This window comes from Delphinus delphis, chromosome 12, assembly GCF_949987515.2.
Source record: "Delphinus delphis chromosome 12, mDelDel1.2, whole genome shotgun sequence".
NCBI classification, from domain to species: domain Eukaryota; kingdom Metazoa; phylum Chordata; class Mammalia; order Artiodactyla; family Delphinidae; genus Delphinus; species Delphinus delphis.
In genome coordinates this window covers 69,003,968-69,068,320 of record NC_082694.2, presented here as the reverse complement: position 1 = coordinate 69,068,320, position 64,353 = coordinate 69,003,968, and the positions used below count along the sequence as shown (strand labels likewise).

The following is a 64,353-nucleotide window of genomic DNA, read 5'->3' as shown; positions in this document are numbered from 1 at the left end:
CTTCATTTGTTTACCTTCTTTCAGGGATCACTATCCTGTGCTGCCTGTTGTCCAATGTCTGAAAGTTGTTGCTTCATATATTTTGTCCAGTTTTCTAGATGATTAAGGCAGGAGGGTAAACGTGGTCCCTGTTATACCGTCATGGCCAGAAATGGAAGTTTTCCTAAGCAGTTTTATAAATTGTTATTTATAACTATGTTTTTCAGTGAGATTGTATGGGTGGTTTAAAAAAAATTCCTTAATTGTTTCTGGTATATCAAAATGTACTTTGCCCTCACTAATGATATTTTGGATGGGGATAAAATTCTATGTTTATAGGGAAGTCTTTTTTTTTTTTCCTTTTTTTAAGAAGATGCCGGGCACAGGAGTTTACCAATCAATCCATTTATTTTTGCTGTGTTTGGGTCTTCGTTTCTGTGCGAGGGCTTTCTCTGGTTGTGGCGAGCGGGGGCCGCTCTTCATCGCGGTGCACGGGCCTCTCACTATCACGGCCTCTCCTGTTGCAGAGCACAGGCTCCAGACGCGCAGGCTCAGCAGTTGTGGCTCACGGGCCTAGTTGCTCCAGGGCTCGAACCCGTGTCCCCTGCATTAGCAGGCAGATTCTCAACCACTGCGCCACCAGGGAAGCCCCCTATAGAGAAGTCTTTTATCAGTCTTCACTGTTGTTTCATAGGTAATCTGTTTTTTCTCTCTCATCTCTGGTAGCTTTTTACAATTTTCTCTTTATCCTTAATGTTGTGTAAATATTCCTATAACGTGCCTCAGCATGTGTTTATTTTATTAGTACTAAAGGCTTATTTTTAAAGTTTGATGTCTAATGTCTTTCATCAATATTTTAAAATTTTATCTCTTGCATTTTCAAACACTGTTTCACCATCATTCTGTTTATTTTCTTCTAGAACTCTCATTATACATGTTGGAGCTCTCCATCTATCCTCCCTCTCTCTTAACTATATATATCCTTGTGTTTCTGTGCTGCATTCTGAGTAATTTATTCTCTCTTCAGTTATACCCAGTTTAGAGCTCTTACTAACGTCTTATTTTCACTGTCCTGTTTCTCTTAGTCCCAAACAAAACAGGCAAGGAGTTCCTTTGCTTGTTTTTGGAGAGTGTTTTGTTACTTTCTTTCCAAGCTTTCTCCAGTAATAAACAAGTGTCCTTATCAGACTCTCTAGTTTTTTTCACTTGCTCTCTTAAGAATGTTTTTCCTAGAGAGTCTCTTCTCTCCCAGATGTAAAACACTTTGTAAAAACAAAGATTTCAATTCAGGGAGTTCCCTGCTGGTCCAGTGGTTAAGAATCTGCCATCGAGTGTAGGGGGCGCAGGTTCGATCCCTGGTTGGAGAACTAAGATCCCACATGCCATGGGGCAACTAAGCCCGCGCTCCACAGCTACAGAGCCCACTCGCCGCAACAAAGATCCCATGTGCCAACTAAGAACTGATGCAGCCAAGTAAATAAATAAATAAACAAGCAAATAAATTTTTTAAAATAAAATAAATTCAAACTGAAAAGCCAGAGGTGAAGTGAAGGGAAGAAAAATAACACCTATGTTGGAAATCTTCGACTCTTACTGCTAAAAAATGAGGCATATGTCACAAAACTTGGGGTACAAAATCATGTTTTAGGTCCAACTTCCTATCTTCTGAGACTGGAGAGTCAGAGAAAAGGAAGGTTCAGTCTTCTCTGGATTGTTCCTGCTTCCCTTAACATTCCTATTCATCCTTTATTTACTTATTTATTTTTATAGATTTATTTATTTATTTATTTTGGCTGCATTGGGTCTTCATTGCTGCGCGCAGGCTTTCTCTGGTTGCAGCGAGCGGGGGTTACTCTTTATTGAGGTGTGTGGGCTTCTCATTGCAGTGGCTTCTCTTGCTGCGAAGCACGGGCTCTAGGCTCACTGGCTTCAGTAGTTGCAGGACATGGGCTCATAGTTGTGTCTCGCAGGCTCAGTAGTTGTGGCACACGGGCTTAGTTGCTCTGCAGCATGTGGGATCTTCCCGGACCAGGGCTTGAACCCATGTCCTCTGCATTGGCAGGCGGATTCTTAACCACTGTGCCACCAGGGAAGCCCCCTATTCATCCTTTAAAACCCAGGTCAGGCAGACATCACTCTTGTTCTCTGAGAAACTTTATGTATTAGTTTCCTATGGCTGCTGTAACAAGTTACCACAAACTTGGTGGATTAAAACCCCACAACTGTTTATTTTCTTACGGTTCTGGAGGCCAGATGTCTGAAACTGGTTTCACTGGTTTAAAGTTAAGGTGTCAGCAGTCCTGGTCCCTTCTAGGGGCTCTAGGGAAGAATCCATTTCCTTTCCTTTTCTAGCTACTGGAGGCTGCTTGCATTCCTGGGCATAAGGACAATCTCTTGCTTCAGTGGTTACATTTCTTTCTCTTCTGTAGTCAAATTTCCCTCTGCCTCCCTCTTTTATGTGCACTTGTGATTACATTTAGGGCCTATCCTAATAATCCAGGATAACATCTCCATCTCAAAATGTTTAATTTAATCGCATCTGTAAAATACCTTTTGCCATATGAGGTGATATTCACAAATTCCAGGGATTAGGACATGGGTCTCTTTGGGACCATTATTCAGCCTATGACAGCTTCCCCTGTATCTTTCTTCTGTGAAGTCAATCAGGTCCTTCTCTATTCAGCCTATGGAACTTTATACATACTTCTGTTGTACTTGTTAAGTATTGGCACTGTTTTGTTTACACAGATATCTTCCTAAATAAATATGAGCTCTTTAAGGACAGGAACTTTGTCTTATTGATTTGTCTGCCTAGCATGGCACCTAGCATGTACTCTTACTAGCCAATAAATATTTGTTTAGTTAAATTGAATTTTGTTCTCTGATTCCAGCCTGGCTGTGAGCTGTGAAATAATGAAATCTTAGACTACTAATGCTACAAGGGATCTCCAAAGGCCTTTCCTTAAAGTCTGAATCTATGTTTTTTCAGGAAATAATTTTAGATTTAGGAAATTTCTATTACTACAACAAAGGTAAATTCAGTAAATGAAGAGAAACAAAAGGGGTTTTAGCCCAGAAAAAGCTGTGAATGACCTGATAATTATTTTAAACTCACAACATCCCTGTGAAATAAAATAGGTATTAACTCTATGCCAGTAAAACACAGAGCAAAATAAATAATAAATAAATTCGATTTGAACATAATTGAATACAGTTGTGGAAATCTAATAATCTAAAAATTAATAAATCTAATTCTTAATTTAGATGAGCTGCTTTTTTTCTTAATTTCCCAGTGCCCCTATTTATCTATCATGTTTATTTTAGAAGTTGACTCAATTTCTTATGACATGACGTAGAGGTGTAGGGCAAATCATGTTCCCATTTCATAACTTAAACAATGAAGCTCAGAGGCCTAAGTTATGAGGCAATGTCTGGACAGGAATAAGCATGAGCTATGATGATGGTTACCACCCTTCAGCCTAATGATGAGCCAGGCTACCTGCATCAACATCACCTGGGCAGAATTTTAGGCATACAGATAATCAAGTCCTCCCCGGCTCCCAGATTCAGATTCAGTTGATTCAGGTAGGGTCCTGGGAAGGTGTATGTTTTAAAGCACCTCTCAGATGATTCACAATTATCACGAAATCTAGGTTTCTTTTAGTTTGAGGTCCTATAGAAATGTAAGTGTGAAGCTTGAGGCAAAGGAACATTTTTGTTCCTTTGATTATGTCTTCATTCGGAAAAGAGGCTCTTTTGGAAGAAAGAATCCACATCACATTCCTAGAAGAATGATCAGTTTGGAGGTGTGACTAGTGAGTCGCACACTGAGGAAGAAAAGCTTTGAGCAAAAACCCAGTTGATTTTCTAATTGCCCTGATTTATGGAAACCAAGATCTGAAAGATTTTGGACAGTTTTATTGAGGTATGATTTTCACATCATAAGATTCACTCACTGTTAATTCAATGATTTTTAGTAAATGTATAGAGTTGTACAACCAGCATGTCACAATCCAAGCTACAGTCCACTTGGGAGATGAGGTCAGCAGGTCACTTGGGAAGCTTAGAAATTAGTCATATATATATGGGTATTCTAAAAGCATTGCCTTTCTTTATTCTACAATTATTTAATAAATTGTTTCTTTGTTAAATATTGTTTCTTTTTGGAATAAAATGTATGTACATGTGGCACAAGTACAAAAGGCATAAATGGGCATACAAATAGTTTCCCTCCCACTCTGTCACCCAGCCACCTGGCTTCTGTTCCCAATAAATTAGTTCTCGAGGTAGATTACTAACCTGAAATGAAAATCTTTAGGCAAATTAGGTTTGAAGTGAGAGTGGAGCATCCAATATTATCTTGGAGCTTGGGCAAGAAGTGCTAGAGATAAATATAACTGTCATCCTGGTGATGTATTGGAAGCTCATCAATGGACATATTTTCTAAAGGATGGTGTAGAGAGAACAAAGAATATAACTTTGGACACATTGACAGGCACATTAATAGTTAGGAGGGGGAAATTTCCTGGCCGTCCAGTGGTTAGGACTTGGCACTCTCACTGCTGGGGCCTCGCTTGGGTTTGATTACTGGAAAGGAAATAAATTTGTATTATGAAAAGTAACAGAGGAGTTTTAAGAACGTGCTGTTCAGTGGTCCCAAATGCTAAAGAGGTCATGGAGAATGGGAAATGAGAAAGGGTTTTTGAAATAAAGGTTTATAATAAACTGAGTGTAAAGTTTCAATAGAGATAGAGATAGGATGGGATTCACAGTGTAGGCGATTGGGAAGACAATGGGATTTTCCTAATATACAAAGAGCTCTTACAAGCCAATAAGAAAAAGATGATCAACCTAGTTAAAAATATGCAAAGAACATGTACAGGCAAGAAACTGACGAGGAAATGCAATTGGGCAGTAAACATATGAAAACAATGGTATTGGAGCAACTGGACATCCACATACAAAAAAAAAAAAAGAATCTAGACACAGGCTGTATACACTTCACAAAAATTAACTCACAGTGGATCATAGACCTAAATATGAAATGCAGAACTATAAAACTAGAAGATAACATAGGAGAAAATCTAGAAGACCTTGGGTATGGTGATGCCTTTTTAGATGAAACACCAAAGACATGATCCATAAAAGAAATAATTGATAGCTGAACTTCAGTAAAATTAAAAACTTCTGCTCTGTGAAAGACAATGTCAAGAGAATAAGAAGACTGCACAAACTGGGAGAAAATACTTGGTAAACAGACATATGATAAAGGACTGTTACCCAAAGTACATTAAAAAACCCTTGAAACTCAACAATAAGAAAACAACCCAACTAAAAAATGGGCCAAAGACCTTAACAGACACCTTAGCAAAGAAGATATACAGATGACAAATAAGCATATGAAAAGATACTCCACATTATATGTCCCAGGGTAATGAAAATTAAAACAATGGGATACCACTATACACCTAGTAGAATGGCCATAAACAGGAAAAAAGACAAATGCTGGTGAGAATGTGGAGCAATAGGAACACTCATTCATTGCTGGCGGAAGTGCAAAATGGTACAACCACTTTGGAAGACTGTTCGGTGGTTTCTTATAAAACTAAACATACTCATAATGTATGATCCAGAAATTGCACTCTTTAGTATTTACCCAAGGTAGATGAAAACTTATGTCCACATGAAAACCTGCACATGGATGTATATAGGAGCTTTATTCATAATTGCCAGAACTTGGAAGCAACCAAGATGTCTTTCAATAGGTAAATGGATAAACTGTGGTACATCCAATGGAATATTATTCAGCACTAGAAAGAAATGCTCCATCAAGCCATAAAAAGACATGGAGGAAACTTAAAGGCATATTACTAAGTGAAAGAAGCAAATCTGAAAAGGCTACGTACTGTATGATTCTGACATTCTGGAAAAGGCAAAACTATGGAGACAATAACAAGATTAGTGGTTGCCAGGGATGGGTAGGCAGAGCACAGAGGAGTTTTAGGGCAGTAAAAACACTCTGTATGATATTATAATGATGGATATATGCCATTATGCATTTGTCTAAACCCATAGAATGTACAACACAAAGAACCTTAAGGTAAACTATGGACTTGTGTGATTATGATGGGTCAATGTAAGTTCATCCTTGGTAAAACCTATACCATTCCGGTGATTTGGTAATGGGGGAGGCTGTGCAAATGTGGGGGCAGGGGTATGTGGGAAATCTCTGTACTTTCCTCTCAATTTTGTTGTAAATGTAAAACTGTTCTAAAAAAGTCTTTTAAAAAAAGGATGTTTAACTTCCCTACTAATTAAATATATGTAAATTAAAACAGTAGGATATCTTTTTTTTTCCTTAATATATCACCAAAAGTGAAAAGATTGGTAATATTCAATGTTGGTAAGGATGTTGGGAAGCAGGAACCCTAACATACTCATGGTGATATGGTTATTTGATATCTTTTTGAAGAGAGACTTGGCAATATCTACTCAAAATGTCCTTAGTCTTTGACTTAGCAATTCCACTTTTAAGAACGAGTAAAATCATTTTCACAAGTAGGCAAAGGTGTATGTAGCAGAATATTCATTACAGCTTTATCTATATTAAATAATGTTGGAAATAACCTCAAAGTTCCCTGGTAGTTATTAAACATTGGCACATTTGGATAATGGAATACTCTACAGTAGTTAAAAAATTATAGTGCTGTATGTGCTGCTGTGGAAAAAAGTGAAAAGAGTAAATTGAAAAAGATTATGTGGTATACACTTGCCTTTATTTTAAATTATATATACATATATTAATATATACATAGAAAAAATAAATATGGAGAAATATATATCAAAGTCTTAATTATTCTGGTGAACTAAGGTAAGAGATTTTCACTTTCTACAGCAATTGTTAATTCACAATATTCATAGGATTGTTGTGAGGATTAAGTGAATTAATATGTCATAAGGCAATTAAAACAGTGGAATATAGCACATACAAGCTACTATATAAAGTTACATTATACTATGTTATTTTTGAAATAGTTTGATTTGTTACAATAAGTATGATTTTTAAAGCAGAAAAAAAATGATGTGGTGAAGATGTAGGCAGTATTTGAGCATTTTATTTTTTGGCTGCACCGCTGCAGCATGTGGGATCTTATTTCCCCCACCAGGATTCGAATACACGCCCCCTGCATTGGAAGGGCAGAGTCTTAACCACTAGACTGCCGGGGAAGCCCCCTTGAACATTTTCAACATGAATGAAAAGGGACTTCCCTGGAGATCCAGTGGTTAAGACTCCATGCTTCCAGGGCAAGGGCACGGGTTGGGGGGGCGGGGGGGAACGCGGTGCAGCCAAAAGAACAAACAAAAAACATACAAAAAAACCTCAACCAACCAACCAACCCCCCCCAAAAAAAAACATGAATGAAAGGTTAAAAACAAAACGAGAACTTGAAGATGCTAATGGGTCCTCTGTGCAGATTTGAAAGGAGCTAGTTGAAAGGTAAAGGTTGATAATACTAAGAACCAGACAGAAGAGAATGGGAAACTGTAATAGTAGTATCAACGGATACTTAATGAATGTTCACCATGCGCCAGGTGTTCAGTTGCTTTGGAGTCTACCTGGTGAGATTAATCTGGACAGGAGGAGCATCCTTTCCTTGAGATTAGAACAAAGATTCTTTTTTTTTTTTTTAGAACAAAGATTCTTAACCTCAACTCCCTGAAACTGTATGCTACATTTGGTGGGCAAATGCCTTTTAAAAATATCCAAAACAAGGTCCAGATTTCTAAAAGAGTGTTTGAGCACTCTCTTTCAAAGGTGAAAGAATCAAGGAACGATAAAAGTTTGATTTAAATTTTAAGGTGTAGAGATGGAAAATGAGGGAATTTTTGCCAGATAGCCTTCTATCAGTTAAATAGGATTAGAGATTCCCTTTATGGACAGATTTGGTGATTATGACATTTCCAAGTACTGATGATTGATTCATCCTCCTCCCTCCACAATACATGTCTAGGAGTAGAGTTAACTTCTTTTGGGCTCCTGGTTTGGTTTTCGAAGATCAATCTATCATTTTTTCTTTTCACCTCCTCGCAGTCAACCTAAGTTCTTTCCAAACATCTTTTCAAGGAAGTCTTTTTTGATAAATCTTAACTGTTTCGGATTCTAGATATAGTTCTTACCAACTTTCGGTGAATAGCTTAATGCCTCTGATTCAGTATTTTTCCATTTGGCAACTATTACTGAATGAAAACTTCAATTTATTACGAGGATCAAAAGATATCTGTGAAAACCTCTTGCAAAGTTTCGGCTAACATCAGTACTATCCAATTACGAAGCGTTAACTATTCATTTTCAGTGTTAATGTGTTCAGTAATTTTTTAAAAGTTTTCTGAAGAGTTGGTGTTCTGCGCAGTCTCACCCCCAAATACTGAAAGTGGGTGGGCGCTCCTCTCAGATTGAGGCTACGTCTTTCGCTCCTTTTGTCTTTGAGTCGGACTAGAACTGTCATGGCGCCTTCAAGAAGAGGGGGAAGGCCTTCCCTTCGCCCAGCAGAATCATCGGGGGCACCAGGACCGGACAGAGGGGTGGACAGAGAGACAGGCCCCAGTTGAGACCGAAAACACCGAACCCTCCAAGAGGTCTCAGCCGGACAGGCTCTAGGGGAGGAAACCGGGTTGAAGACTACCCCTGCGAGCGACCGTCTGCCCGGGGCACCGCCCACCCTGGCCGCCCTGTCCAATGGAAACCCAACGGCACTGCGGCACCGCCCATCTGTTGGTCCGGACGCCGCGAAGGCGGGGCCCGCAGTTCGGTTGCGCCGCGGAGCGCAGCTGTGAGCGAGTCTTTCTGATCCGGGGCCCCGGAACCCGAGCTGGAGCTGAAGCGCAGGCTGCGGGGAGCGGAGTCGGGAGGTGAGCGCTGAGGGGACTGAGAGGGAGGGAAGGTTTCGGCTAAAGGACGAGAGGGTCGGCCTCCGCGGCCAGGACGGTGGGACCCCGGCAGGCGGGTGTCTGGAGGTGGCCCTGCTCACTCGACAGCCAAGGCCCGGCCCGCCGGAGCCGAGAGTATACCTCGGCCCCACAGTCCCTGCTCGGCCCTCCCCGACCGTCCCCGAGCGGCGGCGGCAGCGCCCGGAATTCTGCGGGCGCGGGGCGAGAGGCCCCGGCGTTCATGTCGAACTCGGGCTGACGAGAGGCGGGGCCGGCGGCGGGGGCGGGGGCGGGGGCGGCGGTCGCGGGCCCGGCGGCCTGCGGAAGCGCAGCGTCGGGGCCGCGCCTGCTCGCGGGGTCGGCGCGCCGACTGCGCGGGGGCGTGGCCTGCGCCCCTGACTGCGCCGCGGGGCTGGCCTTTGGTGAGGTGGCTGCGGCTCGCTGCAGGGCCGGCCCCGGGGCCCGACGGTCCCTCGCTGACAGCGGGCTAGGCGACCTGTTGGAGTGTGAAATTCCTCCCCGAGCTTGCTTGTTCTGCAGGTCTCAGGCCTTCTTTGGTCCGCTGAAGGTGAGGGCGGGCGAGAGGCCTGTGAGCTGTTGCTGAGGAGTTGAAATGCTGAGAAGCTGCAGCCCCCAAAATGAAAAACTTTGCAGGAGAAAACTTTGCAACGATTTACCTACACTGCACGGAAGTGAACACTAGGCATCTCGGGGTGGCGAGGAGATTCCCTTGAGGGGCGTCAATGGCCTTTTCCATATGTGATCTCATTTAAACCTCTGAACGACCGACCCCGAGACAAAAACTCCAGTGTTGCCATCAGCAGGGGGAGTGCTGGGGGATCTTGGGCATTGCCTTCATTTTGCCTACGGTGGGGGGGGGAGAGATTGGGGAGGGAGAAGACAAGCACATTCGAAGAGCGTCTATGACTGGTGAAGGTTTGCCCTCTCTTGCGGTGCCCTGCTGTGGATTAATTGTGCCCTGGGTCCAGAAATTTCTTTAGAGCCCATTGGCTACAGGCTTCCTGTATTAGAATTCCACTGGTATTTCTTATAATGTAGCTGGAAACTTTACTTAGCTGTTCAGATTAAGGATGCATTCTATAAATAAAGTAACCCATATGAACTTTCTTACCATTTTTTTTAAGCTACTTTTCAGGTAGATTACTAAGACTGGTTGATTGAAATCTATGCTAGGCAAGGACCGAGAAAAAAACATAGGCGAAATGACATCTTGCCAGATTTTCTCTGTAGTGCTTTGTTTGCCCTCTGATAGTTACTGGAATGTCATCTAATAAAATCTCCTGGCTTGGGTTAAACACAGTGTAGGTTGGGGGCAGAGATGGGCAGAAGGGGGCATCTGAGAGTTCTAAAAAGAAATGAGGGCTTTTCAGAAGGTTGGCGTTGATCAGAAGCCTGTGTATTTTGAACTGACTTACTGGAGCAAATGTACTTTACAGGGTATCATTTTCATCCTGGCGAGCACTCCCTTGAGCCCAGCACACATCAGATTCCAACTCCTTCACGGCCTTCGTTCTTAGAGATATGGGATAACATTCAGGGATTGTCCTGTGATTCTTAAGTTAGTGACATTTAGCTTTTGAGGATTCTTTTTCTTTAAGTAGCTATGTCAATGTATAATACTATACACTAGTTAGTATAAAATGTTATACTGTATAGTGCATTTTCCTATAATGGCTGTGTCTTGAGTTATTTGTACTTGAAAGGAATACCTATGTCAGAGGATGGAGGCTTTGAGCCATGTGAATGAAATGAAAACTGGAAGCTTAAAGTCTTAGCTCTGCCTTAAATTTGCGGCTTTATGAGTGTGGGCATCTTATTTATTTTGTTCACTATTGTATCTCAAGCACCTAGCTCAGTGCTTGGCCCGCAGTAAGTGCTTAATAAACATTTGTTGAATGAGTGGATGAAAAAAAAAGTGTTGCTAATACCCACCCATTTGCCACACTCACATCACAGGGAGGGTGAGGTCATCAGGGATGAAGTCACTAGCCACTGCCAGTCACCTGGCCCAAGGGTAGCCTCATCATGGACTGGCAGGCTCGTTCTGTGCATAGGAGAGATGGACAGTGAATGCCAAGATGAGTTCAAGTAGAATAAATCAGCTGATTGTTTCAGCTGAATAAATCGGTTGAGAGTGCTACAGCTCTAGATCTAGAGCTGGTTCAGTGGAACATTTGGGGGTCTGGAGTCATCTGTTCCGAATAGTGCCCATGTACCTTGGTTCTTGAGCACAGTGCAAGAGGTAGGTGAGGATTCACAGAGAAGGCTATCGGGTAAGTGTTTGCTGAGAAGGAATGAGGCCCCTGATTTTGCTGTTCATTTGGACCTTACTAAACACGGGTTGTACTACCGTAAATCTTGTGCTTGCCACTCCTGGGTGAGTCATTTTTTTTTAAGTGATAAAATATGTTTATTAACATAATTAAGCATAGCAGCATATTCTTTAAGCTTAAAATATACTTCAGTTGCTCACTGACCTGGGTGAGTCATCTTCAACCAAGATAGCTCCCCTTCTCTAGACTAGGAGAGTAGTTAATGTTTAGGATTCATACAGGACTAATTCTGATTTTGGATTTAAAGGAAACAAGGGAGGTATATGTTTTGTTTTCTTTTTAACCCCAGATTAGGTTATTAGGATGGAATCTTTATAGACTCTATCCTAACCCTCTCTGCCTTCTCCCATCACCCTTGCTCCAACCAATGCAGGCCTGAGTGTTTGTTCCAGCATGTCGGAGGGGGAGTCCCAGACAGTACTCAGCAGTGGCTCAGACCCAAAGGTAGAATCCTCATCCTCAGCTCCTGGCCTGACGTCAGTGTCACCTCCTGTGACCTCCACAACCTCAGCAGCTTCCCCAGAGGAAGAAGAGGAAAGTGAAGATGAGTCTGAGATCTTGGAAGAGTCACCCTGTGGGCGCTGGCAGAAGAGGCGAGAAGAGGTGAGGTAGTAGTAGTGTTACTCTAGAGAGTGAAACTAAGAGGTAAAAAGTGGAGGGGCAGAGTCTCAGCGGGGCAGACCAAACTTTAACAGGTCAGAGCTTGGGAGAAGATGATCGTACGGAGTATTAAAATAGAGACTTTGTGTGGTAACTTTAATTCCCTTTCATTTGAATTTCTTCTCAGGTGAATCAGCGGAATGTACCGGGTATTGACAGTGCATACCTGGCCATGGATACAGAGGAGGGTGTAGAGGTTGTGTGGAATGAGGTACAGTTCTCTGAGCGAAAGAACTACAAGCTGCAGGAGGTAAGTAATGGTGAAAGAATGCAGCCTGTGGGATGTTAGAATGCTGGTGTAAAGAGGAATTGGGGTTGGGAAGCTACTATGAGAAGAGTACATTGGGGTTAGATCATTTCTAGGGGGGATAGGGAATGGCTTTTTAGGATGATAATGCTTTCTGAACCCTGTTATCCCAATGTCTCCCCTGCTTCCAGGAAAAGGTCCGTGCTGTGTTTGATAATCTGATTCAGTTGGAACATCTCAACATTGTCAAGTTTCACAAGTATTGGGCTGACATTAAAGAGAACAAGGCCAGGGTAAGAACTTTTTCCTGAGCTTACTGCAAAGAGACTAGCTACACTTACTGTTCATTCTATATTCAGAAAAAGATAGTTTTGAAACAGAGCTGGAATCAGCTGCTGTTGAGATGAGAGTAGGGCTATGACCACCACCTGTGCCTTTTGTCTGGTTATAGTCGGGACAGAAATCAGTGAATTTTTGTTTCTTCCTTCCCGTAGCTCATATTGCTCAGTAGTTTTCATTGCCCTATTAAATCTAAGGAAGTGATGCTAAGAACGAAAGAGAGATACTTTATTAAGAAAAACACCAGGCTTCCAAATTTTATGTATATGTTGTATATGTGTTACCTAGATAAGGAATCATTTCTACTATAAGGCTTTATTTGTGTGCTTTGCCTCTCCAGGTCATTTTTATCACAGAATACATGTCATCTGGGAGTCTTAAGCAATTTCTGAAGAAGACCAAAAAGAACCACAAGACTATGAATGAAAAGGTATGGAGGGAGAGCAGAAAAAGCTTTAGGCTGGTTTGGAGGTTTAAAAAAGATTATGTTAATTATGAAGCTGATCAGGATGGGATGGAGGGAACTGGTTGGAGGGTTAAGAGAGGGGATTACTGCTGACCCTTGGATCAAACTCTGTTCCAGGCTTGGAAGCGTTGGTGCACACAAATCCTCTCTGCCCTAAGGTAAGTAGGATCTGGTTAGTGTCTTTCCCATATTTATTCCTGATTTAGTTCCTCCAAACAGATTTCAGGGCACTACTCTGCTGTTCTTTTCTGCCTCTCCCCACTTTCTTTGAGTCATATACTTCAAGATTAGGCCCCTATCGGTCTTTTAAAGGGTTCATCCTAATGCGTTGACCACGATGCTGTCTCCCACTTCTTTCTCCTAGCGCTTATCCAGCTATTTAACTCATCAGGCATAATGGAGATTCAGAGTGTGGGTATTATCTTTGTGGTGACCAGCAGGAGAGCAGGCCCTTGCTCCTCTTAGCCCTTGGGATCCCCCTGCCCTAATTTCCCAGTGGCCCCTCTAACAGCCCAGTGCCCCCACAGCTACCTGCACTCCTGTGACCCCCCCATCATCCATGGGAACCTGACCTGTGACACCATCTTCATCCAGCACAACGGACTCATCAAGATTGGCTCTGGTGAGGGGAGGGAGAGGTTCTGGGCAGGGGAGCCTCGGGAATTTGGGAACCATGGGGGTAAGATGAAAGGAATGGGGGAAGACAGAGCAAAGTTCTGAGGTGTGGGCTGCTGATAAGAGAAAGGACCTTACTAGGGGTAATTTATAGAGAGAGGCCAGTCAATTAGTGGAGAAGGTGTAGGGTCTAATCTTGTACCTTTTTGGAGGGAAACTGGGGTTAATACAGAGATCTTGACAGGAGGTTGGGAAAGGGCAAGGGTTGGGTGTAAGGTATGATTTGAGCCCCTGGGGCCAGACCCTACCAAAGGAGGTTCCAGGCTGTGCCTGCTGTGAGTGCTTTCATTTGCTGTGTATACGTGTGCAGTGTTTAACATTTCTGTGTGCCGTGTCTGTGTGTTGTTTGTGTGTCCATTTGTCTGGGGCTTGGCTGCTCCATCGCTCACAACTTTTCTCTGTTTTCCTCCCTCCCGCTTACGGGCTGCTCTGTTCCCAACAGTCTTTCATAGGATTTTTGCTAATGGTGAGAGCTCCCTCTGCCCTACTTGGGGCGCTGTTTGTGCTTCCTCTGCTCCCCTTTGCGGCTGCCCAGTGCATGCAGTCGTGGGAGCAAACACCGTTCCCCTGCCTAATTATGCCTGCTTGGCTTCTGTGCTACCAGCCCTCCCCATGCTTGCTTTTCCATAACCTGCTTGTTTCCTGTGGATTCTGCCTGGCTGAATCCACGTCCAGGATTCTTAATCGCCCTCATCATCAGGCTGGTTCCCTAAGTCATACTGTGCTCCCAGACTCTCTGTGACTTGTAGTCATTGTTTATGATCCGAGTGAGTCCAAATTGGGCCTGGCCCTGGTTCCTCGTTCAGCTCTGTGGCAGGCAATGTTGAGGAATAAGAGAGTAGAGCAAGGGTCTAAAGATTTTTGTGGATTACAAGTGAAACTGATTTAAGGGTATTGGTTCAGTTTTGAGCTGTTTTTGAGTTTCAGTCAGTAAAGGTGGGTAAGAAGGAGGCTGTCTACTTGGTTGTATGTTAATCCTTCTTATCCATCTTCATCCAAGTTTCTGAGGTCTCTTAATTGCTACAGATTAGGAAGGGCTGCCTGTGTTTTTACATTGTTTGCAGGGTGGATGAAAGAACTAGACCAAACGTTTTCATGTGATCTGGGGTTAGGTGTACCTGGGCTTTGGGGAAGGTAAGCAGGTCACAAGTGGGTTTTTCCTTAGACTGTGTTTTTCCTTGCCAGCCCAAAGCCCCTGTGTACCTGTTAGTTTAGTGTGGAGCCTTTGCTGCTACTGAGTTAGGGACCTTAGATGAGAAGCAGTAGACCTGAGAAAGGGGAGATAGGTGGTGTTCATGTTTAGTCTGGAGTTCATGATGGGAAAGGGATAGGTTTGCGCCTGTTGAGGGTTAGAGACTTCAGGAGAGAATTTGTCTTTTGGGGGCCTCTCTCTGGAGTTAGGCTGTGCTTTGTTGATGGTGGTCAGATTGTGGGTATCTCCCCTACTCCCAGTGGCTCCTGACACTATCAACAATCATGTGAAGACTTGTCGGGAAGAACAGAAGAATCTCCACTTCTTTGCACCAGAATATGGAGGTGAGGCATCCCAGTTTCTCTGCCCTGTGCCCATACCCCAGGTTTTCCACTTTACAACCTGAGGGTCGGAGGTAACATAACTGAAACTTTCGTCCTTCTCTACTGGCATGCAAAAAGTTAAGACACCTCTGCCATGCCCTGCCCGGATCCTCTGATTCACCAAAGCTTCTCTGTTTTCCCTAGAAGTCACTAATGTGACAACGGCAGTAGACATCTACTCCTTTGGCATGTGTGCACTGGAGGTGAGGAGACCAGAAGGGTGGGTAGTGGAAAGGAGTCAAATTAGAAGATAGAAGGGAAATGGAGGGTTGACAAGTAAGGTACTGGTCTTGAGGGAGTGATTGTGGGAGCACTGAGGTTCTTAGGTCTCTATTTTTCCTTTTTATTACTCTTCACCGCAGATGGCAGTGCTAGAGATTCAGGGCAATGGAGAGTCCTCATATGTGCCACAGGAAGCCATCAGCAGTGCCATTCAGCTTCTAGAAGACCCATTACAGAGGGTAAGAATCTTCAGGATCACTCCTCCTTAACAGACTTTGAAATGTCTTCAGATTTTTCTTCCTTTTACCTACTGGGAATATGCTCTCTTCTAAGAGTAAGAAAACATAAAGCAGAAAGGGCACTCAAAGTAGTGAACATTTCCCTAGGTGTTTTTGGTATACACATACACACACACACACACATTCTCTCTCTCACAGGTTAGGGGTTTAAGATGGGTAATATTGGGGGGCTTCCCTGGTGGCGCAGTGGTTGGGAGTCCGCCTGCCAATGCAGGGGATGCGGGTTCGTGCCCCGGTCTGGGAGGATCCCACATGCCGCGGAGCGGCTGGGCCCGTGAGCCATGGCCGCTGAGCCTGCGTGTCCGGAGCCTGTGCTCCGCAACAGGAGAGGCCACAACAGTGAGAGGCCTGCGTACCGCAAAAAAAAAAAAAAAAAAAAGAAGATGGGTAATATTGGGACTAAAGTTTGTGTGTTAACTTAGGTTTGTCTATGTGGAGGCAAACTACTTTGATGGTTACCTCAGGTAATTGGTATACACTCTCAGACAACCATCTTGGTATGTATTTTTCTTTCATACAGGCATGACCATTATTGGCACACACCCTTTTGTTTATTTATTTATTTATTATTTATTTATTTGGCTGTGCCGGGTCTTAGTTTCGGCACGTGGGAATCTTCATTGCTGCTTGCAGGATCTTCGTTGCGTCATGCGGGATCTTTAGTTGCGGCACGCGAACTCTTAGTTGTGGCCTGTGGGATCTAGTTCCCTGACCAGCGATTAAACCCGGGCTCCCTGCATTGGGAGCGCGGAGCCTTAGCCACTGGACCACCAGGGAAATCCCAACCATCTTGATATTTTTGAACACATCAATCAGTTTGAATTACTCAAACCAGTTATTTGGGGTTTTATATTTATATAGTTTTAGTTAGGGAAAGTGCCCTGAAATAAATGAGCTAAGATTTAAAGGATATAGGGCAGGACTTCCCTGGTGGCACAGTGGTTAAGATTCTGTGCTCCCAATGCAGGGGGCCCAGGTTCGATCCCTGGTCAGGGAACTAGATCCCACATGCATGCCGCAACTAGGAGTTCACATGCTGCAACTAAGACCTGGCACAACCAAATAAAGCACAAAACAAAAAATGGAAAAATTAAAAAAAAAAAAGGATATAGGGGTTATGAATCAGGAAGTAGACTATAGTAAGTAGGGTCTGGACAGGAAGGTCCAAACAAGGTTAGTTTGTAACTCATTAGATGCTTATAAAAGGGAGGAGGATAATATGTATAAAATGGATAACTAATAAGAACCTGCTGTATAAAAAAAATAAAATAAAATTCAAAAATTCAATAAAAAGGGTGGGGGAAGAGAGAAGAGAAGGAAGATTAGTGGGAAGTCTTGAGGCTAGTGTGGAATAAGTTTCTGGTTCAGTGTCAGGGTGGGCTGTTCAAGTAAGAGATTAGGTATATGGCCTTGTTGGCCTTCCAGATTGAAAGGAGGAGAGCAGGTTAACTGTCATGGGACCTGTGGGGTTAGAGGGAGCATGGGGAAATCCAGTGAATTTAATAAATGATGTAGTGGACAAAGGAAATTGTGGTGGTAGGCTTGGGAAATAAAAAGATGGTAACTATTATTGACCACAGTGGGTGAGTTTGGTAAGAGAGAGGTAAATTTGGTGAGGGTTGGAGAAGGTAGGCAGTGAGTGGGCTAATAAAGCAGAGAGATAGAAAATAAGAAAAAAGAAATCATAAGTTTGAACAGTAAAGAAAAAAAGCTTGCGATTGGGGAGCAGAAAAATAATGAAAACCAGAAAGACAGTGAATGATACCTTTCATATAATACCTTACAGTTTTCGAAGTCCTTTCATAAACATTAGCAATTTGTTCCCTCAGCCAGTGCTGAGCACCTAGTATGCACACAGCCTTGTACTAGATACAATGTGAGAGAGAGAGACGAACACAGTGGAGTGCTTGCCAGATGCCTGCTCCACTCCCTTGTTCCCCTTTCTAGGAGTTCATTCAAAAGTGCCTGCAGTCTGAACCCGCTCGCAGACCAACAGCCAGAGAACTTCTGTTCCACCCAGCACTGTTTGAAGTGCCCTCGCTCAAACTCCTTGCTGCCCACTGCATTGTGGGACACCAGCGTGAGTCCTCTTGACCCTCCTAGGAATTTGTTTTTCCATTCTGGAGCCTTGTAACTCTCACTGGCATGTTTCCTTTCCTCTTCTACTTACAAAGGGATTCTTTCCGTTCCTCCCCCACCCTCCCCCAGGACCCCTTGTGCCTTCTGTGATATTAATCTGAACTATCCTTCCATAACTTCCCATTCCATCATGCCCTCCAGACATGATCCCAGAGAATGCTCTGGAGGAGATCACCAAAAACATGGATACCAGTGCTGTACTGGCTGAAATCCCTGCAGGACCAGGAAGAGAACCAGTTCAGACGTTGTGAGTAACTAACTGAGAGGTTCTGAAAGGGACAGATTGGTCATTCCCACCCTGAGGTTTCTGTCAACTGTCCATTCTCTGGGAGTGGTCGAATCTGCTGTTTTTGCCCGTTTCCTTCCTTCCATCTTCCTTCTCTTTTCTTCTCCAGGTACTCTCAGTCACCAGCTCTGGAACTGGATAAATTCCTTGAAGATGTCAGGTGAGAGAAGAATGAGAAAAAAAGCTTCCTTGAGGAGGCAGGGGTGGGTGTCCTAAGACATCCACGGAGCCCGTGCGACCTGTCTGATCTCCACTTAGGAACGGGATCTACCCCCTGACGGCCTTTGGGCTGCCTCGGCCCCAGCAGCCACAGCAGGAGGAGGTGACATCACCTGTGGTGCCGCCTTCTGTCAAGACTCCAACACCTGAACCCGCTGAGGTGGAGACCCGCAAGGTGGGGCTGTGTGGGTGTGGCTGTGTCTGTGGTCGTGGTGGAAGGGAGAGAGGACATCTCAGATAAGGCTTTGTCCTTTAGAGAGAAGAATGTGTTTCTGCTCCCTGGCGTTCATGTTCCGCGGGCTGGAAAGGCTTCCAGCTCTTGGGGGTTTTTTGCTCACTGGTCCCTACTCTAGTGACCCTCTCTGTCCCCTCTCCCTAGGTGGTGCTGATGCAGTGCAACATCGAGTCGGTGGAGGAGGGCGTCAAACACCATGTAAGGCTCAGGGCCAGGGCTGCATAGGGCTGGGTGGCCAGAGGGTGGGGAAGGGGAGCCTCATTTTCTGACTGTCCTACTCTCCAGCTGACGCTTCTGCTGAAGCTGGAGGACAAACTGAACCGGCACCTGAGCTGTGACCTGATGCCAAGTGAGTCTCTCCTTTCCCTCAGAGGATGGAGAGTCTATGAGCCTTATCTGTGAGGGACATATTCAGGGGTGGGTAAGGTGACAGGGCAGTAACACATTGACTCACATAGAATGAATATCGTCGCCCCTAAAATTGGAGGGTGGATCTGACAGTTTTGCTTGTGTCATTCTTTCCCAGCCAGGGTCACCTGACTGGGGCTGTTCCAAGGGCCCTGTGCCCCTCGCTGCTGTACTGTACTCACCCTCTCCTGTTTCTCTGTCAGATGAGAACATCCCCGAGTTGGCGGCGGAGCTGGTGCAGCTGGGCTTCATTAGCGAGGTGAGGTTTCTGCCTCCTGCCGCCCCCGCTGCCCCGGCTGCCCCCGCTCTCCTCCGCCTGGTCTCACTGAGCTCCTCCCCTTTAGGCGGACCAGACGCGACTGACTTCTCTGCTGGAGGAGACCCTGAGCAAGTTCAATTTTGCCAGGAACAGCACCCTCAACTCAGCCGCTGTCACCGTCTCCTCTTAGAGCTCACTCGGGCCCAGCCCCTAATCTGAGCTGTGGCTGTGCTACGACATGTGCTACAGCCTTCCTGCCCCTTCCCCCCAGACAGTATTACCCTGTGAAGCCCCTCTCTCCTTTATTATTCAGGAGGGCTTTGGGGCTCCCCGGTTCTGAGCATCACCCTACCCACCCCTCCCCTTCTCTTCCATCCCTCTGCACTTTGTTTACTTGTTTTGCACAGACGTGGGCCTGGGCCTTCTCAGCAGCCGCCTTCTAGTCGGGGGCTAGTAGCTGATCTGCTGGCTCCCGCCCAGCCTGTGTGGAAAGGAAGCCCACGGGCGCTGGGAGCTGAATTCTACAATCCCGCTGGGGCGGACGGGGCGGGAGAGAAGGGTGGTGCTGCAGGGGTGGCCCCGGGGGGCCATTCGATTCGCCTCAGTTGCTGCTGTAATAAAAGTCTACTTTTTGCTACGCGCGTCGTGTGGGTGTGTGGGTGTGGGTGGGTGTCTGTGTGTGTGTGTGTGTGTGAATGGGTGTGGGTGTGTGTGGGCGCGCGCGCCTGCCTCTCCCGCCAGGCGGCGCGGAGGTTGGGCTGCAGGTGCTCAGGGAGAGCGGAACTGGCCGGGGAGCGAGGGCGGGGCCAGGGCAGGTAGAGCTGCCCCGCGGCCGGCCAGCGCTGAGGAACCGATGAAGTGCCGCTGCCGCCTCTGCGTTTTCGGTAATTTCTGGCCCCTCTGGTCGCGTTCTCCCCTGAGCGCCCACCCTGGACCCGCCCTACGCCCCGTGGCCTACTGGGGGCGGCAGCGAGGGGCCTCCGCCGACTCGGCCGTCTCCTCTCCCGCTCAGGCCCGCCCCTCCCCCCGTGCTTTGCAGACGCGGCCAGGGGGCCCCGGCGGCTCATGCACGTGGGCCTGGCGCTGTTGCTGGTGGGCCACGTGAACCTGCTGCTGGGGGCCGTGCTGCATGGCACCGTCCTGCGGCACGTGGCCAATCCCCGCGGCGCCGTCACCTCGGAGTACACCACCGCCAATGTCATCTCCGTGGGCTCCGGGCTGCTGGTGAGCGGGGCCGGGCCGTGGGGCGGGCGGTTGGCGCTGGAGAGCGGCGCGGGCCTCAGGTTTTGTTTCTTCCAGAGCGTTTCCGTGGGACTTGTGGCCCTTTTGGCATCCAGGAACCTTCTTCGCCCACGACTGGTGAGGGGATTTCTGGAGCTTTAATGAGGAGGCCAGGAGTCAGGGAAATGGGGGCTGGCTCAGCTTCATCTCTGGTGGGAAGAGGAGCCCCAGATGGAGTAACCTAGGTGTCAGTGGGAGAGGCAGCCACCCCCAGGCTGCTCACCTTGACCTTCTGCCCCTGCCAGCACTGGGCCCTGCTGGCACTAGCTCTGGTGAACCTTCTCTTGTCTGCTGCCTGCTCCCTGGGCCTCCTCCTTGCTGTGTCATTCACTGTGGCCAACGGCGGCCGCCGTCTTATTGCTGACTGCCATCCAGGACTGCTGGATCCTTTGTTACCACTGGACCAGGGGTCTGGACACAATGACTGCCCCTTTGACCCCACAAGAATCTATGTGAGTCCATTCTCTTCCCAGCCTTTTCGCGGTCCACAAAGCCTTGGTCCTGCCCTTTAATCGCCCCTACTTGCCACTCCTGCCCTGCTTCCTCTAGCCTCCCCCCTCTTCCTTCACCTTTTAGGATACAGCCTTGGCTCTCTGGATCCCTTCTTTGCTCATGTCTGTAGCTGAGGCTGCTCTATCTGGTTACTGCTGTGTGGCTGCGCTCACCCTACGTGGGGTTGGGCCCTGTAGGAAGGAAGGGCTACAGGAGCAGGTAAGGAAGATGCACAGGAAGGGTTCATTCAACACAGAATGTGTTGTAAAGATGCTGAATTATATACAGGGCTGGAGTACTAACCCCACCCTCTTCTGTAGCTGGAGGAACTGACAGAGCTTGAACTTCCTAAATGTAAGAGGCAGGAAAATGAGCACCTACTGGATCAAACTTGAGAAATCCGGATATCACAGAAAAGTTGGGTTTAGGGACAGGTAATGGGCCAGGAGGATTGTGGCCTGGGAAAGGGTGGTGGCAGGGACCACTCTTAGAACTGGGTTGGGTCCTTTGCTATGCTGCTTGCCCTCTGACGCAGGCTCTTCCTTCTGTCAAGCAGGTGCTGATCCGGAGGCTCAGTCCACAAGGATCTTCCACTGACCCTTAGGATATGTTTATATAATAACAGTTGTAATAAAAGAACTTCTACTTGATTATGATTCCTTTTGGGGGAAAGGGGCGCTGGGCTAGTGTTGGGCGTGAACTTGATCAAAGAATACAGTGGTCTCAGTTACTTACAAGACTTTAATGAGGGATGGAACCTACTACCTCTACCAGTTACTGAAAGGAGAAGCTGGTGCTGGGCAGTCCCCCGCACCACTGACTGATGAACTTCAGTACGTCTTGGCACACAGGGCTGTGGGAGGTCTGTGAGGAAACAGAGAGCATGAGGGGAACTCAGCAGCGCTGGGAAAAACATTCCTGATACAAAGAAAACTTGTTCCATCTCAGTGTGGGGAGCAGGGTTCAGGCCTGCACCTGCCCTCTTGACACCACCTCCCCTACCCTGCACGGCTGCTGGTGGGTTCTTCAGCGCTGTTCTCCCTACCCCCATCTCTCAAGCCTTCCTCTCTAACCTTGATGGCCATAAGGAACTTATTCCAGTTGTCCTTGTTAGCTGCCTTCCCTGGCCGCTTAAATTCAATTTTGTTCCTCAGAATGGGGTATCCTGGAGGGGTGGGGGGAGAAAAAAAGATGAACTGGAGTTTGCGATGGATTGAGGGGGAAGAATGAAGAGCAATTTAGGGGTAGAAAGTAGGATGTTCTTGTCTTCTGCATCCTTTACTGAATCACAGTAAAACAGTTTCTTGATCCTGCTGTTTTTCCCTCCTTTCCACCCACCACAGAATATGGGGTGCTGTAGGGTTCTGTACCTGTAATGAGGCAGGGCAGTGCCCGAACTCCAGTGCTGGCCGCCACCAGGGAAGCCTCATAGACACCGCGCTCATCCCGAGGTAGAACCTGCTCCAACCGCTGGTCCATTGAGATTGTGAGCACCCAGTCTCGAACCTCTTCTCTCTGAGCCTCCTGGGAAGGACAGAGCAGCTTCACGCAGGGCAGGGCAGGGCAAGTGGAAGGTGGTGGGTAGAGGGTTTGCTGAGCCGTCATCCTGTGTGCCACCTTTCACCCACAAACGATCCTCCTTGGATTGGCGGTCACAGTCACAGCCTTAGCTTTTTCCTCTGCTTCTACTTTCACTGAACGAACAGTGAGGGCTGAGGCCCTTCCAGAGACTTTGCTGACTGATGTCATTACAAAGTGTTGGGAGGACCATCCTAAAGTGGCCTCCCTTTCTAGTGCACTCACACTCCTGAGGCCTCCTGTTCTCCAATCCTGTGCCCTTACCGGGATGTGCTGCTTGGCTGGGAGTGGCACCTCAAAGGGAATGTCTGTATCCTGAAAGTCAGAGTGGTCAAGGGCATCCAGAGTCCCTTCTTCAATTGCCTGCGGCAGAGTGGGCAGCCATGAGATAGGCACAGGGAAAACCTCCCAACCTCTGGGCACAACTGCCCTACTCACATCGGTCAGATCCAAAAAGCGGTTGAGGAAGATGAAGGCCATGTTCTCCCAGCCAACTGCCTGCACCAGAGAAAAGGTGCAAGTGGGAGTGAGCAGATGGGCGTGGCTGTTTCTCCAGGATGCAGGGGGAGAACCCAGGAAGATACAGGAAAATGACCTCCTCCATAACGTCAGCCCCACGCTCAGCTCTGCTCTACCTGAGCAGCTGGGATTTCCTACTTTGCAACTTTTGATTTCCTTCTCTCCTGGGCCCCGCCCTTGCTTGGCCCCATTGCTCACCTTGGCAGCAATGCCTGCTTCATAGAAGGCCTTGTCTGCAGGTAGTAGCTGGGTGTGACGTAAGAGTGAAACAGAAAGCCTGGCAGCCACAGTTTCCTATGGATTAAAGTCAAAGCACTATGATCCTGGCACCATGTGACTGAGCTGCCAGACCAATGATCTTATAACTAAGGCAGCCATAGAACCAGAAGACCAACAGTCAATATCAAATTGCTCTGGGTCATGCAGTTCTGGGTCTTAGTTTTTGGTTTTTTCTTTTTTGCGGTACGCGGGCCTCTCACTGTTGTGGCCTCTCCCGTTGCGGAGCACAGGCTCCGGACGCACAGGCTCAGCGGCCATGGTTCACGGGCCTAGCCGCTCCGCGGCATGTGGGATCTTCCTGGACCAGGGCACGAACCCGTGTCCCCTGCAGCGGCAAGCGGACTCTCAACCGCTGCGCCACCAGGGAAGCCCCTGGGTCTTAGTTGTTTTTTCATCTGCGCAAGAGAACTGGACCTAGGTTATTTCTAAATTTCCTCCCACCTCTAGAATTCTATTGTCCAACTCCAGGAAATAAATATACAATATACTATCATGGATAAGCCAAAGGTATGTATATATTATAAGAGGTCAATGCAGAAATCATGGAATTTGAATGTTTGAGCGTAATGAGGCTGGAGCTGTGTGGGCACAGAGCCCTAAGAAGGTCAGAGGAATACAAAGAAAACCATCTCAGCAAGGGTAAAGAGAAACTAGGAGAGCAGTGGGCCAAGCTTGAGACCGTCCAGAACTTGAATTCATTCAACTTCATACATTTGAAGATGTGTCTGTAAGACTGAGAGCTCCTCCCCACTCTGTCTCACCAGCTGTTTGATGCTCTGGGCCGCAGAGCGAGTGGCATAGTAATGAGCGATCAGCAGCATGGTCTCGAACTCCTCATGGGCTGGAGAGTTTGCCTCACTGGACTTCACCAAGTTTTCACACTAGAGCAGGGAGAGTGCACAACCTGGGTCAGGGGTCAGAGGAGTGCCAGGGCCAGAGTGGTCAACTGATGGCCACCTGGACAGAGGAAGGTAGAGTCTGAGGGTGAAGGTTTATGTGCGTGAAAGAAAAGACGAGGACAGGGACAGGCGGAGTAGCCTGTCTGAGCTGTCCACCCGACTTCCTCACCAGGTTGAAGAGGACGTCCCGAAGGTCAGCCCAGTTGTGATAGGCCTCGGCACTGTTGGTCCCAGGGGAGCTCACCATGTCAGTGAAGATCCTTCTGTAGATGTTGAAGTTCTGGAGGTGGAGGGGGAAGGAGAGCTGAGTGAGAAGAGCACAACTAGAAGAGAAAGTCAGGGGAAGTGGGGCCAAAGAGGAAAACCAGCTGTAAACGTGCGCGCATGCGGAGGAGCTATGGGACGCTGCTGGAGAAAGTGTTATTTTAAGAGAAGAGGAAGAAGAAGGGCAAGAAAAAGCGATTTCTTCCTATCTGGCGCTCTGTGGGTGTGGGCAAATGTGGGACTGTGAATGTGCAGTCACATTGTTAACGGGGTGACAGTGTCCGGAGAGCTGTGATGCTCAGATAGGAGAGCGGTGCTCGCTCTGGAGGAAGTTAGGAAGGCCCTAGAGGTGTGTGCGGGTCATCTCTGAAAGACTGTTCCCTGCGTGTTAGCTAAGAGCACGGGGAGGTTGTTGGGTGTTCCTTCCAAGGGTAAATCCTCTAGAGAGGCTGTACATTCCTGAAGAGGCTGGGTGGAGTCTCTGGGGACGATGATCTCTAATGAAAGAATCCTTTGAGAAGACAGATCCTGAGGGCGTGAGTGGTTCTTGAGGAGAAGGTAAGAATTTCCTTGAGGAAACGTTCACCCCAAGGAGCTGGCTGATACCTGTGGGTTAGCAGGGGCTCCGTGTTGCACATACAGGGCCAGTGCCTGGGCACAGCCGCCCTCTCGGATCAGGTGAGTCGCATACAAAGCCACGTACTTGTGCAGAATCTTGTAGTTCTGTTCCAGGGGTGCAGGAAAAGCAAGGGGAGGTTGGGGTCAGTAAGACCAAGCAGTGAGGGTGGGGTGGTGACTTGAGGCCATGGATTTGTTTAGGCGGCCAAGGGCATATGCAAGCCAGGCCCAGCTAGGCCTCTGACCCCACTGTCAGAGTGTGAAGACTGAGCTCTCTGACGCTGATTAGGGATCTCTGGGGTTTGGGCTTTGGAGGAAGTAAGAGAGACAGCTCTGGGACAGGTGGGAAGTCAGAAAAATACACAGAAGAGCTGGGAGTGGGATGAAGAGAGGAGTACCTGCTTCGTAGCTGTTTCAATGCACTTGTCCCACTGGCCCTGCTCCACATATAGGTCCAAAGCAGCCACCACATCCACACCCACCAGCTACGGATCAGTTGAAAAGACAGAGTTACACGAGGAGAAGGAGAGAGAATCTCTTGAGCTTGCCTCCTGCTGACTCTGCCAATCTCACCGAGTCCACTTTGCCCTGGTTCTTGAGGAACTCTTTATAATGCTGGTCCACATAGTCTTCATACCTGTGAAGAATGTGCAGAGATCTTGCACTTCATGTTCCTGGGATGCACACCCTTCCCATGAGAACTTTCTCCCAATCTTTACAAAAGGAAGTAAAAGAGAATTTCTAGTGAGAAGGGGTCATGAACTTACCGGGGATCTAACTCCTTAGCCACACGCTTGGCCTTGTTCCATTCCTCACCCTCAATGAAAGCATCGATCGCTTCCTTGACTAGGTCCAGGTTCAGATAGAGCTCTGCAGCCTGCACAGTGGAAAGTCAGAGACGAGATCATCTTTCCCCTCCCTCCCCAGTCTCCCCTCTGGGAACTCTCTGGGAACTCTGGGGAAACGGAAATGCATGCCATACCTGCCAGGAGACCCACTTCATACAGCTTTCTGAGTGCAGGTGTCACCCTTCCACCCATCCCTGTGCAATCTATTTCTATTCAGTCCCAGCACGCTACTTACTGCACTGTGCTTTCCAATTCCAATCAGCTGGGGTCCCACAGCCCGAACTACTTCCAGACTGCGTTGGGGAGGTAGAAACTTGATGGAGAGTTCAGCTGCCTGAGTGGTTGAACAGAAGATAGAAATGGGTAGGAGAGACAAATATTGCTGGGGGGTCCTCGACCTGCTCTGTTTTATTCCCTCCAGTTGCCAACTTTCTTGCACTCTCCCTCACTTTCCGCCCTCTTGGGCAAATCCTGCCTCATGGTCCATCAGAGCCTTTAAATAGAGGACCTATCTCTTCCTCTCAACTCATCCTCTTTCAGACACTCATCGCTGTCTGAGATCACTGCATTTGGTCCTGTCACCTTTGACAAACTGGTTTCTCAAGTTCTTTGTCCCAAACAGAATCTTGGTAGCATGGTACAGAGAAAGAACCCCTAAAATCGGAGCCCAGGGCATTCTGCAACTATTTGTTTTAAGCTTTTCTGAGCTTCAGTTTCTTCACCCATAAGAGTGATGGTCAGGGCTTCCCTGGTAGCACAGTGGTTAAGAATCCGCCTGCCGGGGCTTCCCTGGTGGCGCAGTGGTTGGGAGTCCGCCTGCCGATGCAGGGGACACGGGTTCGTGCCCCTGTCCGGGAAGATCCCACATGCCGTGGAGCGGACGGGCCCGTGAGCCATGGCCGCTGGGCCTTCGCCTCTGGAGCCTGTGCTCCACAGCGGGAGGGGCCGCATCAGTGAGAGGCCCGCGTACCGCAAAAAAAAAAAAAAAAAAAAAGAATCCACCTGCCAATGCAGGGGACATGGGTTCGAGCCCTGGTCCGGGAAGATCCCACATGCTGCGAAGCAACTAAGCCTGTGCGCCACAACTACTGAGCCTGCGAGCCACAACTACTGAGCCCGTGAGCCACAACTACTTAAGCCTGCGTGCCTAGAGCCCACGCTCCGCAACAAGAGAAGCCACTGCAGTGAGAAGCCCACACACCACAACAAAGAGTAGCCCCCGCTCGCCGCAACTAGAGAAAGCTCGCGTGCAGCAATGAAGACTCAATGCAGCCAAAAATAAATTAAAAAAAAATAAAGTATAGAATCTTTAAAAAAAAAAAAAGAGCGACAGTCAGTCTAGGTTTGTACTGTCCAGAACAGCAGCCACTAGTCACATGTGGCCAGTCCCAACTGCGATGTGCTGTAACCTTAAATGTTCAAAGACTTTAGTATGAAAAAAAGAATGTAGAATACCTTGATAAATTTTTATATTGATTGCATGTTGAAATAATAGTTTCGATATATTGGGTTAAACAGAATATAATTATTTTCACCTGTTTCTTTATACTTATTTGAATGTGGGGCTACTAGAAATTTTAAAATTACATGTATAACTTAAACCTTTGTGACCTGCATTATATTTCTACTGGACAGTGTTGGTCTAGATGACCTTGGAGACCTCTTCTAACCCTAAAACTCAGTAATTCTAAAAACCCAAGTGTTCCATGAGTTCACTCTGTTTGCACTGTGATGCTGACATCCTCACCAGATTTTAATTTCCACATGGTCCAGTTTAGCTATAGTCTATGCTAATCCTCCTGGTCTTCCCCCACCTATTCTTGCCTTTCTTTCTTTCTTTTTTTTTTTTTTTAAGGTTTTGGCCACACCCCATGGCATGTGGGATCTTAGTTCCCCGACCAGGGATCGAACCCACACCTACTGCACTGGAAGGCAGAGTCTTAACCATTGGGCCGCCGGGGAAGCCCCTTGCCTCTCTTTCTTTACCTGCCAAACCCTTCAAGGCTTAAAGTGCTCCCATCCAGGAAGCCACCCTCTGACTAATCTGAAGAAGGTATAGTCATGAACAGACCCGAGTAAACAATGCCCCAGAGTAAGATACAGAAGATGCTTAATACTTGATTAAAACCTGTTAAACTCTCTTAAATAGTCCTCAGTCCTTTCTACTTCCTTCCCCTCCAACTTCTAGGGGCTATTCAATTACAAGGCCTCACAAACCTAAGGGAAATTCTGCAGGGGCATCAGCACACCAACATTGTATTCAGGGGCTGATCCATCTCACCCCTTCATAACTCCTAATACCATATTTCCCTGCATCTAAGGCACATCATTAAAATGTACATGTATCCCTATCTCAAAGACACCAAGAATCTATCGTAGAATTGATGAAACATATTAGCTTGGCTTAATCTCCTAGAGGCTTCTTTTCAGGAGCTGCTGGGTAGACGAGGGGCCTCTGCTTTTTTCATGGCCTCCATCTGGCCCAGCTCCAGGGTCTGGATTTGCCCTTCCAGCTTTGATCCCAGGCCTACCTCCTCCCTCACAAGGGCTCCCCTACCCCAGCCCACAGAGATCTCACCCTTCTCTGAACTCTACTTGAATCACACACTTCAGTCTTCACTAAGTTGCGATATTAACTAATTGAGCCACATGTTAGTCTACCTTCCCCCAATTCCTGGCTCTCCGGGTTCTATGTTATATCCCTTTTTATAGCCTTCATAGGTTCTGGATCTAGCATCTAGCAAGCACTCAGTAGATACCTGCTACCTGATTGAAAACAAAAAGACACAGGAGGAAAAAGATGAATGTCTGAGAAGGAATGCTGGATGTGAATGGGGGCCTGGAAGCATAGGGCCAGGCAGGTGTGGCAGCCTCACCTTCATCCAGCACTTCTCCACCAGGCTGCTGCTTCCTGCATCCCGCACTTTGAGGTAACAGTCGACTGCACGGCTGTATTCTCCAGCCTGCTCCCACTGTCGAGCTTGTTCCACCAGTCCCTCCATGCCCCTGTGCAGATGAGTGTGCTCGTGACCAGGAATGGGGAGGGGCAGTGTGGCCGATTCTGTGCACACCTTCTGACCATCCACCCCCAGCCCTGCCGACATTTCCGGGTCCCCTGGCTTCATACCTGGCCCCCTTCTTGGTAGCTTCTCGCTCATACTCCTCCTGCAGTGCCTCCAGCTGGCCAGGCATGTAGTCCTTGCAGATCCGCAGGGCATCGCTCCATAGTCCAGCCTCCTGCTCAGATTTCCAGGTATCAGGATGGTTAGCGACAGGCATGACAGCTTTCCAGTGCCACTCAGGTGCCATGGCCCACTGATCCCTAGGTCCTTGAACTTCTGTTCCCCTTCCTCTTTGTCTCCTTCCCCTCCCCAGTGTTAACCTCCTGTATCATTCTCAGTACCAGGCTCAGTGTAGTGCTCTGTGGGCTCTCACATCCTCTCACCCTGCCCTCATGGCCCTGAATCTGCTGACCCACCTTATAGTAATTGAGGGCCAGGCCTGGTCTCTGAGCCCGAAGCAGCAGCCCTTCTGCTTTCTGGAAGTCTTTCTCCTCCAAGGCCCCCCGGGCCTGCCCCACGAGCACCTCAGCGACACTGTCAGGGTCGTGGGCCTCAGCCACACGCTGAGCTGCCTCCCAATCCTGGTTATGGACAAACCTGCTCCCAGATGAGGACAGAGAGGAGGCTGAGTATAGGAATGAAGCCTCCACTATGAGAGGCAAAAAGCCATGTCACTGAGGGGGTATAAGATTTATTGGTACTAGGTTTAGATGAAGGTGAAGATGACAATGAAAGATCCTGGGGCTGAGTCTGGGAGGACAGGATTAAGGAATTTACGGGGTAACTCACATGAGGACTGCTTCCTTGGGTTTACCAGCCCTGATGAATTCAGCTTCAGCCTCTTCAAATTTTCCCTAGACGGAGAGAAAGGCAGCCACACATGATGAGACAGAGATTGGCATCACAGGCAGCCATGAGACAGGAGGTTTGAATGCCTGGCAGCAGTGGTCTAGGGGAGGGGAAGGAGGGCTCTGTGGTCAGAGTCAAAAGCAATGGAGAAGAATCACATCCATACCTCATCCTCCAGGTACATAGCGTATCTGAGATGAATCTCAGGGGTTTTGTGCTTGAGGGCCAGCCGAGAGAGTTCAAAAGCAAATTCAAAGGAGCTGAAATGGAAGGTGCAGATAAGGTTTGCTTACTCTATACTTCCTTTTATAAGGGGAAAAGAAAAACAGAGGGCAAGGATTGAGGGGAGGAAAAGGCACAGATTAAGAAAGACAATCAATATGAAATGATAGAGAAGCACAGAGAGCACAGCACTGATAGGGAGGAAGGACTCCTGGTGCTCTGACCACCTCCTCCTGAGCCACGTCTACACTAGCAGAAAAATAATCTTCCCAAAACAAGTAAAACTATCCGTAGCAGTCTGACTCAATGCAGGATTACTACTGGTGTTCTTAACATTTACTTAAGAAAAGCTCACTTTGGGCAGAAGACCTGAATAGACATTTTTCAAAAGAGGATACACAGATGGTCAACATGAAAAGATGCTCTAATCATCTAATCATCAGAGAAATGCAAGTCAAAACCACAATGAGATAACAACTCGCACCTGTAAGAATGTCTATCATCGAAAAAGGTCTACAAATAGCAAATGTGGGTGAGGATGTGAAGAAAACAGAACTCTTGTGCACTGTTGGTGGAAATGGAATTTGGTGCAGCCAATAGGGAAAAGAGTATGGAGGGTCCTCAAAAAACTAAAAAACAGAACTACCATATGATCCAACAATTCCACTCCTGGGTATATATCTGAAGAAAACAAAAACACTAATTAGAAAAGATACATGCACCCCAATGTTCATAGCAGCACTATTTACAACAGCCAAGATATGGAAGCCACCTAAGTGTCCATCAACAGATAAATGAATAAGGAAGATGTGGTACATATATACAATGGAATACTACTCAACCATAAAAAATGAAATCTTGCCATTTCCAACAACACGGATGGACCTGGAGGGTATTATGCTTAGTGAAATAAGTCAGACAGAGAAAGACAAATACTGTATGTTGTCACTTATATGTGAAATCTAAAAAAACAAATCAAACAAACGAATATAACAAAACAGAAACAGACTCACAGATACAAAGAACAAACTAGTGGCTACCAGTGGCGAGAGGAAAGGGAGGAAGGTCAAGACAGGGCTAGGAGATTAAGAGGTACAGACTACTATGTATAAAGTAAATAAGCTACAACAATACGCCATACAGCACAGGGAATATAGCCAATATAATAACTTTAAATAGAGTATAATTTATAAAAATATTGAATCACCATGTTGGACACCTGAAACTAATATTATAAATCAACTACACTTCAAAAAATTAATAATTTAATTTAACTTAATTTAAAAAAAGAAAGAAAACTCATTTTGCATTTAATGGAATCACACTTCCGTTACTCAGAAGTAAGTTACTGGCTTAGTGCATTTTAGCTTTATAAGCTGTTCTCTTTCCACCTTTCTCCTTAGAACAGCCAAAGATTAAACACCATTCTGAGCCTCCTGGGGAACAGGAGCAGAGTTACTAATTCATTCTTGCCTCTCTATCGGGTTCTTCCAAGGATCTCTCCTGACCACATTTCTTCACTCTTGCTTCAGCCTCTAGAAATGCTTTTCAGTTATACACCAATTTCCTTTCTCTATATAGAGGCTCTGTCTGGAATGGGGCCAGCAGAGAGAAGGCTTGGGGCCTCACCAGTTGTCAGCAGCATGGTCAAGAGCAGCTTCCAGGAGTCCCAGCTTACTGAGCAGTCTAACTGCAGCCTCACCTCCCAGGCTCTTTGCCCACAGATAGGCCACGTGTTTGTGGGCATTAGCTCCTCCGTGAGCCTTGGCCACCTGAAAAGCAAAGCCACTTGGCAATCCTCCAATACAGGGGTACATGGCTGCTCCCTTCTCATCTCTGACCTGACCTCAGCTTGGAAAAAGATCAGGTGCCTCTCCTAGAACAGTAGGAAGAGGGCTAAGTTTCAGGGTCTATTAACCTGATTAGGGTCCCAGGATGGATTTCAGGTCGTTCACAAACCATTAAAATTGTATGTGAAATTTTGTGCGTAGGTGTGGACTTTTTTCAAAGACACCCATGACCAGTTTAGAATTAGACAGTTACTTGAGAGTGGGAAAGAGGGATGGATGAACCCTGTACATCCTTATCCAGTAAGGGTAAGAAATCCTTACCCGGTAGGCCTCTTCCCAAAGCCCATTGGACCGGTACATATTCACTGTTGCCTTCCACTCCTGGGCCTCGAGGTAGTGATATTCAGCCTCCTGTAGTCGGCCTTCAGCCTCCAGCTCCTGGGGAGAGGTGGATCAGGATGGAGAGAGGGGGTGATGGAGCCTGTTTGGGGGAGAGATGGGCAGGGGCAGGAGGAGGGCTCACCTTGCCCAGATGTAGGTGTGTGTCGCTGAGGAGATCTGGGTGGTGCTTCCCTACCAGGCGGATCATATCATCATACAACTTGTGCTTTTTGAACATGGTGATGGCAAGATCAGGCTCTTCCACTGTCACATATAGCCTGGGGACAGGAGATATACCTGCGGCCTCCTAGACCCAGATTCCTGCTGCTAGAGTCGTTCCTAAGGGCTTCTGTCACTGCCTTCTGGGCAGAGGGCACGTATCTGCAGACCCCATCCCTCCCTCTAGCCCTGAAGCCCCATCTCCTGCTACACCTCCCCTGGGGCCACGGCTCACCTTTCAGCCTCTCGGTACTTGCCCTGCTTCTCCATCTCCTGAGCCTGGGTGATGTAGAGCACCGACACATCTTCTGGTCTCATGCACTTCATTGCCAGCTGTGTGGACACACAGAGCCAGGGTAGCTTCAGGCACCAATTCCCAAGGGAAGCAGAGGGAAATGCAGAGCGGACAGGGAAGTGGGGCTTCAAGGGAGCCTGTTTTCTCAGGAACTCTGAACCTTCCCAACAACCACAGGCATTTGGTTAGTGTCACTCTCCTAGTCAGTTCAGGGAATCCCAAGTCCATAATGAGCAGAGTAAGAACTACATTCTGCTAAGGCAGGAGGGTCAGAGACACCCTGTGCTGGGGGCACCTGTTCCCACTACCTTACTCCTACTGTACCCACTGGGCTCTGGGAGCAGAAGCGAGAATCGTTACCAGTGTGGCTAGAGCTTCAGCAGAGGTATTTCAGATTCCCTAGCCCCCAGGCCCATCTGCTGTGTTCAGAATCGCAGGTTTGGGAACAAGGGCCTCTCTTCATCCTTGCCTTTCCCCATGGCTAGGGATCAAAGTTACCCAGACTGTATTTTGGTACTCTTCCTCAGCTTTCAGGGAACCCAGCGAAGTGGGGATATCAGAGACTAAGGAAAGTGGCAACATAACCACAAAGGTGGAATTCTCTTCTCATGAACTCCACCCATTCCCTACCTTGTGGGCTTGCTCCCAGCGGCCAGCCTGGGTGTACATGTCTATGGCATCTTTCGTCCGGTCTCCCTTAGTGTAGAGCTCCTCAGCAATCTGTGGTTGAGACAGGCAGAGGCAAAAGGTCAGAGCATCAGAGTGAAAGCAGCCTGTAGGAGGAAAGAACAAACCTCAGCTGGGATGGAGCAGAGCCTGGGATACCATTATCCTATAGTCACAGAGAAGACAAGATGACTACAGGTGTTTCAGACTTTCTACTGCTTTGAAAGAAGACCAGCCTGAAACAATATGAGGACAATACAGTGGGAGTTTAAGAGGGCCTCATGTTTCTGCAATGCAAGGCAATTCTATACTGTAACTATGTTGGAGTTCTTCTTTTTTTTTTTTTAATTAATTAATTTATTTTTGGCTGCGTTAGGTCTTCATTGCTGTGCGCGGGCTTCTCATTGCGGTGGCTTTTTTTGTTGCAGAGCATGGGCTCTAGGTGCGGGGGCTTCAGTAGTTGTGGCTCGTGGGCTCTAGAGTGCGGGCTCAGTAGTTGTGGTGCACAGGCTTCGTTGCTCCATGGCACGTGGGACTTCCCAGACCAGGGATCGAACCCGTGTCCCCTGCATTGGCAGGTGGATTCTTAACCACTGCACCACCAGGGAAGTCCCTATTCTTTTTTTTAAATTTTAATTTAAAAAAATTTTTATTGAAGTATGGTTGATTTACAATGTTGTGTTAATTTCTGCTGTACAGCAAAGTGATTCAGTTATACGTGTATATATATATTCTTTTTCATATTCTTTTCCATTATGGTTTATCACAGGATATTGAATATAGTTCCCTGTGCTATACAGTAGGACCTTGCTGTTTATCCGTCCTGTATATACTAGTTTGCACCTGCTAATGTTGGAGTTATCCATGAAGCATCACTCATGCTTGCACAGGAAGAGAGCTAGAGGCTTGCTTTATATGTCTGGGAGGGGGGTCTATGTTATATTAGAATGAAATGGGGGAAGTAAACCTCTTTCTTCCCATTCAGGGTGGTGACGTTGTTGGGTCCCAGAAAGAAGGATTTGGAACACTTCTTGCTCTGGGTTCCCTCCTCCTCATCCTGTCCTGCATTGCTTTAGGCTGCAGAAAGGGGCTCTCCCTCACCTCATACTCCTGCAGAGACGCATAGTGTTGGGCCACACGAGGATAGTATTTGGACGCAGTGTTCTGGTCCTGTAGATCTAATATATAAATTGCCTTCTTCCACTGGCGGGCACCCAGGGCAGCCTCAATTGCCTTAATGGAGCACCTGGCATAGTTGGGAAAGGTGTAAATATGTATGAGGAAAGAGGAAAATAGATGGAGGTAAAGGGAAACCTCAAGCATACTCCAACCTACGTTTTGAGATCTCTCTTATTTTAGTAAGGCCCTGGCACCCTTACTTTCCCCATCACCTCTCATCTCATGCCCAAATGTCCTTTGCACCCCCAGACCACCACACCTGGCTTCAATGTAGTGATTAATGGCCGCATCAAGCTGCTTCTGCTGCACCAGGTGGTCCCCCCACGCCTCCTCTAGTCTCACCACCTCCACTGGAAATGCCAATCGAGCCAGCTCCACCGCTGCCAGAGACAGAGAGGGCACTCAGCTCAGACTTCAGGAGAAGTGAGATAGAGAAATGAGGCATGGAATACAGGTGAGAAGTGGAGGGACGGAGGAGCACTGAAGACAGTCAGCCTGAGCAGAGGCACAGAACAGGTGTGGGGGACTGTTTGGGCCGCAGTCCACAACACTGAGGGATGGGCCGTGGGTGGCTAGTACCTTTCATGAATGCGTTGCCTTTACGGTAGCACTCCAGGGCCCGCTGTGGATTTCGAATCTTCTCAAAGAGATCACCTGCCTGTTAACACATTCCGTATTACTACAGAGATACCCTTACTACACAAAAGTCAAGTATCAGCCCCCAAAGGAGGCGAATCAGCCACCAGTCAGGGAGGGCTATGCGCTCCAAGACCCCTCTGGGTAGAAAAGGGGCACTGAGCCCTGGGGGTAAGGGACAGGAATAGGAAGCCATCCATACCCTTTCATACAGTTCGCTCTTGATAAGGGCGGCAGTGATGTGCTCTACCAGCTCTGTGGTGGCCAGCAGTTCCTCTCGGGTCAGCACCAGCCGAGCAGCTTTGGCGGGGAGCCCAGCTTTGAGGTAGAGGCTGATGGCTGCTAGCCCGTCCCCTTGGCTCTCCTGAAGTTCGCCTGCTCGCTCCTCTTGCTGTGTGTCCATCAGCCACTGGTAGTAACCCTGGCGCAGCTTCTCTAGGGCTGGGTGTCCCTGGACACGCAACAGAGAAGACCAGGAGTCACATCCCTCCTGCCCTGCTGCTTCCCAGGCTTCTCCAATCCCACTTTAACAGCAGAAACCCTCCCAGTCACCAGTGTCCTAACTCCTCACCAAATCAGGTCCCGGCCCCCGCCCTGTTGCAGTTCCTACAGTCTCCTTGACAAGAGGAGGTTTCTGATATTGGTGGGAGTGAGTTCTGAACAACTGTGGGGAAGACGGAACTGGTACCTTGGCCTCAGCCACAGCGATACATTCGTCCCAACGATGTAGCTGCTGGTACATGTCCATGGCCTCCTCAGCAGCGTTCTAGGGGAACCCGGGCAGAGGAAAGAGGGACACCAGGAAGATACGAGAGTCAGAAATCAGCAGGCTCTCCTCAGCCCAGCTAAGATGCCAGCCTGTGTGGACTGAAAGCCTCATCCTTTACGTATACACAAGCAGAGGTGAATTTAGTATGAAACTAAAAGAAACTTAAGCTTCAGGGCACCTTATTTGCACAGGTTCCTTCCAAAGCAACTTTTCTTTTTTTTTATTTTTATTTTTATTATTATTTTTTTTTCCAAAGCAACTTTTCTTAAAGAGGGCTCCTCAAATTGTATAAGCTTTGGGCCTCACAAAATCTGGATCTACCTCCACGCACAAGAATTGCAGAGACAGGCTCCGGAGTATACGGGGAGACAGCAGACTTTTTATGAAAGAAAGAAGTAATTATAAGAACTAACACAGAGGAGGGAATTATGGAGGAGTGAAATGAACTGTATAGACCTTTCTGAAAGTTCTCCCCAGACCTTTGGTAGCCCAGCTGACCAGTGCTCATTCCTCCTGAGTTTGCCTCTGTATTTTTCCCTCTCTGATCCCCTCTTCCATCCAGTTCTTCTGTTCCTGTTACCTGTTCTAAGAAGATCATTTCGGCCAGCTTGTAGTTCTTCTCCAGCATGGCTAGACGTGCTCGGACCTGATAAAAGTCTGTTCCTTCTCCACCCTGTGGGGAAAAAGGAGGTTCTGCTTATTCTGTTGGTGCCACGGGAGCCATTCTGTCTGTGTGGCCAGAGAGACATGGAGGCTAAAAGGCTTAGGAAGCTGAAAACCTTCATGGGGCTTAGAGGCTCGAGGTTTGGCAAGCAATTCCAAAATGGTCTGACTTGAAGGTAGAGGTGTGGGGGGCAGGGTAGAGGAAGTTAGCCATGGCTGGAAAGCTAAGAGTCGTGGGGCTGAGTACCAGGAGAAATCTCAGCTTGAAAGACTGAACGAATCAGGAGAATACTTGCATATTCCCGAGACACTTGATCTGCAATCTCATTGGTCTCACGTAGGAATCGAGCTTTTGCTACATGGCCCAAAGCAGAAAAGCACCTATAGTATGGAAGCAATAGCAGTAATATTACAATAGAATCATCATTAATTCATTGGTTCAGCAGATATACTGAGCATCTATTATATGCCAGAAACTGTTCTTGCCACTGGGGACACAAAAGGGATAAGACAGATGAGGGCCCAGCTCTTAGGGAACTTACTTTCTAGTGGAAACAATTAGTAAACAAATAAACAAAGATTATTTGAAAGAATGGAAAATAAAACTAAGGGGACTCCTTAAGTTGGTAGCCAGAGAAGACCTGTTTGGGGAGCTGAGCTGAGACCTTAATACAAGAAAGAGCCAATCATGACAAGATGGAGAAAAATTATTCCAGGCAGAGAGAAAAGCTAGTGTAAAGGCCCTAAGGCAGGAGTGAGCTTGGCACGCTCAAAGGGACAAAAGGATGCCAGTGCGGCTGGAGACTAATGGGCAAGTACCCGATATGAGAAGAAAGCAGAGGCCAAATCTTGTGGGGCCTTAGGACATGCAAAGAGTTTGGGTTTTATACAAAGTACAATAGTAAGTTACTGGAAGGTTCTGAGCAAGAAAATGATACAATCTAATTTATGTTTTTAAAAAATTACCTCAGCTGCTATGAGGTGAATGGATCATAGGGGTTTAAGAACCGTATCAGTGAGACTAATTAAGAGGCTTTGCAACAGCATGTAGATGGTGGTGGTCTATTCCAGGGTGGACACAGTAGACTTGAACAAATAAGAGATTCAGGATACTTTTTTTTTTTTTTTTACAATCACATGGATCGCTTTTTATTTTTAACATATAGAATTTGACTTTGTGTTCATATATATATATGCATGTACACATGTACAAAATACTTGTATCTGTTAGCATTTTCTTTTTTTTAATCTTTATTGGAGTATAATTGCTTTACAATGCTCTGTTACTTTTTTCTGTACAACAAAGTGAATCAGCTATATGTATACATATATCCCCATATCCCCTCCCTTTTGAGCCTCCCTCCCACCCTCACTATCCCACCCCTCTAGGTAGTCACAAAGCATCAAGCTGATCTCCCTGTGCTATGCTGTGGCTTCCCACTAGCCATCCATTTTACATTTAGTGGTGTATCTATGTCAATGCTACTCTCTCACTTTGTCCCAGCTTCCCCTTCCCCAACCCCTGGGTCCTCAAGTCCATTCTCTGCGTCTTTATTCCTGCCCTGCCACTAGGTTCATCAGTATTGTTTTTTTTAGATTCCAAATATGTGCGTTAGCATATGGTGTTTGTTTTTCTCTTTCTGACTTACTTCACTCTGTATGACAGACTCTATGTCCATCCACCTCATTACAGGTAACTCAGTTTCATTCCTTTTAATGGCTGAGTAATATTCCATTGTATATATGTGCCACATCTTCTTCATCCATTCATCTGTTGATGGACACTTAGGTTGCTTCCATGTCCTGCTATTGTAAATAGAGCTGCAATGAACATTGTGGTACATGACTCTTTTTGAATTATGGTTTTCTCAGGGTATATGCCCAGTAGTGGGATTGCTGGGTCATAGGGTAGTTCTATTTTTATTTTTTTAAGGAACCTCCATACTGTTCTCCATAGTGACTGTATCAATTTAGATTCCCACCAACAGTGCAGGAGGGTTCCCTTTTCTCCACACCTTCTCCAGCATTTATTGTTTCTAGATTTTTTGATGATAGCCATTCTGACCGGTGTGAGGTGATACCTCATTGTGGTTTTGATTTGCATTTCTCTAATGATTAGTGATGTTCAGCATCTTTTCATGTGTTTGTTGGCAATCTATATGTCTTCCTTGGAGAAATGTCTACTTAGGACTTCCACCATTTTTGGATTGGGTTGTTTGTTTTTTTGATATTGAGCTGCATGAGCTGCTTGTATATCTTGGAGATTAATCCTTTGTCAGTTGCTTTGTTCACAAATATTTTCTCCCATTGTGAGGGTTGTCTTTTTGTCTTGTTTACGGTTTCCTCTGCTGTGCAAAAGCTTTTAAGTTTCATTAGATCCCATTTGTTTATTTTTATTTTTATTTCCATTTCTTTAGGAGGTGGGTCAAAAAGGATCTTGCTGTGATTTATGTCATAGAGTGTTCTGCCTAAGTTTTCCTCTAAGAGTTTTATAGTGTCTGGCCTTACATTTAGGTCTTTAATCTATCTTGAGTTTATTTTTGTGTATGGTGTTAGGAAGTGTTCTGATTTCATTCTTTTACATGTAGCTGTGAAGTTTTCCCAGCACCACTTATTGAAGAGACTGTCTTTTCTCCACTGTATATTCTTGCCTCCTTTGTCAAAGATAAGGTGACCATTTGTGTGTGGGTTTATCTCTGGGCTTTCTATCCTGTTCCACTGATCTATATTTCTGTTTTTGTGCCAGTACCATACTGTCTTGATTACTGTAACTTTGTAGGATAGTCTGAGGTCAGGGAGCCTGATTTCTCCAGCTCCGTTTTTCTTTCTGAAGATTGCTTTGACTATTTGAGGTCTTTTGTGTTTCCATACAAACTGTAAATTTTTTTGTTCTAGCTCTGTGAAAAATGCCATTGGTAGTTTGATATGGATTATATTGAATCTGTAGATTGCTCTGGGTAGTACAGTCATTTTCACAATGTTGATTCTTCCAATTCAAGAACATGGTATATCTCTCCATCTGTTTGTATACTCTTTGATTTCTTTCATCAGTGTCTTACAGTTTTCTGCATACAAGTCTTTTGCCTCCTTAGGTAGGTTTATTCCTAGGTATTTTATTCTTTTTGTTGCAGTGGTAAATGGGAGTGTTTCCTTAATTTCTCTTTCTGATTTTTCACTGTTACTGTATAGGAATGCAAGAGATTTCTGTGCATTAATTTTCAGGATATGTTTTGAAGACCCTGGATCAGTGTCCCTAGGACTTGCTGAGAGTCTAGCTGTGAGGGGATGGGAAAAAAGGGACCAAGGATGACTCCTCGGCAAAATAGCAGCAGCTGACCTTTAAAGAGCACTTCCAACCTGTGCTCTTCGCACAGGTCCTCTCATTTGCTCTCCACTACCACTGCCATTTTTCTTTACCATCCTGCAGGGTAAATTCTGTTATCATCCCAATTTCATAGAGCAAATGGAGAAACCAAGGCTTGGGAAGGTTAAGTTAACCTCTTTCAAGTTACACAGCTGGTAAATGGAGCCAAGATTTGAAATCAGAGAGTCTGGAGTCCCATGTTTGTCCTATAAATTACACTCCTATACAACACCTGGAATATACAGATCAACACGTGGATTGTAGGGTATGAGTATTAAAAACTTTGAAGGGGCACCTAGTTACAAGATTGGGGAATGACAACAATAAAAGACACACCCTTATGTGAAGTAACTCAGAAAAACAAATATCATACAATATTGCTTATATGTGGAATCTAGAAAAATGGTAGAGATGAAATTACTTGCAAAGCAGAAATAGAGTCACAGATGTAGAGAACAAACTTATGATTACCAAGTGGGGAAGGAAGGGTGGGATGAACTGGGAGATTGGGACTGACATATATATACTACTATGTATAAAATAGATAACTAATGAGAACTTACTGCATAGCACAGGGAACTCTACTCAATGTTCTGTGGTTACCCAAAATGGGAAAGAAATGTAGAAGAGTATGTATATATATATATATATATATATATATATATATATATATATATATATATATATATATATATATATATATATATGACTGATTCACTTTGCTGTACAGCAAGAAACTAACACAACATTGTAAAGCAACTATAGTCCAATAAAAATTTAGAAAAAAATAAATAAAAGACATACTCATAATCTAGGATGGGAGGATGTTTGGAATAACTGTACCACGGAAGGGTTCTATGACATCTGTTGGCATGGGAAGGGAAGTGCTGCCTTAACACTGGGGAGGAGCAGCTCACGGGGAAGATACCTGCATGGCCATCCCTCCCTCCTAGCTGCCTGGCACCTTGGTTCTACAGCCCAACTCACCTCTCAGCAATGTGTAGCTGCCTTGCTTCCAGTGACAGCTTACTCAAGGTTTTCCACATTGCCTCTGTTTCTGGGGTCATTTCCAGAGTCTCCAAGAAGGCTGCTGCCCTGGAGAGGGAAGGAAGCAAAGCACAAGGAATGAGTCCAGGGTCAGGAAGACACCGAGGAATACTAGCGATGGGACAGGAGAGGAGGGGGGCAGGCAATTGTTTGTCCTCTTTGTCTAATCTCCTCCCAGGACACCACGTTCTTTTTAGACATGGTCAGTTTTACTATCCATCCCAGGTCCTCAGAACCAGAATTTCCCACCACCTTGCTGGTTACCAGTCTAGCCCCTCACCTGGTGTAGTTGCCGTCATCAATAGCTGTTCCAAACTCAATAAGGCCCTCATCCAGTGTGTAGGCAACTGTAGTCACACCTTCAGTCACCATCACCTCGGTCTTTCCCCCGCCCCGCTCCAGACCTACAACATCACCCTGTAAAAATTCAACACCCCCATCCCACCAGAATTCCAAGTTAGCATTTCCACTGACTCAACTGCAGAAAAGACCCACCCTCATTCAACCCTACTGCTCGTACACTGAGGGAATTACAGTGGCCCCTGTTTTTCTAACATTTAGTTTCTCTCAGGCAGATAAAAATTCCCTATCTATGGTAATATCCTTGGGTTAAAGTACACTCATAGCTATGATGGCACTAATGGCTAGGGATAAGTTGACAAAGTGTGACATTCACTTCTGCTACTGCCAGCAGTACTGCCAGCAGTACTCTTTCTCAGTATTCTTAAAGGCCCTCCTGTTAAAATTCAACTTGAACATACTTCTTAATATATTGCTGGGTTCAACTGAAGAAACCACTAGGAATGCTTCCTACTCCCTCCCCCGTCCCCACAAAAAGAAAGCAAGAGAGAAAGAGGTCAGTAAGCTAAAACCGAAAAAACATGAGCAGGAAAAAATGGAAGGTGAGCAAGTAGGAAGAATACAGTTGCCCTGAAGGCAAACACAGTATTAGGAGAATAAACTTTGGGTCCTCCAGCAGGATGGGGAGGCCAAATCTAAGGTTCCCTCATTAAACTGGGGATCCTCTCTTCAGTAAAGGGAACCAAAGGGGTACAGGTCATTAATATGCCTGATTCCTGCAGAGGCAAACACAAATCATCTCTGGAGGAAAACATGCCTATTTGAGGCCCTCAGGATTCCAAAAGATTACATTCAATGTAACATGAGTTCACAATAAAAAAGTACCAAAATATAAGTTAACAAACAGTTAACCAAAAAGTTAAATGAGTAAACAATACCTATAAATAACAGTTTTAGACCTCCATGGGTCTCAGATATCAAAAATAATAGTTACGAAAAAAGACAGTTATGATATATAAAATAATTATGTGTGAGATGTTTAAAGACCTAAAAGATGAAATGAAAAATTAAGCAAGGGACAAGAGACTATCAAAAATGGTCAGTCACGTTGGAGAAAGAACCAAATAAAACCTTATGAAAAATTTAATTTTTGAAGTAAAAAACTCAATAGATGGTTTAAATAGCAGATTAGACAATGATGAAAATGAATTAATGAACTAAAAGATGTATCTTAAGAAATTATCCAGAATGTAGCATGGAGTGAGAAGGAGAAAGGAAATATGAAAGACAGGTTAAAAAGGTAGAGAAGACAGAACAAGAAATCTAACATATACCTAATTAGAGTTTCGATGGAGAGACTGGAAAATATGATAGAAGAAGCAATGTTTAAAGAGATTATGGTTGGGAAATTTCCAAGACTGATAGAAATATGTGTACTCACAATTACAGGTAGCACAATATATACCAAGTAGGATAAGTAAAAAGAAATTTATAGCTAGACACACTGTGGTAAAATTTCAACATGCCTAAAAAAAGATTTTAAAAGCAACCAGAGAGAAAAGACAGATCACCTATATAGAAAGGGCTATTAATAATCTTGTCAGAACAAAAGAAGTCAATCAATGGGACAATATTTGCAAAAGGCTAAGAAAAAATAACTGTCAATCTAGAACAGGGGGGACTTCCTGGTGGTGCAGGGGTTAAGAATCCGCCTGCCAATGCAGGGGACACGGGTTCAAGCCCTGGTCTGGGAAGATTTCACATGCCGCGGAGCAACTAAGCCCGTGCACCACAACTACTGAGCCTGCGTGCCACAACTCCTGAGCCTGCGGTCTAGAGCCCGTGAGCCACAGCTACTGAGCCCGTATGCCACAACTACTGAAGTCCACGTGCCACAACTACTGAAGCCCAAGCACCACAACTACTGCAGCCCACGCGCCTAGAGCCCATGCTCCGCAACAAAGAGAAGCCAATGAGAGGCCCGTGCACTGCAACAAAGAGTAGCTTCCACTCGCTGCAACTAGAGAAAGCCCATGTGCAGCAACGAAGACCCAACACAGTCAAATAAAAATCTAGAATTCAGTACTGAGTCCAAGTATCTTTCAAGAGCAAAGCTCTAAATAAAAACATTTTCAGATAATCAAAACCTGAACGTTTATCATCAAAAGACTTTCACTAGGGCTTTCCTGGTGGCGCAGTGGTTGAGAGTCCGCCTGCCGATGCAGGGGACACGGGTTCATGCCCCGGTCCGGGAAGATCCCACAGGCCGCGGAGCGGCTGGGCCCATGAGCCATGGCCGCTGAGCCTGCGTGTCTGTCTGGAGCCTGTGCTCCGCAGCGGGAGAGGCCACAACAGTGAGAGGCCCACGTACCGCAAAAACAAAAACAAAACAAAACAAAAAAGACTTTCACTAAAGAAACTTGTAGGATAGCCTCATCCACCAGAGGGCAGACAGTAGAAGCAAGAAGAACTACAATTCCGCAGGAAACTAAAAACCACATTCACAGAAATATAGACAGAATGAAAAGGCAGAGGACTTTGTACCAGATGAAGGAACAAGATAAAACCCCAGAAAAACAACTAAATGAAGTGGAGATAGGCAACCTTCCAGAAAAAGAATTCAGAATAATGATAGTGAAGATGATCCAGGACCTCAGAAAAAGAATGGAGGCAAAGATCGAGAAGATGAAAGAAATGTTTAACAAAGACCTAGAAGAATTAAATAACAAACAGAGATGAATACAATAACTGAAATGAAAAATACACTAGAAGGAATCAATAGCAGAATAACTGAGGCAGAAGAATGGATAAGTGATCTGGAAGACAGAATGGTGGAATTCACTGCCACAGAACAGAATAAAGAAAAAAAGAATGAAAAGAAATGAAGACAGCCTAAGAGACCTCTGGGATAACATTAAATGCAACAACATTTGCAGTACAGGGGGCCCAGAAGGAGAAGAGAGAGAGAAAGGACCCAAGAAAATATTTGAAGAGATTATAGTCGAAAACTTCCCTAACATGGGAAAGGAAATAGCCACCCAAGTCCAGGAAGTGCAGAGAGTCCCAGGCAGATTAAACCCCAGGAGAAACATGCCGAGACACATAGTAATCAAATTGACAAAAATTAAAGACAAAAATTATTGAAAGCAACAAGGGAAAAATGACAAATAACATACAAGGCAACTCCCATAAGGTTAACAGCTGATTTCTCAGCAGAAACTCTACAAGCCAGAAGGGAGTGGCACGATATATTTAAAGTGATGAAAGGGAAGAACCCACATCCAAGGTTACTCTACCCAGCAAGGAACTCATTCAGATTCGATGGAGAAATCAAAAGCTTTACAGACAAGCAAAAGCTAAGAGAATTCAGCACCACCAAACCAGCTCTACAACAAATGCTAAAGGAACTTCTCTAAGTGGGAAACACAAGAGAAGAAAAGGACCTACAAAAACAAACCCATAAGAATTCAGAAAATGGTAATAGGAACATACATATTGATATTACCTTAAATGTGAATGGATTAAATGCTCCAACCAAAAGAAACAGACTGGCTGAATGGATACAAAAACAAGACCCATATATAAGCTGTCTACAAGAGACCCACACTTCAGACCTAGGGACACATACAGACTGAAAGTGAGGGGATGGAAAAAGATATTCCATGCAAATGGAAATCAAAAGAAAGCTGGAGTAGCAATACTCATATCAGATAAAATAGACTTTAAAATAAAGAATGTTACAAGAGACAAGGAAGGACACTACATAATGATCAAGGGATCAATCCAAGAAGAAGATATAACAATTATAAATATATATGCACCCAACATAGGAGCACCTCAATACATAAGGCAACTAACAGCTGTAAAAGAGGAAATCAACAGTAACACAGTAACAGTGGGGGACTTTAACAGCTCACTTACAGCAATGGACAGATCATCCAGACAGAAAATTAATTAGGAAACAGAAGCTTTAAATGACACAATAGACCAGATAGATTTAATTGACATTTATAGGACATTCCATCCGAAAACAGCAGATTACACTTTCTTCTCAAGTGCACAAGGAACATTCTCCAGGATAGATCACATCTTGGGTCACGAATCAAGCCTCAGTAAATTTAAGAAAACTGAAATCATATCAAGCATCTTTTCTGACCACAACGCTATGAGATTAGAAATCAATTACAAGGAAAAAGAAGTAAAAAGCACAAACACATGGAGGCTAATCAATACATTACTAAATAACCAAGAGATCACTGAAGAAATCAGAGGAAATAAAAAAATACCTAGACGCAAATTACAACGAAAACACGATGATCCAAAACCTATGGGATGCAGCAAAAGGAGTTCTAAGAGGAGAAGTTTATAGCAATACAAGCCTACCTCAAGAAACAAGAAAAATCTCAAATAAACAATCTAACCTTACATCTAAAGGAACTAGAGAAAGAACAAACAAAACCAAAGTTAGTAGAAGGAAAGAAATCATAAAGATCAGAGCAGAAATAAATGAAATAGAAACCAAGAAAACAATAGCAAAGATCAATAAAACTAAAAGCTGGTTCTTTAAGAAGGTAAACAAAATTGATAAACCTTTAGCCAGACTCGTCTAGAAAAAGAGGGAGAGGACTCAAATCAATAAAATTGAAGTGAAAAAGGAGAAGTTACAACAGACACTGCAGAAATACAAAGCATCTTAAGAGACTACTACAAGCAACTCTATGCCAATAAAATGGACAACCTGGAAGAAATGGACAAATTCTTAGAAAGGTATAACCTTACAAGACTGAACCAGGAAGAAATAGAAAATCTGAACAGACCAATCACAAGTAATGAAATTGAAACTGTGATTAAAAATCTTCCAACAAACAAAAGTCCAGGACCAGATGTCTTCACAGGTGAATTCTATCAAACATTTAGAGAAGAGCTAACACCCATCCTTCTCAAACTCTCCCAAAAAATTGCAGAGGAAGGAACACTCCCAAACTCATTCTATGAGGCCACCATCACCCTGATACCAAAACCAGACAAAGATACTACAAAAAAAGAAAATTACAGACCAATATCACTGATGAATATAGATGCAAAAATCCTCAACAAAATACTTGCAAACAGAATTCAACAACACATTAAAAGGATCATACACCATGATCAAGTGGGATTTATCCCAGGGATGCAAGGAGTCTTCAATATATGCAAATCAATCAATGTGATACACCATATTAACAAATTGAAGAATAAAAACCATATGATCATCTCAGTAGATTCAGAAAAAGCTTTTGACAAAATTCAACACCCATTTATGATAAAAACTCTCCAGAAAGTGGGCATAGAGGGAACCTACCTCAACATAATAAAGGTCATATATGACAAACCCACAGCAAACATCATTCTCAATGGTGAAAAACTGAAAGCATTTCCTCTAAGATCAGGAACGTGACAAGGATGTCCACTCTCGCCACTATTATTCAACATAGTTTTGGAAGTCCTAGCCACGGCAATCAGAGAAGAAAAAGAAATAAAAGGAATGCAAATTGGAAAAGAAGAAGTAAAACTGTCACTGTTTGCAGATGATATGATACAGTACATAGAGAATCCTAAAGATGCCACCAGAAAACTACTAGAGCTAATCAATGAATTTGGTAAAGTTGCAGGATACAAAATTAATGCACATAAATTTCTCGCATTCCTGTACACTAACAATGAAAGATCAGAAAGAGAAATTAAGGAAACAATCCCATTCACCACTGCAACAAAAAGAATAACATACCTAGGAATAAACCTACCTAAGGAGGTAAAAAACCTGTACTCAGAAAACTATAAGACACTGATGAAAGAAATCAAAGATGACACAAACAGATGGAGAGATATATCATGTCCTTTGATTGGAAGAATCAATATTGTGAAAATGACTATACTACCCAAAGCAATCTACAGATTCAGTGCAATCCCTATCAAATTACCAGTGGCATTTTTTACAGAACTAGAACAAAAAAATCTTAAAATTTGTATGGAGACACAGAAGACCCCGAATAGCCAAAGCAGTCTTGAGGGAAAAAAACAGAGCTGGAGTAATCAGACTCCCTAACTTCAGACTATACTACAAAGCTACAGTAATCAAGACAATATGGTACTGGCACAAAAATAGAAATATAGATCAATGGAACAGGATAGAAAGCCCAGAGAGGAACCCATGCACCTATGGTCAACTAATCTATGACAAAGGAGGCAAGGATATTCAATGGAGAAAAGACAGTCTCTTCAATAAGTGGTGCTGGGAAAACTGGACAGCTACATGTAAAAGAATGAAATTAAAACACTCCCTAACACCATACACAAAAATAAACTGAAAAAAAATAAATAAATAAACTGAAAATGGATTAGAGACCTAAATGTAAGATTGGACACTATAAAACTCTTAGAAGAAAACATAGGAAGAACACTCTTTGACATAAATCACAGCAAGATCTTTTATGATACATCTCCTAGAGTAATGGAAATAAAAAATAAACAAATGGGACCTAATGAAACTTAAAAGCTTTTGCACAGCAAATGAAACTACAAACAAGACGAAAAGACAACCCTCAGAATGGGAGAAAATATTTGCAAACGAATTAACGGACAAAGGATTAATCTCCAAAATATATAAACAGCTCATGAAGCTCAATATTAAAAAAAACAAACAACGCAATCAAAAAATGGGCAGAGACCTAAATAGACATTTCTCCAAAGAAGACATACAGATGGCCAAAAAGCACATGAAAAGCTGCTCAACATCACTAATTATTAGAGAAATGCAAATCAAAACTACAACGAGGTATTACCTCACACCAGTTAGAATGGGCATCATCAGAAAATCTACAAACAACAAATGCTAGAGAGGGTGTGGAGAAAAGGGAACCCTCTTGCACTGTTGGTGGGAATGGAAATTGATACAGCCACTATGGAGAACAGTATGCAGGTTCCTTAGAAAACTAAAAACAGAATTACCATATGATCCAGCAATCCCACTACTGGGCATATACCCAGAGAAAACCATAACTGAAAAAGACACATGCACCCCAGTGTTCATTGCAGCACTATTTACAATAGCGAGGTCATGGAAACAACCTAAACGCCCATCGACAGACGAATGGATTAAAGAAGATGTGGTATATATATACAATGGAATATTAGCCATAAAAAGGAACAAAACTGGGTCATTTGTAGAGACGTGGATGGATCTAGAGACTGTCATACAGAGTGAAGTAAGCCAGAAAGAGAAAAACAAATATTGTATATTAACGCATATATGTGGAACCTAGAAAATTGGCACAGATGAACCGGTTTTCAGGGCAGAAATAGAGACACAGATGTAGAGAACAAACGTATGGACACCAAGGGGGAAAAGTGGGGTGTGTGTGTGTGTGATGAATTGCGAGATTGGGATTGACATGTATACACTAATATGTATAAAATGGATGACTAATAAGAACCTGCTGTATAAAAAATAAAATAAAATTCAAAAAGAAAAAAAAAAGAAACTTCTAAATGATATTCTTCAAGAAGAGGAAGAAAAGTAACTCCAGAGAGAAGATCAGCAACGAAAAAGGAAAAGTTGAACAGAGAAACTGGCACTATGACGGTAAATCTATACAAATTTTGTGTGTATAAAATAATAATGTCTAACTTTGGGGATAACAGAAGGGAACCAAAATACTAGACAACAGTGGCAAAGGGGAGGTAATCCCATTTAATCTTTTAGGGTCCTTGTATTGTTTGCAGTGCAAGGGGGGGCGGTTAGATGCTGATTAACTTTAGACTTTGTTAATTTAAATACATGGTGAACTTTTAAGGGTAACTGCTATAGAAATAGGATGTATAACCTTCTGATCTAAAGAGTACTCTAAATACTCTGAAGAGTATTTAGAAAAGGACAACCCCCCCAACCCCCCCACAAAAACTCAATCTTAATCAGTCTAAAATGAGGCAAAAAAGGAGAAAAAAAGAGATATAGAAAGAACAAAAAGGAAGTATCAAGTGCTCTACCCACACCCACACCAGTCATCCTAGCCTACCATAGGGGCCTCTTTTCTCTGTTTGCATAGGCTCCTCCCGGATTTTGGAATATTACTTGTGTGTGTGACGTTGTTATGGGATAGGAGAGAGGGTCTGATCAGCAGTCTTAAAAAAATGGAACTATGAATGGCTTTTGTACCAGAGAATCAGCACACAAGGAGGTGATATGGAACTACTCCTCCTGTTGGGGATCTTCCAGCCTAAGGGAACTTCATGTTATGACTTGGTGAATTCCCACTATAATAGAGACCCATACTCCAAGGGTCTAATATAATGTCAGGAATCTGAACAAGGATGGCTCTGGGGCCTGGTCCACTGTGGGAAGGAGTCTAAGCGTCACCTGCCAACTCCATTAAAGAGATTATGGGTGGTGGGCAGAGAAACCAAGCAGACTTCAGAGCCGACTCAGGTTCTAATTAATCAGCTCAACACTATGGCTGAGGTGCCCTGATGTCAACATACCCTGATAGAGGACATGGTGACTCTCTCAGGTGCCTCAATGTTGTACCACACACACAGGTTGTTTCGGTTCTGAGCTACCAGCACATCACTTCCTGGGACCCATTGCACGTAGGAGCAGAAGTTGAGGATCATTGTCTTAGAGCAGCTTTCAATATCATATAGGTGCAACTGAAGGAGGAAGAAGTAGATAGCACAATTAAAAGGAGATATGGGTGTCTTCTCATCTTGACAATTTTCCTAATGGTGAAATGTGGTGAGCTAACCCACCAGTCACGTGCATGCTAAATTTCAAAGCTTACTCATCTTCAACCATAATCCCTTCAAGTTTATGCTGAGTTGACATATTCTGACTCTGGCCAAATAAGAGATGATCAAAAGAGCAAAGGTCTACACCCTAGGAATTTAAGTTAGGTGAAGGTCAGACTTTTTTTTGGCTGCGCTGCAAGGCATGTGGGATCTTAGTTCCTGACCAGGGATCGAACCTGCACCCCCTGCAGTGGAAGTGTGGAGTCTTAACCAGTGGACCGCCAGGGAAGTCCCAGACTTTCATTCTTAGAATAACTCTGGGCCAGAGTTACCAGCCTGGATTACACAAGTAAGGGCACCAGTCAAATTAAATGGTCTGGAAATTTGTGATGGCTTTCGCATCACAATGAAAATGAAACAAGAAATCACCAGAGAGTCCCTTTTGCCCCTGAGGTTGAACTCTTTGGTGGTACCATATTGAGATCAGAATCAATAAGGGGCTAGGGGGAGACTGTCCTCAAGCCAGCTTCAGTGCCATCAGGTAAGTGTAGCTGAAGAGCACTGGAGCAGTAGGTGTGGGTTAAGGTCAGCTAGGCGTGCGGAAGAGGAATGCAGGCGTAAGGATGTTTCATGAGGATGTTTCACAAATATGATTTGTGAATATTAAGAGAGACATCAACTCCCAAATTCCTCTCTTGACTTCGGTGCCAGCATGACACAGCCTCCTGAAGGGTAAAATGGGATGGGTGGTGATAGCAGATACAAAGAATGTGGATTCTTCTGTGCCTTTTGCTGTGCTAATGGCATAGCCCCAAGAAATTATGTCCTATCCTGCCTCCCACAGTCCCTGCTGGCAGCTAGTACCACATCCTTTATGGACCAGTCTATGGCTAAGGCCTTAGCAACCCTCCTCACACGAAGTTTCCGGTCCCTGAAGAGAAGCTTGTGCCCAGTCTCGTTAAGTTCCAGCCAATCCACACGGCTCTCATGGCTGATGGTGCCAATGTTGTAGCCACCAATCAGGTCCACTAGAGAGTAAAGGAAACAGGGTTAATCACATACAAGGTATGAGGTGGCCTGTGAAAGTCTGGCTTTAAGAATGTTGCGTTAGTCTAGAGAATGTCACTCAGGAATGTAAATGGGCAGTACAACATAACTTTGCTAAGATGCTGTATTTCTTCTAAAATTATAGAGGTTTTGTTTAACTCTGCAGTTATTAACTCAAAAGATCCAGACTCATCAAGAAATGTGATTCTTCTCTGGGACTCTTGGAGTTGTCTCAGAGCAGGTCAGAACTATGGAGCAACTGGCTTCTGTTCTCATGATGAACCACAATTAGAGCAAACACACCAGTGAGAGAAAGCTGATGAACGAAATGACCCTGGTGATCATACGTGCTCCAAGGAGTTACCTGCATATCTGAGTGGCAGTGATATAAGAACACTTAGGGACAAAGAGTGGTGAAGGCACACAGACAAAATAGGAGGAACCTCTAACTAAAGTTAGGCTGGTCAGTGCAGACGATGAATATTAGTTTGGTCTGAATTTCATAGGCAATATAAGAAACAATCATGCTTAGAACAGACCACTCAAGGTTGGCTAGGGTGCTTTCAGGGAGTCTCTTGAACAAAGCCCATTCACAGGTCTTATTGATATACATTATCAACAAGCAATGTGCCTGCTTTTGTTACCCACGCTTAAGCTGAAGACCAAATGCCAGCAGATGTCCACTACTGGGAAGACCAACTTAAAAATGAATTTTCCTTTAATTAAAAAGCAAAATGATAAATCCATGTTTTAATGCCCCGATTATAAGTACAACCATAGAATGCTAGAGCTGTGGGGACCCTATTTCTGTGAGCACCCTGAAATTACACACAAAATTATGCATGTAGATATTTTTCTGGGAAAGGATCTATGCTTTTAATTAGACACTCAAAGGGGTCGATGACCCAAAATGGTTAAGAGAAGAACTCTGTCAATGTACATTGAAGATAAGACCTACAGAGAGAGGTGACTTGTCCAAAATCTCACAGCTCATTACTGCTCAGAGAACTTAGGCCACTGGAACTTAGAACTTAAGCCACTGGACTGTATTATTATTTCTATTATAGATACTTACATTTCTGAGCTCAGCAACTTCATGTGAAATAGAAAGTTCATGAAATGTAAAAATATCTTAAGAACAGACCCATATGTATATGGAAACCTGATTTATGAGAGATGACATTACATACTAGTGAGCGAAGAATGGACTTTCGAGCAATGGTTAAACATATGGGAAAAAAATAAAATTAGATTCCTACCCACATTATGCACAAAAATAAATTCCAGGTAAAAAGCAAAATTTTAAATGCCAAAATACAGGAGGGAGTAGGGAGGGATTTCTTAAATGAGACCTCAAAACCCACAAACTATTTATTAAAAAGTGATATACAACACTGTAAATTGAATCATACTTCAGTAAAAAAAAAAAAGTGATAAAATGGACTACATTAAACTTAAAAATGTCTAAATACTAAGAAATGCTGAAAAGGAGAGAAAAGACAAGCCACAGGCTGAGACAATCGCTGCAATGCAAATAACCATCAAAGCCTATACACACACACACACAACTCCTTCACGTAAATAAAGAAAAGACAACCTAATTTTAAAAATAGGCAATGGATGTGAACTGGCAATTCACAGAAGAAATCCAAATGGCCAATAAACAAATGAACAAAAAAATTAAAACAATGAAATATATTTTCATATACATCAGATTGAGCCAAATAATGAAGTCAGGAAATTTCAAGCACTGGAGAGGAAGTGCAACTGTGACTGCTGGTGGGAATGTAAATTGGTACAACCTCTTCAGAGAGCAATCTGGAAATATTTTAGTGAAATTGAAGATGTACCTCTTTCATGATTCAGCAATTCCATGCTGGGTATAAACCTTAGAGAACTGAAACACTGTATCAGTGAAAAACTAACAAATGTCCATCAACAGAGAAGAGAGAAAAGATCCAAGGTAAAAATAATGAAACGTGAGGATCTGACAGAACTGGGTATGGGTACACAAGTAATAATAATATTATTATTATGAACAGCTAACATTTATTAAGCACTTATTATATACTAGGCACTAGTCTAAGTGCTTTTCATATGAAGTAGGTCCTATTTTTATCCCCATTTTGTAGATGAGGTACATTTTGTAGATGAAATTGAGATACAGAAAGGTGAAGTAATTTACCTAAGATTACACAGGTAGTAAGTAGAGAAGTGGGGAGATTTGACTCCAGAGCCCTGTTCTTAATACCTACACTACCTGGATATGTTATTCTCTAAACTTTTTAGAGAATACCATGCTATTCTTTATACTTTTTTCCTATGCTTAAGACATTCCATGATAAAAGATTAACTATGAATATATACAGTACAATTTATAAATGTGAACATCTGTGAAATGCACATCAAGTCTGTCATCACTACTTATTAATGACAAACTATACAGAAAGGAAGGCCCCTTCCAGTTCTAAGAATCTGTGATCCTATGAAGTCTAAACAGGAAAATTCTTAAATTTGCTAATGGTTCTTTTCTACAATTCACAATTTTCCAGCCCTGAGATATGTGCCTAGAGAACGTGAATAATTGTATGGGCAGGCCTATACATACCAATGCATCTGTATCTAGACTTCTAGATATAGACATATGGATTTAAACATTTCACATATCCCCTGTAAGAATGAGGTCACACATTTACCCGATGCCTCTCAGATTCCTGGATTCTCCACTGCACACAGTCCTGTGACATGGAAGTGCTTTATAAACATCTATTTTGTTATTACAATTATGAGAGAGTCTTACTCACCTATAGCAATAGTCTTAATATCAACAAGATAAGCCAATTTCTTATTATCCTCCGTTCCTCGCTGGCGCCTCTCATTAATACGGACACTGAAACATGAAGGGTCAGGTGAGGCAAAATGGGCTTAGGTAGCTGGGATGTTTAATAGGAGCTCTGAAATACCATACGGGATGAAGATTTTAGATTAACCTGAGGATATAGGAGATAGAAGTCAAAAGGAATTCTTTTGGGTTTCAAAAATTTAGAGAACCTTGTGGGGTTACCTGATGAGATGGGGGTTCATGAATTCAGTACGTACAGAACCCAGGGTATCATTACTCCCATATTCCACCAGGGTTAGCTCTCCAGCATTGAAGATCATGCATACCTGGGGGTGAACGGAATTGTTATACAGTGGAAAGATTACATGAAGAAAGAGAAAAACAGTCGAGGGAGGTGTACCATGAGTTCAAAGTGACACCCACCTTTCTGTTTATTCTATTCCTCTGCCTATTTCACCCTCCCACTTTATCTGCTGTTTGCTCAACCCCTTGCCACTTGCCATCCTGCTACACAGAAGCTAGAAGGAGGCTTATCAGGACAGTGATGGTGAATCAAGCTCTACTCACATTTTCATTTTCAAAGAAATACTTCTCATTGCCACCAGATCCCTGCCAAGCTACCTGTTAAGGGGGGAAAAGACATAAGGGACAATGTGGATAACTATCCAAGACGATGCTGAAAGAACAGGGTGGGATGCAGAGAGATGGAGTTGGGGGAGGCTTTGACATTGCACAAAAGAGATGCTATGTCAGATTTTGCCCTAGTCCCTATGCTTCTGGGAGATGGTGTACAAACAGTCCAACAACGGTGATTCATATTCCGGGATTCTAAGCCTCCCGGGTCTCATCCCCTGAAGCCAGGTCCCCAACACCAGAATGTTAGAGCTTCCCATGGAGATCTTCCCCCAGGGACCCTGGCTTGCCTGAGTAGCACCTCAGGACGTCCCATCCCCACCTCTCCATTTTTGGTTCCTACCTCACTAAGGCGATTAGTGTTCAGGTCCCCCAGCAACAGTGTGTCTGACGTGTGGGCCACCAGGTAGCGTTCTTTTCCCAGGATTTTCACCTCTTCCACCTCATAGCCATAGTGTGACTTGAGTACCACTCGGGTCCCCGATGAGAGGTTCTTCACAATCACCTTGGCAGGAGACGAGTCTGAGCTCCCCAGGCTTCCCCCAATCCGAAAGAGGGGTGAACATGCTGTGCCCTTCGCCCACCTTCACAGGGCTAACTAAACAAAGTATCATCTTTTTTCCTTGCCTGGCCTAGGATATTCTTGGTAAAAGGGACACCTCACATTTACATAATGCTTTACTATATATGAAATACTTTAATATATTATCTCTTTTGATGTTTATAATACATACGATTCTGAAAGTTCCACTGGGTTAAACCACTCTCCCTATGTTCCTGTAGCTCTTTGTACAAACTTCTATGATAACTTTACCACAGTGTGCTGTATTATTTTCTGATATGTCTGTCTCCTTTGCTAAAATGATCTTCTCAAATAAGGGACAATGTATTACAGATAACTATCTTTGAATTCTCAATGCTTAACAGTGCTGACACATAAAGAATGGATAAATATTTCTGGAGAAAATGGAAGACTAAAGGAATCAATGAATAATAAATGAAGGAAAGGAGGGTGGAGGTAGAGAAAAGAGAAAAGTGGGCTCAGAAACTAAGAAATGAGCTTGCAACATCATACACAGTGAGTTCAGAGGCCTTAGAACGAAAGAATTCAGAATTATAATCCTATTTATCAACTTCCCCAGTTGCCATCCTATAGGCAGTGAAGTTTTAAACCAGGAAGGTGTAAATGGCAATCTCTGTACCCCTTAAACCTGGTGGTTAATCCTTTTCTTACAATAAGCTGTAAGAACTATAGCAGGAAAGTTGCCAGAGAGTTGCCCTGACACATTCTATTCCTCAGAACAGCTCTGCCAGAGGTTGATTTGACTCTGTGCTGTGGCCAGACCGCAGGGAAGTACTACAAGGATGAGTGAGCCATGGCAAAATCTCAGTGTGGCAGGCTATCAGCCGCTTACCTGGCTAGGTCCCACATACGTCAGCTCAAACTTATTCTTGTAAATGCTCCTTCGGAGGCAGCAGTCAAACTGTTCCACTCCACCACAGAGTGTGCCCTGGAGGGAAAGTGACAGCATAAAGGGTAACACACACAGTACGTAGGCATGTAGAGGGTATTTAGAGATACTCTCAAATCCTAGGTTCTAGAATCTACAGAAGAGTTGGCAGTAAAAGGGCTGGTAGTTTTTGGAAGTACCAGCAGGAAAGAGGTGGCAATTGCAGGACTCAAGAGCATCACATAGTGATGGGATATAAGGGAGAAATCATCCCTGCCTATAAAACTCTTGTCCCATGTGGCCTCCAATAAGGTATGCATTTCTCTTTCCCCTGTAACGTCAGAGTTTTAGGTTGTGGTCAAAAGGGAAGGGACATTCTCTAGTGTCAGGAGAGGGTGCTTTAGGATAGGTGGGATTTTTCTTAATTTGAAAAAAGTCACCAAAGCAGAAAGGGGTTACTAGTCACACACCGCACAGAGTCGTGAGCCATCCCGCTTCCAGGCCAAGGCAGTGATGGTGTATAAGTTGGCAATCTCCTTGGGCTTTGCCTCTTCCCAGATGCTTCTTCGAGGGCTCCAGTTGAGTACCCGAAGTCTGAAATTAAGTATGTGGCTTTTAGAAGAGTTGGAGGCTGAGAAAAACTGAAAATGGGCCTGTAACGGAAGGAAATTAGTCTTGCTACATCAGAGAACAGAGGAAATAAAAGAGAACAGACAAGTTGGGAGGTGTAGTAGGAGAGGAAAAAAGTGTTCAAAGAAAGTAAATTGGGAAAATCAAGTCAAAAGTAAAATGGGGTAAGAGAGATAGGAGTGGAGAAAATAAAAAGAGATTGTGGCTGGTGAGAAAAATGAGCTGTTAGCGATAGAGAAATATGGAAAAAGAAAAGAGAAATGGTAGGAGTCAGAGAAGAAAGAAAGGAAGAGACAGACACACATGAGACTGAAGGGGACAGAAAGACAGGACTGACAAAGCTGGGGTTAAAAGCGCTCCAAGGAAGAGATGGAACCCAGACTCTAGCTATTTATTCACCGTTCCATCATTCATTCATTCATTCATTCACCAAACATTTGAGCACGTATTATATACTAGATGCTAATCTAGGCCCTGGAGACTTAAATAAAAAGAGAATAATAGGCCCTCTTCTCAAGGGCTCTTCAATTTAACCAGTTAGATACAAACACCAAACTATAATATAATGTGATAAACACTAAGCCAGTGGTCTGAAAAGGGGCAAAGGGAGCACAAAGAAAGTGGAGATGAATTCTGCTGTGGAACCCCGGGGAGAGACAGAGACACAACAAGAGCATGGTGCACCTTGGAACTGCCGACACGCCAATGGACGGTGGGAACAGGAAGAGGAAAGTGCACGAATTAAAACCTAAGAATCACTTGATTCTGATCCAGTCTCCCACTCTGGCTGAGAAGCAAAACTGGACTAAAGAAGAGTGTACACAGGGAAAGCAGGCAGAAGCTGCAACTGGAAAGGAGACCCACCTGTCATAACTTCCCAGCACAACAGACTGGCCCCCAGGACTTGCTGCAGCTGTGGTGAACTCCCGTTCCTGAGGGTCACGGCTATAGTCAAAAGTTTGTAGCACGTGGCCTTCCTTTCCATAGGCCACAATCCTCCGATCACAGCCTGCAGCCACAATGCTGTTGGTTGCCCAAGCCAAGGCATAGGGTGGGCATGGGTGGTTCACCAACTTCCCCTAAGACAGAAGTAGAGGGTTTCAATCACTCTGACTCTGAGGACTCCACCTCAGAAACTTCTCATTCCTAGCATCTGACACACTCACTCTGACAACCCTGCTCTGCAGGAATCTTTCTCCCAACACTTTCCCACCCTAACACATCTTAACCCGAAGACGTCACAAATTATCTTTCTGTCTTACACTCACGCACACATCTTTTATGACATATATACACACTTACTGATCTTGTGTTCAAGAGGGAACCTCAAAATACGTGTGTCTGCAGATCTTTAATATTCACCTAATAAGGCCCCCCCAAAGGAATCTGTCCTACACATTAACCAATACCATATAGGCCCACAGGGAGCATATGGCCCCTTTATTTCAGGAGGGATACATTTAATGATTACACAAGTAATTCTTAACATAAATGATTCAAGCAATAGAGAATTACATAGATTAAAACATGAACCTTCCTTTAATCCCCCATATTTTCCCTCTCAAGAGTAAACAACCCTTTTTTTCTATGAATTTATATACATAAATATATATTTTACATAAATGAGAATAATTTTCACTTTTCATTACCCTCGGAGTCTTTATTTCTCTTTGCCTCAAGGTCCCTTCCACCTGATTCATCCTTTCCCATAAATATTAAGCTCTGGCCTCCGAAAAACAAATCCTCTCTGTGGCCTCATCCAGGTGTCTCTCTGCCTGAGGTCTCATTCCTCTAGCCTCCTCTCCCAGCACCATGATCTAAATTCCTTAGATGTCCAACCTCCTCTCGGAGAGTTCTTGGGATTTCCTTCTCCCCCATTCCAGAGCATCCTTTATTCATACCTGTGACTCTCCAGAGCCTTCATCATCAAAGAAGTACCTAACAATGGTGCCATCTGCATGACCAGAGAGAATTCCTTTCCCAGAGCAACTAAAAAAGGGGAAAAGGAGGAAAGGAGAGAAATACAGGAAGACATTAGAGCATCCTGTCTCAACAAGAAAGTCCCCTTTGTCTGTCAAACACTACCCTACCTGCGGTTCCTGCTACCAGCCCTCTCCATCTTTCATACTATGGTCCCCCAGTCCAGAGTCCCCTATAGCTTTTCCTATCATTTCCAAGCTTTTGGGATACTGCTCTTCCTTACTCACTTCGTTGTCAGGGACACCACGTAAGAATCTGTCCCATAGATGGTAGATGATTTATTAGTTTTGGTGTTTGCCAAACGAACCTGAAAATGGGAGAATGGACAAAAGTCTGGTTAGGCTACTTTCAATTTCACCCAGGTCCTAAGGAAAGAAAAAGAAAAAAACAAAAACTGTTCCCTGGGTAGTCACCCCAGTACACAACTTGACCCTAAGGGAGAAGATTAACCATATACCTCTTTCCAGAACCATTATCCCCATGCACAATATCTCCTGTATTTCTCTTCCCTCCTTTACCTTCCCTTCAGCCAGTCCAAAGACAATGATGTATTCTGCTGGCCACTGCAGACAAGTAACAGCACTCTGTAAGAAAGAAAGAATGAAAAGGATAAACCTGTCTATGTATGTTAGCACTTTGATAACAACCTGAGCCTGAACATCCCACCACATGCCACCACTCCAACCACCTGTAGGGAAGGAGAGGAGGGGACACAACTGGGCTCTAAGGAGGAAAGCACAGGGGGATGAGCAGCCAGGCAGTACCATTCACACAGTAGGAAGAGTCAGAGCCAGATGTTAACAAAGGCAACTTCTCGTTGTATTTATAAGCGGATATACTGATACATGCTTGTTCATCCTAATCTCCCAGGGACTGGTTTGAACTTTACCGTCTGGATGAACTTGTTACAGATGACTTTCTTGTCACCCCTGTCAAATAAAAGGAGGGAAGCATATTACAAACCACTTCCACGAATAAACGGGCACAAATGATGCTGGGGGAGGGGAGGAATTGTAGATACCTTCCCTGGCCCGCTAGTGTTTCCTACCACTCCATAGAAGCCCTCAAAGGAGCCTGAGTAGCTTTGGAAGAATAACAAAGACAAAACATCACTCCAGGCTCCCCAGGATCTCACAGGGCCTCCTTGTTGATCTAAGACTGACTCTTCCAGGGATGGGATCATAGAACACGTGGTGCACGCAAAGGTAGGGAAGCTACAACAACGGACTCCAGAGGGCCTCTGCCTTCCAAGCCCCAGCTGGCTCCTCAACCTCTCTATTCCCCCCTTCCCAGTGAGGCATTTCTTCCTGCCTTTCCCTTCTTCTCTGGGACACCCCATCTCCCAATCTCTATCCTCACCAATCTTCTCCAATCTTGTAGACGTAGATGATGTTGTCAGTCTGTCCTATGGCAATCTTGGTGGAATCAGGAGAAAAAGCCATGCCCTTCACCATATAGCTCTTCCTGCCATACTAAGAGTCAAAAAGAAAAAAGGAAAGAAAAAGAAGTAATGAGTATCCTTAAAAGGGAAGAAAAGGTGGACTTCCCTGGTGGCACAGTGGTTAAGAATTTGCCTGCCAATGCAGGGGACATGGGCTCGAGCCCTGGTCCGGGAAGATCCCACATGCCGCAGAGAAACTAAGCCCGCGAGCCACAACTACTGAAGCCTGTGCGCCTAGAGCCCGTGAGCCACAACAAGAGAAGCCACCACAATGAGAAGCCCACACACTGCAACGAAGAGTATCCCCTGCTCGCCACAACTAGAGAAAGCCCTCACGGAACAACGAAGACCCAACGCAGCCACAAATAAATAAATAATAAATAAATAAATTTTTATATATAAAAAAAGAATACTGTGCTCTAATCTACAAAAAGAAAAAAAACAAAGAAAAGGTGCCTGTGTGACTGTAGTGGGCTTGAGGGCTTTATACTGAGAAAAGGAAGGGCGGGCCATTTCCTATGCCTGTGGTTAGGAAGCAGGATAGGAAGTTTTCTAGATTTATAGGGTCCCATCAACAGGTTAAGGTACACATGAACGTTCCCTTCACCTTCATGTCGGCTGGTTTGGTGGAGAATTTATCTCTTCGCTCCCCATGTTCATCATACAGCAACACCACTCGGTCCACTGCGCAGACAGCAAATTTGGCATTGTTCTGGGACCATGCCATGCAGGTGACCTTTGCAGCTCCATCCTGCAGAAGCAAAGGGGCAAAAATAAACCCAGGTGCTGGTCTAGAATGCCAAAAGCATTTCTAGTTCCATTACTTCTAGTGTGACTCTGGTCAATTTTCCTTCTAGCACAGTCCTTAAAACAAAGAGATCCCCATAATCCGTCCAGGTCTCCAAGGCCATAGAGCCCCGGATGGTGAGAACAAAGTGCTTCTAGAAACCCATAACGCAAATGCACTAAGAGGTGGCATGGAAAATCAACTGTACCAATGTGTCCCTGCAGTGGCCTCCTTATTCCCTCATTCCCCAGGTCTGCTACTGAAATAAATGCAAAGTTTTGGTCTTTAGCCATTCATTCAATTAATGTTTTTTGAGTACCTTAATAAAAAAGGCACTTGGCCAAGGGCTAAGAGAGAGACAAAGAGCAAAACATGGTCCCTGCCCAAGAATCTAATAAGATGGTACAAAAAATGGGAAAAGCCCCATAAGAGAGGCACATATAAAGCACTGTAATAGTTTGGAAAAGTCTGAGATAATTTTCCACTTAAACGATCAACATTAAGCTTTGAAGAATGGATACAGTTAGGTAGGGAAATTACCTGAGGTAGAAGGAATGGCATGAGCAATAGCAAGTTCTGGTCAATAAATAGTAATTTAATTTAGCTGAAACTATATTGTAAATAGCAGAATAGAGGAGGTAAGTCAGGAAAAACAGACAAGAGGCCAGTTCAACAAGGGTCTTTGAAGCTAGGCTGAGTTTGGGCTTATTTGGTAGGAAAGGGAGAGACAGTGAAAGTTCTGGAATGGGAATTAAAATAATCAGAGTTGTGACTTAGGATAAACAATGCCACTTTGGTTTTTGTATTTTTTTTTCCTTAACAATCCACTTCACAGAAGCCCAAGTTAGAAGCGATCAACTCCCAGTGAATTATTCTTGCCATGTCTGTCCCTTCCACCACCAGCCCTGGTGGTCTGTGGTTCTGCACTAAGGATTTCCCTCCTTGAAATAAAAAATTTAATTTCTGCTCCAATTGTTTAACTACTTGGGCTCTACAGCCCTGGCTTAAAACATTGTTAATTTTTACTCCTAAACTACCCACTTCCAAAGTCAGAAGTAAAAAAGGCATTTTTCATCAAAGTCCTCAAACCGGAGTCAGAAAATAGCCACACCACCACCTTTAGCCCCCTCCAACTCTTGACTAAATTAGGTTAGGAGGGTAGAGGGCTTATCAATTATTGCCAATCATCTTCCTTAATCATTTTGCCCAATCCTGGGCATTCAGCCCTTACCTGCATCATGACATCATCTTATTTTGAAAGATTGAAGGAAGATTTCATTTCCAATTATTCCATTAGGGTAAAGGAATTTTAGAAATACAGATTCAGAGAACAGTTTACTGAGCAATGAGCACACCTCTCTTTTGTTCTGATTTCCTTCTATTCTCTTAAAGCCACATTCTCTGTGAAGCCTTCCTGATTCTCATAATCAATCAATTCTCCTTTCTCTACAATATGTACCTCACAGGACTGAGAACAGAATAATAGCTAACCTTTAACAAGCATGGACTAGGCACTTTGCTAAGTGCTTGATACGCATTATCTCATTTAATCTCATAACTGAGGTAGAAGCTATTATTATGCATCTTTTACAGATGGGGAAACTGAGGCACAGAAAGGTTAAGTAATTTGCTCAAGTTTACAAACACAGTTTAAGTGGCAGAACCAAGATTTAAATCCATGTGTGTCTGACTCCATAATCCACAACACTAGCTTCTTTACTTATGCTGCCCTGGTACACCTGAAACATTCAGTTATGACAGATATTCTTATTAGCTTTCTATTATTTTGTCCTTTGCATTTTGAATGTCCTTCTCTCGTCTATCAGTTTTCACGCTGCTTTTCAGTTTACAACGTTCTCTTGTGTATACTACTTCCTTTAATTCTTCCTCCTAACCCCCTAAGGCTGCGATTATTATTACTCTCGTTTTCCAAATGTAGAAGTTCGGGTGAGTGCCCAGAAAGCCTGTGTGATAAAGGCTAAAGTCAGGGGCATCACATCATTTATTTAAAGTAGTGGGGCGCTAGGACTTGAATTCTGGCCTCCTGACTCCGAAACCCAGCTTTTCTTCACCATGTTCTAGGGCTCCTCCCTCAGTGTCCAGCCTCTTCTGAATCTGAGATCTTCACCATCAGAACGAACGGTGTGGTCGTTTGCACTCCTTTAGGTGGGGCTTACACCTAAAGCGCTCATTTGAGAGGTGTAGATTAATGTTCGTTGTTTACACGTGCGCCTCTGCCTCTAGTACGAGCCTCTTGAAGGCAGGGGCAACAGCTGAGCAAGTTCTGGATCCCCTGGAGCCCCACCATGGGACCTGGTACACAACCGATTCGTTAATGGAACGAAGTGAAAGCTACGGTGCTCAGCACTCCATCTCACCTACTCAACACTCTATGGACGTAGCAGAGTCCGAATCACAACTATAGCCTTCGGTCTTCTGAACACAGTAGGCGCTCAACGTTTTTAAACTTCAGTCCCCCACTTTTCTTGTAACATTAAGGCGGGCGAGGGAGGGAAGAAGCACGCGACTCCTCACCTGAGGGCTCAGCAGGGTCCTCAGGTGCTTCAACTGCATGACGAACACCTGTCTCTCAGATGCCAACAGACAGCGGACAACTCCCGTGGTTACCTGGACAACCCGCCACGCAGCCGCAGCGGCAGCCGCTGACGCAGAAGCGACCTGAGCGCGACACGCGTCGCAAGGTCACCGCGTAGGTTCGCAGCGAAGCAAAACAGAACCCGCGCAGCCGCAGTGAGGTCTAGGGCGGGACCCCACGCGCGCAGAGGGCTTGATGAATCTCTCCTCGACCAATCCCATCGTGGCATGCAAACCCAAACTCCAGCCACGCCCACAAGCCTTCCGCAATCTCCGGGGTCCTACGTAATCGTAGTCTCTCTAGCTGTTCGATGTACGTAAGCGTGGCTGAGTGCCTTCTTTTTTTATTTTTTTTTATTTTTGCGGTACGCGGGCTTCTCACTGTTGTGGCCTCTCCCGTTGCGGAGCACAGGCTCCGGACGCGCAGGCTCAGCGGCCATGGCTCACGGGCCCAGCCGCTCTGCGGCATGTGGGATCTTCCCGGACCGGGGCACGAACCCGTGTCCCCTGAATCGGCAGGCGGACTCTCACCCACTGCGCCACCAGGGAAGCCCAGAGTGCCTTCTTTTAATCTACACAACCCTGGAGGAAAGCAGGGTAGTTGCTATTATAGGCCTTTACAGTTGACGGAATTGATCCTAAATAGGTTATGTAACTTGCACAGGATCACAAGG

General features: G+C 44.7%; 3 protein-coding genes across 4 annotated transcripts; 2 read left to right on the top strand and 1 right to left on the bottom strand.

Moving 5' to 3' along the window:
* The first annotated feature begins 8,774 nt into the window (after positions 1–8,774).
* Positions 8,775–19,927, top strand: NRBP1 (nuclear receptor binding protein 1). Its single transcript, XM_060026914.1, has 18 exons — positions 8,775–8,889; positions 11,635–11,864; positions 12,049–12,171; positions 12,360–12,461; positions 12,848–12,937; positions 13,091–13,131; positions 13,501–13,595; positions 15,101–15,184; positions 15,368–15,426; positions 15,586–15,684; positions 17,692–17,824; positions 18,025–18,130; positions 18,279–18,329; positions 18,428–18,563; positions 18,768–18,821; positions 18,909–18,972; positions 19,235–19,290; positions 19,376–19,927. Exons 2-18 carry the CDS (start codon positions 11,655–11,657, stop codon positions 19,478–19,480), a joined length of 1,608 nt encoding a protein of 535 aa, XP_059882897.1. The 5' UTR covers positions 8,775–8,889; positions 11,635–11,654; the 3' UTR covers positions 19,481–19,927.
* Positions 19,928–19,980: 53 nt separating this feature from the next.
* KRTCAP3 (keratinocyte associated protein 3) lies at positions 19,981–21,713 on the top strand. Of its 2 annotated transcripts, XM_060026916.1 has the most exons (7): positions 19,982–20,174; positions 20,330–20,514; positions 20,590–20,649; positions 20,817–21,023; positions 21,148–21,282; positions 21,384–21,497; positions 21,620–21,713. In XM_060026916.1, the coding sequence occupies exons 1-6, from the start codon at positions 20,144–20,146 to the stop codon at positions 21,456–21,458; spliced, it is 693 nt and encodes a 230-aa protein (XP_059882899.1). In that variant the 5' UTR covers positions 19,982–20,143; the 3' UTR covers positions 21,459–21,497; positions 21,620–21,713. The 2 variants fall into 2 exon arrangements, with proteins under 2 accessions (XP_059882898.1, XP_059882899.1); XM_060026915.1 differs by having other exon boundaries at positions 19,981–20,174; positions 20,330–20,649.
* Positions 21,714–21,790: 77 nt separating this feature from the next.
* Positions 21,791–63,736, bottom strand: IFT172 (intraflagellar transport 172). Its single transcript, XM_060026913.1, has 48 exons — positions 63,620–63,736; positions 60,905–61,048; positions 60,216–60,328; positions 59,746–59,785; positions 59,375–59,440; positions 59,084–59,163; positions 58,778–58,865; positions 57,741–57,955; positions 56,717–56,840; positions 56,211–56,306; positions 55,139–55,300; positions 54,730–54,783; positions 54,385–54,488; positions 54,125–54,210; positions 51,189–51,301; positions 50,028–50,195; positions 41,491–41,627; positions 41,151–41,258; positions 37,096–37,180; positions 36,717–36,809; positions 36,056–36,133; positions 35,570–35,818; positions 35,311–35,389; positions 34,991–35,111; positions 34,654–34,798; positions 33,517–33,606; positions 32,827–32,924; positions 32,515–32,650; positions 32,313–32,429; positions 31,831–31,973; positions 30,146–30,239; positions 29,920–29,984; positions 29,547–29,727; positions 29,196–29,305; positions 28,945–29,074; positions 26,304–26,402; positions 25,988–26,097; positions 25,794–25,857; positions 25,619–25,705; positions 25,209–25,325; positions 24,508–24,618; positions 24,201–24,320; positions 23,359–23,454; positions 23,080–23,139; positions 22,906–23,004; positions 22,434–22,587; positions 22,137–22,228; positions 21,791–21,927 (listed from the first exon to the last, which is right to left on the bottom strand). The coding sequence occupies exons 1-48, from the start codon at positions 63,656–63,658 to the stop codon at positions 21,838–21,840; spliced, it is 5,250 nt and encodes a 1,749-aa protein (XP_059882896.1). The 5' UTR covers positions 63,659–63,736; the 3' UTR covers positions 21,791–21,837.
* Positions 63,737–64,353: the final 617 nt, after the last annotated feature.

Excerpts from the sequence above, each read along its gene's own strand:
- NRBP1 (XM_060026914.1), top strand. The coding sequence starts at position 11,655 with ATGTCGGAGGGGGAGTCCCAGACAGTACTCAGCAGTGGCTCAGACCCA. Across the intron at positions 12,938-13,090 it reads ACAAGACTATGAATGAAAAG|GCTTGGAAGCGTTGGTGCAC; the intron begins GTATGGAGGGAG and ends ACTCTGTTCCAG. Across the intron at positions 13,596-15,100 it reads ACTCATCAAGATTGGCTCTG|TGGCTCCTGACACTATCAAC; the intron begins GTGAGGGGAGGG and ends CCCTACTCCCAG.
- KRTCAP3 (XM_060026915.1), top strand. The coding sequence starts at position 20,144 with ATGAAGTGCCGCTGCCGCCTCTGCGTTTTCG. Across the intron at positions 20,175-20,329 it reads CTGCCGCCTCTGCGTTTTCG|ACGCGGCCAGGGGGCCCCGG; the intron begins GTAATTTCTGGC and ends CGTGCTTTGCAG. Across the intron at positions 21,283-21,383 it reads AGGAAGGGCTACAGGAGCAG|CTGGAGGAACTGACAGAGCT; the intron begins GTAAGGAAGATG and ends CCTCTTCTGTAG.
- IFT172 (XM_060026913.1), bottom strand. The coding sequence starts at position 63,658 with ATGCAGTTGAAGCACCTGAGGACCCTGCTGAGCCCTCAG. Across the intron at positions 35,819-36,055 it reads TCGCTGTGGCTGAGGCCAAG|GGACACCCAGCCCTAGAGAA; the intron begins GTACCAGTTCCG and ends TTGCGTGTCCAG. Across the intron at positions 24,619-25,208 it reads GAGCCCCTGCTAACCCACAG|AACTTCAACATCTACAGAAG; the intron begins GTATCAGCCAGC and ends CTCCACCTCCAG.